At 44.5% G+C, this 72,089-nt stretch overlaps 2 protein-coding genes across 2 annotated transcripts; both read right to left on the bottom strand.

Annotated features, from left to right (window-relative positions):
* Positions 1-21,096: 21,096 nt before the first annotated feature.
* Positions 21,097-25,233, bottom strand: LOC123105967 (uncharacterized). The gene is made up of 6 exons (XM_044528149.1): positions 25,055-25,233; positions 24,841-24,929; positions 24,469-24,558; positions 22,477-24,348; positions 22,135-22,318; positions 21,097-22,038 (listed from the first exon to the last, which is right to left on the bottom strand). The coding sequence occupies exons 1-6, from the start codon at positions 25,152-25,154 to the stop codon at positions 21,434-21,436; spliced, it is 2,940 nt and encodes a 979-aa protein (XP_044384084.1). The 5' UTR covers positions 25,155-25,233; the 3' UTR covers positions 21,097-21,433.
* A 24,838-nt stretch (positions 25,234-50,071) lies between these two features.
* LOC123105956 (formin-like protein 14) lies at positions 50,072-55,045 on the bottom strand. Its single transcript, XM_044528140.1, has 4 exons — positions 53,531-55,045; positions 53,292-53,449; positions 51,526-51,770; positions 50,072-51,139 (listed from the first exon to the last, which is right to left on the bottom strand). Exons 1-4 carry the CDS (start codon positions 54,904-54,906, stop codon positions 50,393-50,395), a joined length of 2,526 nt encoding a protein of 841 aa, XP_044384075.1. The 5' UTR covers positions 54,907-55,045; the 3' UTR covers positions 50,072-50,392.
* Positions 55,046-72,089: the final 17,044 nt, after the last annotated feature.

The raw sequence follows: 72,089 nt of genomic DNA, 5'->3' as shown, positions 1-72,089 counted from the left end.
CTTGGTGCTTGCGAACCGTGCCTTATGGGCAAGATGACTAAAACTCCGTTCTCCGGAACAATGGAACGAGCTACTAACTTGTTGGAAATAATACATACCGATGTATGCAGTCCAATGAGTATTGATGCCCATGGTGGGTATTGTTATTTTCTCACCTTCAGAGATGATTTGAGCAGATATGGTTATATCTACTTAATGAAACAAAAGTCTGGAACATTTGAAAAGTTCAAAGAATTTCAGAGTGAAGTGGAAAATCATCGTAACAAGAAAATAAAGTTTCTACGATCTGATCGTGGAGGAGAATATTTGAGCTACAAGTTTGGTCTTTATTTGAAACAACATGGGATAGTTTCACAATTAACGCCACCTGGAACACCACAGCGAAATGGTGTGTCCGAGCGTCGTAACCGTACTTTATTAGATATGGTGCGATCTATGATTTCTCTTACTGATTTACCACTATCATTTTGGGGTTATACTCTAGAGACGGCTGCATTCACTTTAAATAGGGCACCATCAGAATCCGTTGAGACGACACTTTATGAACTGTGGTTTGGCAAGAAACCAAAGTTGTCATTTCTTAAAGTTTGGGGCTGCGATGCTTATGTGAAAAAGCTTCAACCTGATAAGCTCGAATCCAAATCGGAGAAGTTTGTCTTCATATGATACCCAAAGGAAACTGTTGGTTACACCTTCTATCACAGATCCGAAGGAAAAATCTTTGTTGCTAAGAATGGATCCTTTCTAGAGAAGGAGTTTCTCTCAAAAGAAGTGAGTGGGAGGAAAGTAGAACTTGATGAGGTAATTGTACCTTCTCCCTTATTGGAATATAGTTCATCACAGAAATCAGTTGCCGTGATTCCTACATCAATTAGTGAGGAAGCTAATGATGATGATCATGAAGCTTCAGATCAAGTTACTACTGAACCTCGTAGGTCTTCCAGAGTAAGATCCGCACCAGAGTGGTACGGTAATCCTATTCTAGAAGTCATGTTACTAGACCATGATGAACCTACGAACTATGAGGAAGCGATGATGAGACCAGATTCCGCGAAATGGCTTGAGGCCATGAAATCTGAGATAGGATCCATGTATGAGAACAAAGTGTGGACTTTGGTGGACTTGCCCGATGATTGGCAAGCCATAGAAAATAGATGGATCTTTAAGAAGAAGACCGACACAGACGGTAAAGTTACTGTTTACAAAGCTCGACTTGTTCCGAAAGGTTTTTGACAAGTTCAAGGAGTTGACTACGATGAGACTTTCTCACCTGTAGCGATGCTTAAGTCTGTCCGAATCATGTTAGCAATTGCTGCATTTTATGATTATGAAATTTGGCAAATGGATGTCAAAACTACATTCCTGAATGGATTTCTGGAAGAAGAGTTGTATATGATGCAACCGGAAGGTTTTGTTGATCCAAAGGGTGCTAGCAAAGTGTGCAAGCTCCAGCGCTCCATTTATGGACTGGTGCAAGCCTCTCGGAGTTGGAATAAACGCTTTGATAGTGTGATCAAAGCATATGGTTTTTTACAGACTTTTGGAGAATCCTATATTTACAAGAAAGTGAGTGGGAGCTCTGTAGCATTTCTGATCTTATATGTAGATGACATATTGTTGATTGGAAATGATATAGATTTTCTGGATAGCATAAAGGGATACCTGAATAAGAGTTTTTCTATGAAAGACCTTGGAGAAGGTGCTTACATATTGGGCATCAAGATCTATAGAGATAGATCAAGACGCTTAATTGGACTTTCACAAAGCACATACCTTGATAATGTTTTGAAGAAGTTCAAAATGGATCAGTCAAAGAAAGGGTTCTTGCTTGTGTTACAAGGTGTGAAATTGAGTCAGACTCAAAGCCCGACCACCGCAGAAGATAGAGAAAAAATGAAAGTCATTCCCTATGCTTCAGCCATAGGTTCTATCATGTATGCGATGATGTGTACCAGACCTGATGTATGTCTTGCTATAAGCATAGCAGGGAGGTACCAAAGTAATCCCAGAGTGGAGCACTGGACAGCGGTCAAGAACATCCTGAAATACTAGAAAAGGACTAAGGATATGTTTCTTGTTTATGGAGGTGAAAAAGAGCTGGTCATAAATAGTTACATTGATGCAAGCTTTGACACTGATCCGGATGACTCTAAGTCGCAAATCGGATACAGATTTTTACTGAATGGAGGAGCTGTTAGTTGGTGCAGCTCCAAGCAAAGCGTCGTGGCGGGATCTAAGTGTGAAGCGGAGTACATTGCTGCTTCGTAAGCAGCGAATGAAGGAGTTTGGATGAAGGAGTTCATATCCGATCTAGGTGTCATACCTAGTGCATCGGGTCCATTGACAATCTTTTGTGGCAATACTGGTGCAATTGCGTTGGCAAAGGAATCCAGATTTCACAAGAGAACCAAGCACATCAAGAGACGCTTCAATTCCATCCGTCATCAAGTGTCGGAAGGGGACATAGAGATTTGCAAGATACACACCGATTTGAATGTTGCAGACCCATTGACTAAGCCTCTCTCACGAGCAAAACATGATCAGCACCAAAGCTCCATTGGTGTTAGAATCATTACTATGTAATCCAGGTTATTGACTCTAGTCCAAGTGGGAGACTGAAGGAAATATGCCCTAGAGGCAATAATAAAGTTATTATTTATTTCTTTAATTCATGATAAATGTTTATTATTCATTCTAGAATTGTATTAACTGGAAACTTAGTACATGTGTGAATACATAGACAAAATATATAATCCCTGGTATGCCTCTACTTGACTAGCTCGTTTATTAAAGATGGTTATGTTTCCTAACCCTAGACATGTGTTGTCATTTGATGAACGAGATCACATCATTAGGAGAATGATGTGATGGACATGACCCATCCATTAGCTTAGCATTTTGATCGTGTTAGTTTCGTTGCTACTGCTTCTTCATGACTTATACAAGTTCCTCAGACTATGAGATTATGCAACTCCCGAATACCAGAGGAACACTTTGTGTGCTACCAAACGTCACAACATAAATGGATGATTATAAAGGTGCTCTACAGGTGTCTCCGAAGGTGTTTGTTGGGTTGGAATAGATCGAGATTAGGATTTGTCAGTCCGTCCTTCGGAGAGGTATCTCTAGGCCCTCTTGGTAATACTCATCACTATAAGCCTTGCAAGCATTGTGAATAATGAGTTAGTTGCGGGATGAAGTATTACGGAACGAGTAAAGAGACTTGCCGGTAACGAGATTGAACTATGTATGAGATACCGACGATTGAATCTCGGGCAAGTAACATACCGATGACAAAGGGAACAACGTGTGTTGTTATGCGGTTTGACCGATAAAGATCTTTGTAGAATATGTAGGAATCCATATGAGCATCATCCAGGTTCCACTATTGGTTATTGACCGGAGATGTGTCTCGGTCATGTCTACATAGTTCTCGAACCCGTAGGGTCTGCACGCTTAACGTACGATGACGATTGGTATTATGAGTTTATGTGTTTTGATGTACCAAAGATAGTTCGGAGTTCTGGATGTGATCACGGACATGACGAGGAGTCTCGAAATGGTCGAGACATGAAGATTGATATATTAAACGACTATGTTTGGTCACCGGAATTGTTCCGGGTGAGTTCGGGCATTTACCGGAGTACCGGGGGTTATCGGAACCCCCCGGGGAGTATATGGGCCTTATTGGGCCATAGTGGGAAAGAGGACGCGGCGGCCAGGTGGAGGGCGCGCCCCCCAAGCCCAATCCGAATTGGGTGGGGGGCGGCCCCCCTTTCCTTCCTCCTTCTCTCCCCCTTCCTTCTCTCCTAGTCCAACTAGGGAAAGGGGGGAATCCTACTCCAGGTGGGAGTAGGACTCCTCCAGGGCGCGCCATAGAGGGCCGGCCCTCCCGCCTCGTCCACTCCATTATATACGGGGGAGGGGGCACCCCAAAGACACACAAATTGACATTGTTTAGCCGTGTGCGCTGCCCCCCTCCACAGTTACACACCTCGATCATATCATCGTAGTGCTTAGGCGAAGCCCTGCACTGGTAACTTCATCATCACTATCACCACGCCGTCGTGCTGATGAAACTCTCCCTCGGCCTTAACTGGATCAAGAGTACGAGGGACGTCCCCGAGCTGAACGTGTGTTGAACACGAAGGTGCCGTACGTTCGGTACTTGGATCGGTTGGATCGCGAAGATGTTCGACTACATCAACCGCGTTAACTAAACGCTTCCGCTTTCGGGCTAAGAGGGTACATGGACACACTCTCCCCTCTCGCTTTCGTTTAGATCTTGCATGATTGTAGGTTTTTTTTAAATTACCGCATTCCCTAACAAATGGTTGCCAGCTTGTGATAGCCTGGCTTAATAAGGATGCTAGACTACTCATATCAATAAGGAATTCCTTTTTTTTTTCGGAGCCGATTCGAAAATAACTCCAAAGTTAAGCATGCTCATCTTGGAGGAATTTCAGGATGGGTGACCAACCGGGAAGTTGGTCCAGGTGCGCTCAAGTGAGGACAAAGTGCACAGGGGGCAGTCTAGATCCTGCTACGAATAACGACCACCGGAGGGTGTGTCCGGGCGTGCAAGTTGGTATCAGATACGACCCTCAACACGGATGTTTGTGGGCCAAGTGTGTGGTCATGTTGTGCATGACATTTGTGGCCCATCATGGCACACGGCATGACTCATGTGTCGGACTGGATGCACATGCATATGTGCCAAGAGGGAACGTTCTTGTGTCCCAACGCGGACGTCAGTTCCTATGAGTGGTGATGATGTGATAGCCTGGCTTAATAGGGATGCTAGACTACTCATATAAATAATGAATTCCTTCTTTCCAAGAGCCCATTCAAAAAGAACTCTAAAGTTAAGTGTGCTCAGCTTGATATGTGGGAACAGTTTAGATCCTACTAGGAGTAACGACCATCGAAGGGTGTGACTGGGACTTTACACCGCTAATTGAGTTAGCTGGGATTTTCTTAGAGAAGTTATGAGCCGCAAGAGTTTCTGCCCTAGTTTCATCCATAAAATCATGGATTTGATCTCGAGAGGCCCAACTTCCATTTGTATCATTGGGAGGTTAGCCCAAACGTTAGGAACAAACACGACCTCAGACAAGATGATCCCGTTTCTCCCTTACTTTCTTAACCTAGTGCTTGATGCCCTCTCAACTATGTGGTTCAAAGCCAGGGAGGCCGACCACCTAATTAAAGGGGGTGGTGCAAAACTTAATTCCGGGAGGCATTTCCCGTCTTCAATTCATTGATGATATGCTTCTCATGTTTCAACCCGATTCCAAAAGTATAGCCACGGTTAAAACTCTCCTCGTTTGTTTTGAGCTTATCTTGGGACTCAAGATCAACTACGCCAAATGTGAGGTCATGTTCATGTGTCCATGGGAATGGAAGAGAAGGAGCCACGATTGCAAGCTTACTCAACAGTAAACTTGTAGTCTTCCCTATCATGTACTTTGGCATGTCAGCGTCCGACAAAGCTCTAACCAGTGTTGAATGGCCCCCCACAGTAGGGAAAGTGGCTAAAAGGGTGGATCCTTGTCAGGGAAAACTCATGTCCTCGGGTGCTCGCATGTCCCTCACCAATATGCTTCCCTTTCGGCAATCCCTTCATTTGCCATGGGTCTAGATTTTTCTGGGAGGCTGATGGGCTTAAAAAAGAAGTATCAGATGATCTGATGGGAGGACCTCTGCAATCCCAAAGGTTAAGGGCCCCTGGGCATTACTAATTATAAGTAGATGAACCTTGCGCTGATCACCAAATGGATATGGAAGCTTATGGAATACTCTTTGGCTCTTGGGGCAAAAACAATTGAAATACAAATATTTTCCTAACTCCTTTTTCTTTCCGGACGTGGGCCCGGGTTCACAATTTTGAAATGGGCTTAGGAAATGCAGAGAGATTTCCTTGGGGGGCATTTCCAGGTGCGGAATGGTGTAGACACGAAATTTTGGCTTGCAAAATGGTTCTCCAACATGTCTCTGTACGCTTCTCACCCGATCCTATTCCCTGATAGCTTCAGATCCAAACATTCTTGTCCTCCATGTTATTTCCAACAGCCACCTGAATATTCCATTCATCAGAAACATAAACCCCAACGAGAGGATGGTGTGGGACGTGTTGTCGGTTTCACTCAGTCGGGTTATTTTATCCAACAAGCCTGACAAGGTGACATGGACTCTCGAACCCAAAGGCATCGTCGTAGTCAAATCTACCTATGCGAAACTAGACCTGAGAGAGTTACAGACTCTATCCCTTGCAAGGTTACAGAGGAGATGAACCAAAGATTATGTGCGCTAGTAACAGAGGTTGAAATAGAAAATTACTTGTTTATGATGCATCCTAGTAAGTCTCCGGGGCCTGATAGTTTTACTGCGGGTTTCTATATTAGGCACTGGAATTTGTTGAAGGAGTATGTGTGCGTGGCTGTCAAGTTGTTCTTCAAAACAGGTTATATGCCGGAGGCTATTAATAAAACAGTGCTTGTCTTGGTACCAAAAATCAAAGTACCTCAAGATTGTACTCAGTACAGACCGATCACATTGTGAAATGTGTTGTACAAAATTGTATCTAAGGTAATGGCTCTCCGGTTAAGACCAATACTAGATGAAATTATCTCCACAGAACAAAGTGCTTTTGTATCGGGTCGTCTTATTTCAATGCTCTAACACGCTATGAGTGTATACACTATTTGAAAAAAAAGGAAAGCAGGTGCTTGTGCTATCAAGATTGATATGGCAAAGGCGTATGATAGGGTAGAGTAGTACTATCTCCGAGCAGTTCAATGAAACTTGGGTTTGCAGATAAGTGGGTTGAACGAGTGATAGCTTGCGTGGAGACAGTATCCTTCTCTGTTTGTGTGAATGGGGCGTTTTTAGCTCTTTCAATCCCTCGAAAGGTATATGCCAAGGCGACCCAATTTCACCTTACTTGTTTCTCTATGTGCAGAAGGTTTAACTTGTTTGCTAAAGTCATATGGTTCTCATTTACGAAAATGAACTAGAGTTGGTATCCATGCCCCTTGGGTCTCCCACCTCCTTTTTGCGGATGACTGTCTAATCTTTATTCAGGCAACAAGCAGTGGCGAATATCGTAAGAAAATCAAGGGCAGGCTCAAAGTTAATGATGTGGAAAAAAAGACACTAACTTCCAGCTCTTTTGTGCAAACAAGGTTAAAATTTTCTAACATACTACTAGAAACATGTAAACTACTCCCTTCGTTCCTAAATATAAGTCTTTGTAGAGATTTCATTATGAAGCACATACGGATGTATATAGATGTATTTTTAAGTGCAGATTCATTCATTTTGCTCCATATGTAGTCCATCTAATGGAATCTCTACAAAGACTTATATTTACGAACGGAGGGAGTACTAAAATTTCCTTTTGCATTGCTGGAGGGCAGGCTCAAGCCTATTAAAGCCTGCCCAGTTGATTCGCCACTGGCAACAAGTGAAGGTGCAGCCAGACTTAATGAGATTCTCGATACATACAGAGAAGGTTCAGGGCAGATGGTGAATAAAGCTAAGTATGCCATATTTTTTAATGCAAATTGCACTGAAGAGATGAAGGCGGCAACACATAATATTTCAGGGATTGAAGTAGAAGCGTTGATTGAAAAGTATCTTGGGCTGCCCACAGCTATTGGACGCTCATCAGAGAGTCAATTTGAGCATATTGTCACGCATATCAAGAAGTTAGTTAATGGGTGGGCTCCAAAACTGATGAGTAGTGCAACACGAGAAGTTCTAATCAAGTCCATATGTTAAGAAATCCCTTGCTATTCAATGGGATGTTTTAGACTATCCAAGAAGACCTGCAAAAAGATCACAAGTATTGTTGCAAGATTCCGATGGGGGTGATGAGAAGAAAAAGAAAATGCATTGGAAAAAGTGGCAGGACATAGCTATCCCAAGATGTGAGGGAGGAATGGGCTTTAGAGATTTTGGCCTATTTAATCAAGCCATGTTGGCTAAACAAGGGTGGAGGCTATTGATCAATCCTGACTCGCTTTGTGCAAAGGTGCTCAAAGGCCGATACTGTCATGATTCCAATTTCTTGGCAGCAACAAAAAAGAGGAATTATTCTCATATTTGGAGGGCAATACTACATGGGAGGGAATGTCCGAAACTAGAGCCGATTAAACATATTCGGGATGGGGCGAGTATTAAAATCTGGAAGGACCCTTGGATACCCTGCAATCATGGCTATGGTCCAATTATTCGGTTACCAGGGGCTGCATGCACCAAGGTGGAGGAGCTTATTGATCATGAGAATAATAGTTGGGATCTTAATGTCTTGGAAGCAAACTTTGTAGCACCTGATGTGCAGGCCATTGCTAAAACGCCCATAGGTAATTAGGGTGAAGAATGTTGGGCCTGGGAGTTGGAGAGGAATAGTACCTTTTCAGTTCCATGGGCGTATAAAATTCTGAGCACAAGCATGAGACATTCCTATGAACCGTCTTCGTCAGGAACAACAGGAAATGCCTTATGGAACATGCTATGGAAGATAGCGGTACCACGAAGTGTCGGGAATTTTTGGTGGAGAGTTATCAGAGGATTTGAACCATGTAAATCTGTTCTGCTTACTCTACACATTGAAAAGACCCCATTCTGCGACCTATGTGGCAAGGAGGAAACTATAACCCATGCCCTATTCGAATGCACTTGGGTGATACTCTTCTGGAAGGAGATGAAGACCATGATGCAGATAAAAATTCCAGTGTTACATCCACAATCGTGGGCTTCAAATTTAACTGAAGGAAAACTGGGATCAAACCATTTTGTATGCATGGTATTGTGTGGCTGCTGGACAGTATGGTCAGAAAGGAATGCTCGTACTCATGGTTAGAAGGGATGATCATTTCAAGATTTTGTCCGGTGGGCTCTTGATAATGCCGTTGACCTTAGAACACCAAGGGAAACTACTCAACATGTGCTAACCAGTGAGGAAGCTCGCTGGCAAGCACCGAAACTGTTGGAATTTTGCTAGTAGGCTTTTGGCCCAAAGCACAACTAAAATTCTGAAATTCTCTTGGCCCATTCATGCACACATTGAGTGGAGTGAGTGAGACTAAAGTTTAGTCCCACCATGGAAGTTGAGTGAGATTTGCACCTATTTATAAGGTGAGCTCTTCTATCACTTGTATGAGCATGAGAAGAGGAGACCTACACGCGCGCTCCTCCTCCTCGCTCGCCTCGCCTCGTCATGATGCACTGCAGGTTGCGGGATTGGGCCGAGCCGAGGACAGAGCTATGCACGTTGTCTATATTTTTGTTGCTCGAGAAAATTAATGAGTCATTAATTAATAATTAACGGACGCGTTAATTACTGAACCGTTTCCAATTCTTTTGGATCGCGACTCGGACGTGGGGTTTACTTCCATAACCTACCCGGCACGCACTATATAGTCATGAAGACGTCTACCCTAGCCGCCGCCACTTCGTATGGTTTCACACCACCATTCTAGATCACTGCGCCACCACGCAAGTCTTCTCCGTCCCTCCTTTCGGCGTGCCCCGCGAGAAGGGACTGCAGGCCTCCAGAACCCCGCCTCTCGTGATCCTGTACGAGAGAGGGGCGATCAGGTTTTTCGGGAGTACACTCGCGCGACTGCTGGCGGCGACGACTTCGCCAACGGTGACTTCTTCCCTGACCTCGGCAACCTCGTCCTCAATGACATGGCCGAAAATATCAGCGCTGGCGGTGCTGCTCCCGCTGCATCGTATGTTATTCAATCCTTCCTGTTTGAGATCGTGGTAGAATTGATGTTTCTAGTATGTGCCCTAGATGCGATATGTTCATCTACTATGCTAGTTCGCATGATTAGTTTAATCTCTGCTAGTGATGTCATGATTTATCTTCTGTTTATTCGGATTAAAACTCGTAGTAATTTGCTCATATATTCAACAATCCAAAAACCTGATTATAGGCAATTTACTCTGAATGGTTTTGCTGCGCATTTGAAGCCGCCTGCTTTTAAGGGGGTGCAATATAAGTGGTGGCACACGAGAGCAGTCTACTGGTTTCAGACCATGTTGCTATGACGCCACTAAGGGCAAGCATGAGGGTGATCTTAATCCAGCACAGCTGGAAGCTTTTGAGAAGATTTATACCCTCTTTAAAGGCGCCCTTCTGAGTGTTCTTAGCGATTCCATTGTGGATTTGTATATGTCGTTTGACAACGACAAGGACATGTGGGCTGCGCTCGAGGCCAAGTTTGGGGCATCGGACGCCGGCAGCGAGTTGTACGTCATGGAGCAATTCTATGACTACAAGATGAGTGATGAGCGCTCTGTTGTCCAGTAAGCTTATGAGATACAGTCACTCGCAAAGGAACTCGAGTACTTCAAGTGTGTGTTGCCGAACAAATTTGTTGCCTGAGGCATCATTGCCAAGCTTCCACCGTTGTGGAACAACTTTGCTACTTCCCTGAAACACAAGAGACATGAGTTTTCTGTTGCGGATCTCATTGGTACTCTTGATGTTGAAGAGAAGGCGAGAGCAAAAGACACACGTGCTCGAGTTGCTGAGGGAGCTTCTAGTGCCCACATGGTACAAAAGAAGAACTTCCAGCCCAACAAGTTAAAAAATAATAAGAACAAAACTCAGGGCAAAGGCAAGTTTGATGCAAAGAACAAGCCGTCACATTCTACCAACTTCAAGAAGAATACTCACAAGAATGGGAAGGGACTTTGCCATGTCTGGCGGCGATCGGAATCACTGGGCTCTGAAGTGTCCTAACCGCTTTGAGGAGCGTGAACATGAGAAGAGCAGCAAGTCCGGTAATGTTGTCATCGATGATACTGATATGAAGGAATCAGGGTAAGGTATTTGTCCTACCATCCTTTCAGTATTTCAATCTCCTGATTGGTTAATTGACACCGGTGCCAATGTACATGTTTGTGCTGACGCCTCTATGTTTTCTTCTTACCAGGTCACAGGGACTTCTCCCGTGCTGATGGGGAATGGGTCACATGCTATCATTCGAGGTGTCAGTATGGTCGATCTTAAGTTTACTTTAGGGAAGACCGCGCGTCTGAAGAACGTTCATCATGTGTTGTCCATCAATAAAAATCTCGTTAGCGGTTTCGTTTATGTCGAGATGGTTTTAAGTTGGTTTTTGAGTCCAATAAAGCTGTAATTTCTAAGTATGGACAATTTGTTGGAAAAGACTATGAGAGCAGAGGCTTGTTCCGCCTGTCTTTGTGAGATATTTGCATTGAAGTTATTAATAATGTTTGCCACAATAATGAGTCTGATATTTGGCATTCACGACTTTGTCATATTAACTTTGGTTGCATGACGCGGCTAGCCAATTTGAATTTAATTCCGAAAATCTCTACTGTCAAAGGCTCCAAGTGCCAAGTATGTGTGCAAGCTAAGCAACCTAGCAAGTCCCATAAGACTACTGAGGCAAGAGACTTGGCGCCACTAGAGCTTATACATTATGATCTTTGTGAGATGAATGGAGTGTTGACAAAAGGTGAAAAGAGATATTTGATGACGTTGATTGACGACTCTACTAGATATTGTTATGTGTATCTTCTAAAATAAAAAAATTAGGCTTTAACTTTCTTCAAAAACTATAAAGCTGAAACGGAGAACCAACTTGACCGGAAAATTAAACGGCTAAGTTCCGATGGAGAGTATTTTTCCAATGAATTTGATTTGTTTTGTGCGGAACATGGTATAATCAATGAGAGGACGCCTCCCTACTCACCTCAGTCTAATGGGGTGGCCGAAAGAAAGAACCGAACTCTAACTGATTTGGTTAACGCCATGTTAGACACATCGGGTCTTTCCAAGGAATGGTGGGGGAGGCGCTGATGACTGCATGTCATGTCCTAAACCGAGTTCCCACAAAGCATAAGACCATGACTCCATTTGAGGAATGGGAAAGGAAAAGGTTGAAACTCTCTTACCTACGTTCTTGGGGTTGTTTGGCGAAAGTCAGTATACCAATTCCCAAGAAGCGCAAGCTTGGACCAAAAACCATGGATTGTGTTCTTCTAGGCTATGCTTTTCATAGCATTGGCTATAGATTTTTTATAATAAAATCTGAGGTATCCGACATGCATGTTGGTACGATTATGGAGTCTAATGATGCAACTTTCTTTGAGGACATATTTCCTATGAAGGATATGTCGAGTTCATCAAATCAGGAGATACCTACTCCATCTAGTGAGTAATTCGCTGTAATACCTGAACCCATCATTGCGATGGAACACGTTGAGAATCATGTTGAGGGTGACAATGGAACTCCTGTGAGGAGTAAGAGACAGAGGACTGGAAAGTCCTTTGGTGATGATTTCATTGTGTACCTTGTGGATGACACACCCAGAACTATTTCAGAAGCCTATGCATCTCCTGATGCTGACTACTGGAAGGAAGCTGTTCGTAGTGAGATGGATTCCATCTTAGCTAATGGAACTTGGGAGATCACTGACCGTCCTTATGGGTGTAAACCTGTAGAATGTAAGTGTGTGTTCAAGAAGAAGCTTAGACCTGATGGTACAAATGAAAAGTACAAGGCATGGCTTGTGGCTAAGGGTTATACCCAGAAAGAAGGTGAAGACTTCTTTGATACTTACTCACCCATGGCTAGACTGACCATAATTCAGGTGCTACTATCACTAGCTGCCTCACATGGTCTTCTCGTTCATCAAATGGACGTTAAGACGGCCTTCCTCAATGGAGAGTTGAAGGAGGAAATTTACATGGATCAGCCAGATGGTTTTGTAGTGCCTGGTCAGGAAGGAAAGGTGTGCAAGTTATTAAAGTCTTTATATGGCCTTAAACAAGCTCCTAAGGAGTGGCCTGAGAAGTTCAAAAGAACATTAACTGTTGCAGGCTTTGTAGTAAACGATGGTGAGAAGTGCGTGTACTATCGCCATGGTGGGGGCGAAGGAGTTATTCGTTGTCTGTATGTCAACGACATACTGATCTTTGGAACCAAACTTGATCTAATCAAGGAGGTTAAGGATTTCTTATCTCGTTGCTTTGAGATGAAGGATCTAGGAGTAGCTGATGTTATCTTAAACATCAAGCTATTGAGAGATGAGAATGGTGGGATCACACTGCTTTAGTCTGACTATGTGGAAAAGATCTTGAGTCATTTTGGGTATAGCGACTGCACGCCTTCTCCAACTCTATATGATGCTAGTGTGTTGCTTCGAAAGAATCGACGGATTGTAGAGATCAACTGAGGTATTCTCGGATTATTGGCTCGCTCATGTATTTGGCGAGTGCCACGAGGCCGGACATCTCTTTTGCTATGAGCAAGCTGAGTCGGTTTGTGTCAAAACCGGGAGATGATCATTGGCGTGCGCTTGAGAGAGTTATGCGCTACTTGAAAGGCACTGCGAGCTATGGGATTCCCTACACCGGTTATCCAAGGGTACTAGAGGGTTATAGTGACTCGAACTGGATATCTGATGCTGATGAGATTAAGGCCACAAGTGGTTATGTTTTTACACTTGGTGGTGGTGCTGTTTCCTGGAAGTCTTGCAAGCAGACCATCTTAATGAGGTCAACTATGGAAGCAGAACTCACAGCATTAGACACTGCCACTGTTGAAGCAGAGTGGCTTCGTGAGCTTTTGATGGACTTACCTATGGTTGAAAAACCAATACCCCCTATCCTGATGAACTGTGATAATCAAATTGTAATTGTCAAGATAAACAGTTCTAAGGACAATATGAAGTCCTCAAGGCATGTGAAGAGGAGACTAAAATCTGTCAGAAAATTGAGGAACTCCGGAGTTATTATGTTGGATTATATCCAAACATCGAAAATTTTGGCAGATCCCTTCACAAAGGGTCCATCACATAATGTGATAGATAATGCATCGATGGAGATGGGTTTGAGACCCACCGCATGAGTTGTCCATAGTGGTAATCCACTCTATGTGATTGGAGATCCTGTGAAGTAGAAGTGGGAGACAAGCTATTGGTCAGCTGAGAGGAGAGTATCCCTATTTTAATTATCCCACTCCGTGAAGATGCAATACTCTCTTGATCTGCATGGTAGGTTGATATTTATCTTAATGTGTTCCAAGTGGCTTATTTGAGTAAGCAGAGATGTTATCCTACAGAGCATCTCCTGAGGAACACACCTATATGAATTTAACTATTAACATTGCTGTCGGTGAGAATTGGGTGTTCTATAATAAATTCATGAAAGGCCCTGGAGTATGACGTGTACGCTCCACCCGCGGGGAAGCCTTGCAACAGCCCAGTATCGATCAAGAATTTGTGTGAAATTAGTCTCGTAGAAAACTTGTAGTTCAAGACATAGTCCACTATTCAAGTTGCGATCTAGTGTAGCGTAAATCTCTAAGTGGAAGTTCAACTTTATAGTCTCCACTGAGCACCGGTATATAAACAATATTTTGGAACTAAATGATGAAATGTGCCAGTGAGACTTTATGGGGGATTGTTGGAATTTTGCTAGTAGGCTTTTGGCACACAGCACAACTAAAATTCTGAAATTCTCTTGGCCCATTCATGCACACATGTGAGTGGAGTGGGTGAGACTAAGTTTAGACCCACCACGGAAGTTGAGTGAGACTTGCACCTCTTTATAAGGTGAGCTCTTCTATTACTTGTATGAGCACGAGAAGAGGAGACCTACACGCGCACTCCTCCTCCTTGCTTGCCTCGCCTCGTCACAACGCGCCGCGGGTTATGGGATTGAACCGAGCCGAGGGCAGAGCTATGCATGTTGTCTATATTTTTGCTGCTCGGAAAAAATTAATGAGTCATTAATTAAAAATTAACAGACGCTTTAATTACTGAACCGTTTCCGATTCTTTTGGATCGCGACTCGGACGTGGGGTTTACTCGCACGACCTACCCGGCACGCACTATATAGTCAGGCAGACATCTACCCTAGCCACCGCCACTTGTATGGTTTCACACCACCGTTCCAGATCATTACGCTGCCACGCAAGTCTTCTCCATCCCTCCTTTCGGCGTGCACCGCGAGAAGGGACAGCGGGCCTCCGGAACCCCGCCCCTCGTGATCCTGTACAGGAGAGGGGCGATTAGGTTTTTGGGGAGCGCACTCGCGCGACTGCTGGCGGTGACGACTTCGCCAACGACAACTTCTTCCCCGACCTCGGCAACCTCGTCCTCAACGACATGGCCAAAAACATCAATGCCGGCGGTGCTGCTCCCCCTGCACCATATGTGATTCAATCCTTCCTGTTTGAGATCGTGGTAGAATTCATGTTTCTAGTATGTGCCCTAGATGTGATTTGTTCATCTACTATGTTAGTTCGCATGATCAGTTTAATCTCTGCTAGTGCTGTTATGATTTATCTTCTGTTTATTCAGATTAAAACTCGTAGTAATTTGCTCATATATTCAACAGGAACAAGGGACCCTGAAAATCAATGTGGATGTGGCATTTCTTGAGCAGGCAGGGTGCGGAAGCACAGGTCTGGTGGTCCGAGGTTCAGAGTGCAACCTAATTAGAGCGCAAGCCTTGTGGTATCGTTTTGCATCAAGTGCCCAAACAATGGAGCCATACGCTATCCGGGACGGGGTTCAACTAGCCAAAGACATGGGGTACTCACGGATACGTGTTGAAAGTGATGCTCAAGAGATGGTTAGGATGTGCAACTCGAACTTTCAGAGAGAGCAGCGAATGCAGTTGTTTGCCATGAAATCAAAGAGCTTTTAGGAGGATTTATGAGATGTGGTCTGGTGTTTGTGCAAAGGGAAGCCAATGAAGCGGCCCATCGGTGTGCAAAGCAAGCCACAAAAGAGGAGGAGATGTTTGTGGATAAATTATATGCGTCCTTTCTTAGCTAATTGTATTCAGCTCCCATGTAATCCTTCTAATCGAGTAATAAAGCTCTTGATTTGTAAAAAAAAAAAACTTATCCGAGGACCTCGGGTACCGTTCGCCAAACCGCTTTGGGCTGCGGCTGTCCCGCTCAAAGCTAAAATCTTCCTCGCAAGCCAGCAAGGATAGGCTCCCGTCAGGTCAAAAACATTCTTCAGAGACACGGCTCGGATAACGGCAAATGTACCTTGTGGGATGCTACAGAGGATGCGGACCACAACCTTTTCAAATGCCCTCCGGCAATGTTCTTATGGAATTGCGTCCGCCAGGGGCTAAGATGTAGTTTGGATCCCCGCTCATACCTCGACATGCTCCAGCTTCTTGGTTCTATTTCAGGCCATCAACGTAAGCTTTCATGGCGATGGCTTGGGCGCTATGGACATGCCGCGACAAGCTCACTTTCGAAAACAAAATCCTTAAACACCCGGCTGACTACAATTTCAAATGGCATCTCCTTTTGCAGCAATAGAGACCTCTGGGGAAGAGGTAGGACGTGGATGCGGCTTGATTTCTGCTGCAGCGCGTCAAGCCACAAGGAAGTTCATGCAAGCAATGGGAGAGCGAACATCAACGTTGTTCCTAGAGCAGGCGTCGTCTTAACGTAGTTTAAATATTGCTCTGTGTTTGTTCTGTGTGGTACTTGTTTCTTTGTTGTAAGACTTTGTCTGAAGCGTAGCCCCTATTGGCTTTATTAATTTATTAAAGCCGAGCGCAACTTGTGCCTTTTATCTAAAAAAGAACTTTAGAACATTAGGAAGAATATTTGTAGTAATACACGATAGCTGAGATGAAATCTGAGAAACTGCTAATGGTGTTCCACCACAAAGAAACGAAAATTATTTGCAGTTCTTATGTTTGAGTCAATTTGTTTTATCAAAATAGCTAGGCCCTCGCATGTGAACATCTCCTACTCTCCGTACCTAAAGCCAGGGCTCCGCCTCCTCCTCCTCCTCCAAGAAAGGAAGTTAGGGTTCGTGCCTCTCGCCGGCGCCGGCGCAGGTCCGCCTCGTCTCCGGGAGTTATTTACCCAAAACCACCACATTATGGGCTAGGGTAACAAATCGGCACCACATTTGAGGCAGGGCACAAAAAACCACCAAAATTGCGCCTAATCTGTAACACGGAGCACTGATGCTTGAATTCGGTCACGAAGACAGCGAATCTGACCGGTTGGGCCCATATGGCCGGCCGATGTGGCACGCCTACCTGGATAATTTGTTGAGGTGGCCAAAGGCCCCACCTGTCAGCCTCTGTCTTATTCACCCCCTCTCTCTCCAGCGCCGCCGCCAGAGCCTTACCTCGGCAAGCCACCCCACCCCGGCGATCCTCCCCGCCGTCCATGGCCTCCCGTCGGGCGCGACCAGGCCCTCCTGGCGGACGAGAAGAGCACGGGGGTGGCCATGGCCTCCCGACGAGTGCGACCAGGCCCTCCTGGCGGACGAGCAGAGCACGGGGGTGACCATGGCCTCCCGTTGGGCGCGACCAGGCCCTCCTGGTGGACGAGCAGAGCACGGGGGTGGCCATGGCCTCCCGTCGGGCGCGACCAGGCCCTCCTGGCGGACGAGCAGAGCACGGGGGTGGCCATGGCCTCCCGACGAGTGCGACCAGGCCCTCCTGGCGGACGAGCAGAGCACGGGGGTGACCATGGCCTCCCGTTGGGCGCGACCAGGCCCTCCTGGTGGACGAGCAAAGCACGGGGGTGGCCATGGCCTCCCGTCGGGCGCGACCAGGCCCTCCTGGCGGACGAGCAGAGCACGGGGGTGGCCATGGCCTCCCGACGAGTGCGACCAGGCCGTCCTGGCGGACGAGCAGAGCACGGGGGTGACCATGGCCTCCTGTTGGGCGCGACCAGGCCCTCCTGGTGGACGAGCAGAGCACGGGGGTGTCCATGACCTCTCGTCGGGCGCGACCAGACCCTCCTGGCGGACGAGCAGAGCACGGGGGTGGCCATGGCCTCCCGTCGGGCGCGGCGACCACGGGGCATGGCCACGGCGCTCCACGACAGCGCGCTCGGCCAAGGCCTCCATGCATGAGCCGCGAGCACGGGCGTGGACAGAGCGCACCATGGCGGCGCGCGTGGCCAGGGCCTCCTGGCGGGCACCGTGCGCACGGACACGACTAGGGCACTCCACCACGGCGCCCCTCCCCCCTCTGTACGGTCACAACCAGGGCCTCTGCGGTCGCCGCGAGCACAAGTTCCCGGCCGAAACTCGTTGGATCCAGGCGCAGCAGAGGGCCGGGGCAGCTCGGCGATGTCGGGGCGGCGTGGTAAGGTCGAGTTCATCCATGGCGCGGGAATGGCAGTTTGCTCATGTTTGAGAGAGAGGGAAATCTGGGAGGAAGAAAGAGGAGAAAAACAAAGGGGCAGCGAGGGGAGCTCCAGCAGCTTGACATCGGCGGCCAGCTCTCAGATGGCCGTCGACCAGCAAGGGCGGCGAGCCGCACCGGCGGCGCCCAGTGTGCTGATAAGCCCATTACCTGTTTGTTGAAATGCCCACAAGAAAAAAAAAGAGACAAATAGATGAGTCACTTACGGGTGGGTCTCTTGTCCAACTCAGCATATTGTCCACACAAGCATGACACGTCAGCCTGGCAGGTGGGCCCAACTTGTCAGTTTCACTATTTTCGCATGCTTATCAGACAATCAGTGCTCCGTGTTACAGATTAGACGCAATTTTGGTGGTTTTTTGTGCCCTGCCTCAAATGTGGTACTGGTCTGTTGCCCTAGCCCATAATGTGGTGGTTTTGGGTAAATAACTCCGTCTCCGGTGGCCCTAGGGCCATGGAGGTGCGGTGGATCCTGGCAAGGGCCGGCTGGAGGGCTCCGTTTTTAGTCGTTTTTTTCAATCTTGTTAGGGTTTGTGTCCTACTCAGGAAGGCGAGACGGCGGCGGCTCCCTGAAGATGGAATAAAGGTCTCCCTGCCTAGCCCCCATTCCGGCGGTGCGTCTAGCATCGTTGGTAGGCGTGTGGAGGTGTTTCTCGGCGGATCTATCTTTGATGGATTTGCTCGGATCTGGTCGCTGTTCGTCTATGTTCGTGTGTCTTCGATTTGGATCCTTCCGATCTACGTTATTTTTCATCGGTGGCGGTTGTTGTTCTGGGGTGCTGGTCCTATGGGGCCTTAGCACGACGACTTTCCGACTGTCTACTACTACAATTTGTGCCCTGCTCCGATGATAGAGGAGCGATGACGGCGGCGCGCCTTCGGCTCGCTTCGGTGCTTGTAGCCGTCGCTACGTGGTCTACGGATCTGGATGTAATTTTTATTTCTGGTGTTTGTTATACTGCCATGATTGAAGATGAATAGATTGGAAGTTTTTTCGAAAAAAAAAAGAAGCTAGGCCATCTTTCCTCAAAAAGAAATTAGCTAGGCCTTCTCTACCTTTCTGCATCCGTAGAGACACATGATCCGTGCCACACGTAGATAATTTATCATATCAGTTGTATTGTACTGAAAAAGATTTTCTCCACGTGATGCCGTAGTCTCTTGTACGGAGCACACCATACACTGATGAGTGCCATGCCAATGCTATTTAAGCGACCATCTGGCATTAGCCTCGGCTTCCATATCTAGCAGTTCTACTCGCGGCACTAGACCCGTGGTGAATTTCTTTAGATATAAGAGAAGATGGATCCAGCTACATGTGTCACAAAGAAACAAACATATATTGGTAGGCACGGTAGGTATCAAGGAATTGGTGATATGAAGGAGGCTGAAGATTAGTTTTTGCTCATGTTAGCACCCCTGTGCCTACTGTTATGCCGATGCAAGGGAGCCATGATGCACCAGTTCAAACTCCCAGACCTAAATGGCCAGGAGCATATGACCCTGATCTCCGTCTTTAATTCATAATCAAGTCGATGTATATCGATGTCATTAACTCTAGTGTTATTCCTAGCTCCAAACATGTTTGGAAAGTGAAAGTTCCTTTGAAGATTAAAATGTTTATGTGGTTTGTGCATAAACAAGTAATCTTAACAAAGGATAATTTGGTTAAGCGTAACTGGACAGGATCTACTAGGTGTATTTTTTGTGATCGGGACGAGACTATCAAGCACCTCTTCTTTGATTGTCCATTGACGAGAGTGCTGTGGCGCACCGTGCACATTGCCTTTAACATTACTCCCCCGAATTCGGACAGTACGTTATTTGGAACGTGACTTGTTGGGATAGAATCCGAAACAGCTAGACACATTCGTGTAGGAGTATGCGCGTTGTTATGGGCAATTTGGAACTGCAGAAATGATTTGACTTTTAGCAAAACAACAACTATTCATTTTTTGCAGGTTTTATTCCGAACTACTGCGCTGATCCGTATGTGGTCCTTACTCACTCCGACGGAGGCCAGGGAGCGTTTGGTTACTGGATCTGCCCGGTGGGAGATGGTAGCGCGGGATATCTTCAACCGGTTTGGATGACGGTCATGTAATAGGATAGGCGATTAGTTTACCTATCTTTTGTTATGCCAGCCGGTTGTAGCTTTTGGGCCTTTTGTTCTTGGCGTTGTGGCTCCGTGTGAGCTTGCCGTTTTTTATTTGTTTCAAGACCTTAAGACCTTGTTGAACCTCTTTTTATCTATAAATGTGTCCGTATGCATCGTTCTGATGCAGAGGCCAGGGAGTCCCCCTTTTTGAAAAAAAAAAAAGATGTTGGATTTCATGTATCCAATATGAATTGACGGTCAGAACGCTGAACGCATATGTGTAGAATTTCTAAAAGGTTCTTGAAAAGGTTTACTAGGATTCCAAGAATTTGATTGCCCACGTGCTAATGTCATACAAATCAATTCACACCTTTTGTGTGAAGTATTAACATGAGTATACCTTTTGACATCCAAATTCTCCCCATCGTTTGACCAATTCTGCCAAGGACTCGGTTATTAGCATGAGTATACCTTTTTATGTACATATTTGCACAGTTTATGAACGTCATGATACTGTTGAGGGTAAGAAAAAAGTTATGGCTAGCTTTGATAACTTATGTCATGGCGCTACTATTCAGCCTTAATCTAGGGCTACTTTAGCTTAGCAACATAAAAAGTGCCTTCTGTCAGTAAACACTATTGTCTCAGATTCTGTTTTCGCTTACCTTGGCCTTGTAACTGAACTGAGTAATTGAACATTGTATGCATGAATGACAAACAAGAATGAAATGAAACAAAAGTATCAAAGAAAAAATGGATCACTTGTTACACGACAAATGATGCACAAAACAAAGACCAAAATTCAGAATATTTGTGTTTTCCTCTTGGATAGTTTGCTCAAATGGATCATTATTGCAAAGCAGTGAATTGGGCCAAGGCAGCTAGCTTCCGATCCCAGTTTGAATCCAAATTAAATAAAGGAAAACTATGGGGAAATATGTAACTGAAGCATGAATAAAGGAGTTAATGCAAAAGCAGGGGAAGTATTCCACCGGCATATATAGAGTCCATATGTTCTACATGAAGCCATCTCCCCCAAATCTTACATCGTAGTAACCCGACTCGCAAATAAGTAATTTGCAGCAGGCTATGTACATTACCTGGTCAAATATCTGAACCACTACAGGTCCCCTAGAGTTTCAGTCGATGTGCGACACAAGTTCGGCCACAAGCTCTTCTAGAACATCGTCACGTATCATTTCAGCAATGTCTGCTCCGGACATTTCAAGCTCAGGGTGATGATCCAGGGGCAAAGGCTCGACACTGTCCAGATCAAATGGCTGATGGTTCCTTCGCATGAATACTGCCGTTTGCCAGACATTTTCAGCTAACTTTATCCAATCCATTTGAGGCCAGGAGTTCATCATGATTTTTGAACACAGGCTGCTGCCGGGAGCCGTCATGTCAGCTAAGATTGAGTTGACGAGATCGAAAAGAAGCTTCCTGTCTGATTTCGACCACAGGAGCAGCTTGCTGTACTTGTTTTCCAGCCATACGAACACATCTGAGCTGAACTGCCACTGCTCTGGGTAGACTGGAAAGCCACACGCAGTGCCAAGCATCTCCTGGACATAAGTGCAGTCCCTGTCCTCCTCATCCTTAAATATGGGTAGCTGCTCTTCCTTCACCTGGTAATCTGAAATGTTTGTATCATCGCACTCATCGCTTGAGTATGCATCCGAATCATCTCTGCGTGTATCAACTTGGTCGCCCATCTTCAGCATCTTAAGTTGAGCTCTGAGTCCTGCATTTATGAGATGAAATGGGAGTAAAAGATTACTGATAAGAATATAAATCATAGTAAGTGCAGAAGAGTCAGACTTGGTTTTGGTATGCTTGCCTTGAATACCATCATTGACACTTTTGAAGATTCCAGAATAAGTAGCCTCTTCTCCAGAACTTTGTTGCGATGAAGCAGTTGGACTTGAGCATTCACAACTCTCAGCGCTTACAGAATAAGCAGATTTTACTGTTTGGTGATCAATTTCAGCAATGTCACTCTCCATTAGTTGGCTTTTCACCTCCTGAAACCAAATGTTACAGTTTTGATAATGAGATAGCAGTAGTCTCAGAACTGAACAATTCATAACAGAGCTTATAGTTCTTGACAAACTAACATTGACAACAGAATAATGGCACATTACTTAATAAATAACAAAAAAAATTGTAATGCATTGTGTACCTTCAATGTTATGTTATCGTGATTATGAATTACAGTGTCTTCTTCTGGCTCTGGTAACGGTGTTGCTAGCTTTTGCTCTGTCCACCCTGCCTGACCTTTCGAATTTCGCACATCATCATGTGGAATAGCCAAATCAATTGCTGTGTGATCCTCATTACAGATAACATCACCTGGATGCTCATCATATATGTTGCTTGTCCTGGGTAAATCGGAAGTGCAGATACTGTGTCTTGTTCTCTCTGAAGTTACATAAATCTCTTTCTCAGGTAGCATATTTTCCTTTCCTACATGAACGATAACTCGCCCATTCTGCTTGGCTTTTCTGATTGGTAATCTCTTCCTGAGAAGTCCATTTCCAGTATCATCAGTGGGTGTATTCAATATATCCTTCAGAATGGGCAAGTTAGGTGCAGAGCGCCTCCTGCCCGGTAATTTTGCAACAGTGGTAGATGAGGTTGGGAGAGACTTGGACCTGGGAAAATTCCTTGATATGCCACTTCTTGGATTATCGCCACGGTAAATCCCTGTCTTCCAACCATCTTTGCTGCTAATACCAAGAGGGCTGGCCGGCATCTCTTGCGCATTACTGGAATTGGTATTTGAATCTGACAAACGCTTTTGGGTGGTTACCTTCGTTGCATCTCTAGCAGTCAGTTCAAGCATCTCACCTAATGTTCTTGTATCAGTAGGAACTGGATTTTCAGCTTTGGATTGGCAGGCCATTTGCCATCTTTCAGAGAGGTGCTTTCTGGCCTTTCTGCTCACCGATGATCCAGCAGAATGCGTGGATGAAGAAATTGACGAAGTCTCATCATGAGAAGTGGAAGCAGCCTTTTCCCTTTGACAGCCAACTCCAAGGTAGCGCTCATTCTCAGATGGTTTCTTCCTGCTACCTCTTCTAGAGGTTTGTATTCTAAGCTTCTGTTCAGGTGTATCTCCTTCTGGCTCTGTAACTTGAAGACTGCCATGTGCCATAGAATGTATGCTATCTTGCTTATGCGTACTATGGCGTGGGGGCTTCAACCATCGTGCACCAGTCCACTGACCAAACTGCGATGTTTCTTGGCTTTCTATAACCGGTGTCGAACTTCTCCTCTGAGGGTCTGGTTTCAGAACAACAATTTGCGAGGGCCTCCGTGAACGGCTGCTCCCTTTTGGTGCCGAATGCTCCAATGACACATCTGAAGTTTCTTCGAAATGCACACCAGAAAGAGGACCCTCGGACTCACTGTCAACTTCCATTCTGCAAAGGTTGTCCTGCCCAAACGATTGCGCACCGGCACCATTACTCGCATGGGGGGAGCACTGCAAACCACTGTAACCAAGGGTGTGCCCTGGGAATCCTGACAAGGCAATACTGCTCTCCTGAAGGATTTCAAGGAAAACATCCTTTTTGGAGTACAGTATCTCAAGTGCCTCACCAAACTCCTTAGAATTCCTGTGGCCTTCGTCGGTGGAAAGGCGCTTTGCATCCAAGAACTTCTGCCTCACAAACTCAAGATCAGCATCGTTGCTTCTTGGGCGTGGCCTCTCGTCGCATGACTGCGACGCCTTGCGCATTGCCATGTTCTCCATCTCAGTCACCTCGAAAACATCCTTCAGTTCTGGCAGCTCATCGCCACTGCTCCGGCATGGCCGATCCTCGCATGAAACCCGGGCCACTTCGTCAACACGTCCGGACAACTTCAGCCGTGGATTACTCTGGATGTCACTCTGACACCGGTCAAGAACCTTCTTGGACCTCGGCACGGTCTCGAGACCCATCAGCCTCGCCACGATACTGGGCGCGCAGTGAGTGAACTCCACCTCCTCTGGCCCCTCTTTCGTCAAGTGTGACTTTGCAGCAGCCATGTTCTGTTTGTTAGTGACTCCCTGCGAAACAGAGGAAACACACAACACCACAGGTTCAGGAGGTTAGGACCGTAGGAGCTCTCATACAGCAGCGAGATTTGTATGGAAATGAGCACTTGTGGAAACTTAGATTCGCCTTACCACTCCCCAGTTCTCTTTGCCCCTATGCACTTGTGCAGGCGGCATCCCCTTCCTCGCCCTCTTGGACCCTCTCTTGAACTCAAATGTGAACTGGTTGAAACATCGGAAGCATCAGGACCCATGGTCAAAGCATATCAGAAATAGTCAACCGCCGAGCGGCATTCATTCAAATCTATTATTAAAAAATGAAGCAAGCTCATTATTTATTTATATTTCGAAAATTCTGGACTAGAAATTTGAATCTTCATTTCGGAAGATACTAATGAATCTCGCAAGGTCAAGAGAGATCGACCAATTAACAGAATCTTAGCTACGAAATAAGAGCAGCAGCAGCTCAAAGATGAGGAAAGGGGGGCGAGACGGGCTGCTTACAGAGGATTCCTCGACGGAAGACACCACCGGATCCTCCAGCACCGAGACGGCGACGCCCTTCGGCTCCGGAGCGGCGGTCGTCCCTCGCGCTGCGCAACCGCGACAACAACAAAAAGCGGATTTAAATCGGAGGAGAGAAAAAAAAAATGGAAGCAAGAACAGAGACCCTGGCCAACCAACAAAGTAGCCGTGCGGATGAGGCGCCGCCGCTCACCTCGGCGCGACGCGGGGCGGGGGTGAGGGCAGCGAGGGGGCTTCGCCGCCGCCGCCGGAGCAGCTCCTCCTCCTCGTGATCCGGCGCCGCCGCGCAGCATCGCCTCGCTCGCCTGGTCAGCTCCCCCCTTTTCCGCTCTGAGACCTTTTTGGACTGGGCTTCTGCTCTCTCTCTCTCTCTCTCTCTCTCTCTCGTTCAAGAGGATTTGAACTGCGGCCGTCGCAGGGGCGGTGGGTCCCCCGCATAGGCATGGCCGGGCGGTGCGAGCAGAGCGGGCTGGGATGGTACAGGGGGATGTACACGCACCGTGTCGCTGCGTGTGGGGCGGAGGAGGAGCGGGCCGGAGTGTCAGCGAAGGAGGAGGGTGTGAGTGTGGGGTGGGGTTGGGGAGCGGAGGGCGGTGGGCGTGGGGGGTTCGAGTTTGAAAAGGCTGTGGGCACGAGGCGCGAAGGCCGAGGGCCCACACCCTGGTCTAGTCTCGCGCACAGTGATGAGCATGCGCACTCCCAGCGAGGCGAGGCTGCACAACACGCCACGCCGTTGCGTCCACGGCTCCGGATTTCTTTTTCCTTTTTTTCTGCCGCACCAAGGTGTGGGAGTCGGTGAAAAACGACGAATTTAACTTTTTTTTCGAAAACTTGCAGACAAAATGAACCGGGTTTGAAAATACTTCAAAATATCACCGCTTTTATGACGCCCTGCCCCGGGGCGCCATGCCAGATAGTAGAACGATGCCCGGGTCAAGGGCGTCATGCGGTCAGAGTTGACCGTGCGACGTCGGCCTGCCAAACCAGGGCGCCATACGGTTTGATTGAAGAAAACACGAGCCCCCGCCGAGGCGTCCCAACCCAACCCAACTCTCTGTTATTCTACTTCCCTCCGTTACTCTCGTCCCTGGCTCCCCCTTGCCTCTTTCTCTTCCCCCGCCAAATCTTGTGGATCTGAGCTCAAGAATGGTGGGTCCTCTTTCCCTTCGGACCCTCAAGGTACTCTTCTCTGTTTTTCTTTCTTAATTGATTGGAATCTCGACATTGGTAAAACCCGAATTCGTCCTTTTTTAGAAAAAAAAACATTGGATATGTGTATGATAGGTTAGGGATTTGATAGGTATGGTATAGGATTTGTATGCTAGGGTTAGGGGTATGGTAGGTATAGTTGGTCTTATAGTTTTTAGGTTAGGGTAGGGTTCGTACTAAATTTGGCATGGTTTTCCCTAATGATTTGTGCATATTTGGTGTATGCAAGATTTAGTGTATGGATATTTGCAAATGTGTGTATCTATTTGCAGTGTGGATATTAGCGCGTATGTATTTAGTTGTACATGTGTGTATCCATTCTCTGTATACAAAATTTAGTGTGTGGATATTTGCACTTGTATGGATATTTGCATGATATTTATTTGCACAATAACAACATGGCTTATGATACATTGCAATTTTGTAGGATGTTTCTTATCAATGAGTCGTACGATAATTGCACCATGCACGGTATATGGCGGTGGAAGGAAGGGTTTTTACTAGCTTCACCCAAGGTCCATTGGGGTTCATGATCAGATGAAGTATGACGAGCGATACATGAAGTAGATCCGAAAGACTGTATTTCTCCCTTTTATCACACTCATGTCTTGTTCGACGCCGAAGATGAACCTTGTGCAATCATGTCACTCGTTGACCGATGGCGTCCTGAGACACATAGTTTTCCATTGTGGGCAGATGACCGTGACATTGTAGGATGTTTCAATGACCCTGGCACTTCCTTTATATAAAAAGGAGATCATGTTTGTTTTAGTATAGACTCTGAGGGATGACGTTACATTATGGTGGGACTCATCGGGGAAGAAGTCGAGTGCAAGGGAAGTCAGTCGGTGCAACTTATCATTGGATTGCTGAGAACTTTGGGGAGTGCTTGGTTGATGTTGAGGAAGATAGTGAAATGGTGCAGCAGTATGCCCGAGCATACTTGTGATATGTAATCATCTGGGTTCTTTTTTCTAACAGCAGTGGCATGAATGCTTCCTTGATATGTCTTCAATTGTTTTCTGGGTGGGACATAGACTCAATTGGGGTATCGCGACACTAGCTTATTTGTACCGTTGGGTAACTAGTTGTGCATAGTTTCTTCACAATATATAATTTGTTTCTACTTTGTAACATATTTCTCTTGTCTGTGTAGTTCTATGAGGCATGCAGTAGGGGCGTTGTTGTATGTCCGGGTTGTCAAGCGAAGGGGCTCCACCACATAGTACATGCCCGGATTTGTTGCTGCCATCGCTTTCAACACCATAGGGAGCCCTTTGTATGATTCTTCCCAACCACCTTCCATGCCTTTTTGTACTTCACCATGTACCTGAAGACCTCCTTCACTATCTTTATCAACGCCTTAATGGGATATGTTGGGAGTACCTTTATGGAGGCGGAAAATCTTTATGTGGTGAATTTGGAGGTCAATTGACGGTGATCATCCTTTACACCAACATCATTGATATCCTTGCCACTAGTCGGTGATGAAACACGGAACTTTTTGTAATCTTCCATTTTGGCCCGCCTTTGATAGATCTTGCACGGACAACCCACGGACAATTATTCTTGTATTCCCCACATCTGACCATGTGAAGTTTGACTTCTCCACCTTGAATGGTCGATCGTACTTGACCGTGTGGTCCTTGCACCACATCTGAACTTCTGCCAAGGTGTCAAAGATTGTTCCTTCACTAATACCATACACATTTGGGTCGTTATATTACTTGGAAGATAGACTTGGTGCAAGAATTTTACTTGTGCCACCATCAACAATAGTCTTATTGGCGAGGCTTAGATCACAGGACAATGATGTCGATGATCTTAGCCTGTTACATTCTTGTAAGCTTCGGCTTCTTTTGTCGTCCAACCATCCTGGTCTCTTTCTTCATCCGGGCCTTCATCCTCGGAGTCCCCCGCATAGGATCATTTGTATGGAATGTCATGGTCCATGTCCTATTCTGTGCAATTTTCCTCCACATCGCCAAATTGACATGAAGATAAGCCTCATATTCATCACCCTCGGACTCATCACCCTCCATGTCCAAGTCATGACAATCATATTGGTCATGCCGAACCAGGTTCAAAGATTGGCTCATTATTGTGTCATACACATCGGTCTCTAGGTCTACATGTGGATCATCTCAAACCGGTCTAGTAGCATCACATGAGGATGCACGCTGATTCAATTCAATGTGTAACCAAGAAGCAACCTTCTTTGTGGAAAATAACTCAAGACTTATCTTGTGAGGCCAACACACTCACCTTACATGCTTGCCAATGGAACTCGAAGACGAGATGCATTGTCTCCAACGAGTGTTTTGTTTGAACCCGACATTATACCATCTGATCAAGTCAACTAAATCACTTTCATCCATCCAATTCAACTTGATTTGGAGCTCTATCACAACCTCGGTAAGACTAGGACTAGTGTCAAACACCATCACTACCTCCTTATGGCCACCATATTTGGCATGTCCGTTCTCAAAAGTGGCATAGTCCACATGATGAACATCATTGAAGATCCATCTATTCCGCTCCTTCCAAACATTCCAAAGCACATAGGTGGACACTTGACCGAACCTCATGCGAGCAGTCGCATCCCGGCCAAGGGTATTAGAGTTCCACCAATCCTCAAGAGTAGAGAAAATAGATGTCGCCCCATGGGGAATGGATAGCTGATGTCTACTACACAACTTGTTCTTTTAGACTCGTGTTGGGCCTTCAAGCACAGAGTTTTGTAGGACAGTAGAAAATTTCTCTCAAGTGGATGACCTAAGGTTTATCAATCTGTGGGAGGCGTAGGATGAAGATGGTCTCTCTTAAACAACCCTGCAACCAAATAATAAAAAGTCTCTTGTGTCCCCAACACACCAAATACAATGGTAATTTGTACAGGTGCACTAGTTCAGTGAAGAGATGGTAATAAAAGCGTAGTAATGATGGTAGATATTGATTTTTTTTGTAATAGGAACAATAAAAAATAGCAAGGTAGCAATTGATAAAATGGAGCACAAACGATATAGCAATGCTTGAAAATGAGGCGGGCTTAGGGTCTATACTTTCGCTAGTGCAATCTCTCAGCAGTGCTAATATAATTGGATCATATAACCCCTCAACGTGCAATGAAGAATCACTCCAAAGTTCCTATCTAGTGAAGAACATAAGAAGAAAATGTTTGTAGGGTACGGAACCACCTCAAAGCTATTCTTTCCGATCAATCTATCCAAGAGTTCGTACTAAAATAACACCAAAGCAAATTCAGATTCATAATACTCAATCCAACACAAAGAACCTCAAGGAGTGCCCCAATATTTCTACCAGAGAAACAAAGAGAAGAACGTGCATCAACCCCTATGCATAGATTACCCCAGTGTCACCTCGAGAATCCGCGAGTTGAGTGCCAAAAGATATATCTGTTGGGGAATGTGGTAATTTCAAAATTTTCCTACAATCACGCAAGATCTATCTAGGAGATGCATAGCAACGAGAGGGGAGAGTGTGTCCACGTACCCTCGTAGACCTAAAGCGGGAGCGTTTAGTTAACGTGGTTGATGTAGTCGAACGTCTTCGTGATCCAACTGATCCAAGCACCGAACGTACAACACCTCCGCGTTCAGCACACGTTTAGTACGATGACGTCCCTTGTATTCTTGATCCAGTTGAGGATGAGGGTGAGTTCCGTCAGCATGACAGCATGGTGATGGTGATGATGATGTTACCCGCGCAGGGCTTCGCCTAAGCACTACGGCGATATGATCGAGGTGTGTAACTGTGGAAAGGGGCACCACACACGGCTAAGGAAAAACTTGGTATGTCCTGGAGTGCCCCCCTTGCCCCCGTATATAAAGGAGGGAGGGGGAGGCTAGCCGACCTATGCTAGGCGCGCCAGGAGAGGGGAGTCCTACTAGGACTCCAAGTCCTAGTAGGATTCCACCCAAAGGAGAGGGGGAAAGTAAGGGAGAGGGGGACCGTGCCCCAACCCCTTGTCCAATTCGGACTGGGCTTGGGGGGGGGGGGTCCACCTCCTGGCTGCTGCCTCCTCTTCCCACTAAGGCCCACTAAGGCCCAACAACTCCTCGGGGGATTCCGGTAACCTCCCGGTACTCCGAAAAATACCCGAACTTCTCCAAAACCATTCCGATGTCCGAATATAGCCTTCCAATATATCAATATTTATGTCTCGACCATTTCGAGACTCCTCGGCATGTCCGTGATCTCATCCGAGACTCCGAACAAACTTTGGTCATCAAAACACATAACTCATAATATAAATCATCATCAAACGTTAAGCATGCGGACCCTACGGGTTCGAGAACTATGTAGACATGATCGAGACACATCTCCGATCAATAAACAATAGCAAAACCGGGATGCTCATATTGGCTCCTACATATTCTACGAAGATCTTTATCGGTCAAACCGCATAACAACATACGTTGTTCCCTTTGTCATCGATATGTTACTTGCCCGAGATTCGGTAGTCGGTATCATCATACCTAGTTCAATCTCGTTACAGCAAGTCTCTTTACTCGTTCCGTAATGCTTCATCCTGCAACTAACTCATTAGTTACATTTCTTGCAAGGCTTATAGTGATGAGCATTACCGAGAGGGGCCAGAGATACCTCTCCGATACACGGAGTGACAAATCCTAATCTCGATCTATGCCAACCCAACAAAAACCTTCGGAGACACTTGTAGAGAATCTTTATAATCACCCAGTTACATTGTGACATTTGATAGCACACAAGGTGTTCCTCCGGTATTCGGGAGTTGCATAATCTCATGGTCTGAGGAACATGTATAAGTCATGAAGAAAGCGGTAGCAATGAAACTGTAACGATCATAATGCTAAGCTAACGGATGGGTCTTGTCCATCACATCATTCTCCTAATGATGTGATCCCGTTTATCAAATGACAACACATGTCTATGGTTAGGAAACATAACCATCTTTGATTAACAAGCTAGTCAAGTAGAGGCATACTAGGGACACTATGTTTTGTCTATGTATTCACACATGTACTAAGTTTCCGGTTAATAGAATTCTAATATGAATAATAAACATTTATCATGATATAAGGAAATAAATAATAAGTTTATTATTGCCTCTAGGGCATATTTCCTTCAGTCTCCCACTTGCACTTAGAGTCAATAATCTAGATTACAAAGTAATGATTCTAACACCCATGGAGTCTTGGTGTTGATCATGTTTTGCTCGTGGAAGAGGCTTAGTCAATGTGTTTGCAACATTCAGATCCGTATGTATCTTGCAAATCTCTATGTGTCCCTCCGTGACTTGATGCCGAATGGAATTGAAGAGTCTCTTGATGTGTTTGGTTCTCTTGTGAAATATGGATTCCTTTGCCAAGGCAATTGCACCAGTATTGTCACAAAAGATTTTCATTGGACCCGATGCACTAGGTATAACACCTAGATCAGATATGAACTCCTTCATCCAGACTCCTTCATTTGCTACTTCTGAAGCAGCTATGTACTTTGCTTCACACGTAGATCCCACCACGACGCCCTACTTGGAACTGCACCAACTGACAGCTCCACCCTTCAATATAAATACGTATCCGGATTGCGACTTAGAGTCATCCGGATCAGTGTCAATGTTTGCATCGACCGAACCATTTACAACAAGCTCTTTGTCACCCCCATAAACGAGAAACATATCCTTAGTCCTTTTCAGGTATTTCAGGATGTTCTTGACTGTTGTCCAATGCTCCACCCCTGGATTACTTTGGTACCTCCCTGCTATACTTATAGCAAGGCACACATCAGGTCTGGTACACATCATTTCATACATGATAGAACCTATGGCTGAAGCATAGGGAATGACTTTCATTTTCTCTCTATCTTCTGTAGTGGTCGGGCATTGAGTCTGACTCAACTTCACACCTTGTAACACAGGCAAGAACCCTTTCTTTGACTGATCCATTTTGAATTTCTTCAAAACTTTATCAAGGTATGTGCTTTGTGAAAGTCCAATTGCGTCTTGATCTATCTCTATAGATCTTGATGCCTAATATGTAAGCAGCTTCACTGAGGTCTTTCATTGAAAAACTCTTATTCAAGTATCCTTTTATGCTATCCAGAAATTCCGTATCATTTCCAATCAACAATATGTCATCGACATATAATATTATAAATGCTACAGAGCTCCCACTCACTTTCTTGTAAATACAGGCTTCTCCAAAAGTCTGTATAAAACCATATGCTTTGATCACACTATCAAAGCATTTATTCCAACTCCAAGAGGCTCGCACCAGTCCATAAATGGATCGCTGGAGCTTGCACACTTTATTAGCACCCTTTGAATCGACAAAACCTTCTGGTTGCATCATATATAACTCTTCTTCCAGAAATCCATTCAGGAATGCAGTTTTGACATCCATCTGCCAAATTTCATAATCATAAAATGCATCAATTGTTAACATGATTCGGACAGACTTAAGCATCTCTATGGGTGAGAAAGTCTCATCGTAGTCAACTCCTTAAACTTGTCGAAAACCTTTCGCAACAAGTCGAGCTTTGTAGATAGTAACATTACTGTCAGTGTTAGTCTTCTTCTTGAAGATCCATTTATTTTCTATGGCTTGCCAATCATCGGGCAAATCCACCAAAGTCCACCCTTTGTTCTCATATAGGGATCCCATCTCAGATTTCATGGCCTCAAGCCATTTCGCAGAATCTTGGCTCATCATCGCTTCCTCATAGTTCGTAGGTTCATCATGGTCTAGTAAGATGACTTCTAGTATATGATTATCGTACCACTCTGGTGTGGACCATACTCTGGAAGACCTACGAGGTTCCGTAGTAACTTGATCTGAAGTTTCATGATCATCATCATTAGCTTCCTCACTAATTGGTGTAGGAATTACTGGAACTGATTTCTGTGCTGAACTACTTTCCAATTCGGGAGAAGGTATAATTACCTCATCAAGTTCTACTTTCCTCCCACTCACTTCTTTTGAGAGAAACTCCTTCTCTAGAAAGGATCCATTCTTAGCAACGAATATCTTGCCTTCAGATCTGTGATAGAAGGTGTACCCAACAGTTTCCTTTGGGTATCCTATGAAGACGCACTTATCCGATTTGGGTTCGAGCTTATCATGTTGAAGCTTTTTCACATAAGCATCGCAACTCCAAACTTTAAGAAACAACAACTTTGGTTTCTTGCCAAATCACAGTTCATAAGGCGTCGTCTCTACAGATTTTGATGGTGCTCTATTTAAAGTGAATGTAGCCGTCTCTAAAGCATAACCCCAAAACGATAGCGGTAAATCAGTAAGAGACATCATAGATCGCACCATATCCAATAAAGTATGGTTACGATGTTCGGACACACCATTACGCTATGGTGTTCCAGGTGGCGTAAGTTGTGAAACTATTCCACATTGTTTCAAATAAAGACCAAACTCGTAACTCAAATATTCTCCTCCATGATCAGATCGTAGAAACTTTATTTTCTTGTTAAGATGATTTTTCACTTCACTCTGAAATTCTTTGAACTTTTCAAACGTTTCAGACTTATGCTTCATTAAGTAGATATACCCATATCTACTCAAATCATCTGTGAAGGTAAGAAAATAACGATACCCCCACGAGCCTCAACACTCATTGGACCGCATACATCGGTATGTATTATTTCAAATAAGTTAGTAGCTCATTCCATTGTTTCGAAGAACGGAGTTTTAGTCATCTTGCCCATGAGGCATGGTTCGCAAGCACCAAGTGATTCATAATCAAGTTATTCCAAAAGCCCATCAGTATGGAGTTTCTTCATGCGCTTTACACTGATATGACCTAAATGGCAGTGCCACAAATAAGTTGCACTATCATTATCAACTTTGCATCTTTTGGCTTCAATATTATGAAGATGTGTATCTCCACGATCGAGATTCAATAAAAATAGACCACTCAACAAGGGTGCATGACCATAAAAGATATTACTCATATAAATAGAACAACCATTATTCTCTGATTTAAATGAATAACCGTCTCCCATCAAACAAGATCCAGATATAATGTTCATGCTCAACGCTGGCACCAAATAACAATTATTCAGGTCTAAAACTAATCCTGAAGGTAGATGTAGAGGTAGCGTGCCGACGGCGATCACATTGACATCGGAACCATTTCTGACGCGCATCGTCACCTCATCCTTAGCCAATCTTCGTTTAATTTGTAGCCCCTGTTTCGAGTTGCAAATATGAGCAACAGAACCAGTATCAAATATCCACGCACTACTCTGAGCATTAGTAAGGTACACATCAATAACATGTATATCAAATATACCTTTCACTTTGCCATCCTTCTTATCCGACAAATACTTGGGGCAGTTTCGCTTCTAGTGAACAGTCCATTTGCAGTAGAAGCACTCAGTTTCAGGCTTAGGTTCAGACTTGGGTTTCTTCCCTTGAGCAGCAACTTGCTTGCCGTTCTTCTTGAAGATCCCCTTCTTCCCTTTGCCCTTTTTCTTGAAACTAGTGGTCTTGTTGACCATCAACACTTGATGCTCCTTTTTAATTTCTACCTCCGTAGCTTTTAGCATCGCGAAGAGCTCGAGAATTGTCTTGTTCATCCCTTGCATATTATAGTTCATCACGAAGCCTTTATAGCTTGGTGGCAGTGATTGAAGAACTCTGTCAATGACACTATCATCAGGAAGATTAACTCCCAGCTGAGTCAAGTGGTTATGGTACCCAGACATTCTGAGTACGTGTTCACTGACAGAACTACTTGATACGTCTCCAACATATCTATAATTTATGAAGTATTCATGCCATTATATTATCTGTTTTGGATGTTTAATGGGCTTTATTATACACTTTTATATTACTTTTGGGACTAACCTATTAACCGGAGGCCCAGTCCAAGTTGTTGTTTTTTGCCTATTTCAGTGTTTCGCAGAAAAGGAATATCAAACGGAGTCCAAACGGAACGAAACCTCCGGGAGAGTTATTTGTGGAACAAACGCAATCCAGGAGACTTGGAGTAGACGTCAGGGAAGCAACGAGGTGGCCACGAGGGTCCAGGGCGCACCCTACCCCCTAGGCACGCCCCCACCCTCGTGGGCCCCTCGTGGCTCCCCTGGCTGACTTCCTTCGCCTATATACATCCATATACCCTTAAAACATCAGGGAACATAATAGATCGGGAGTTTCACCACCGCAAGCCTCTGTAGCCACCAAAAACCTCTCGGGAGCCCGTTCCGGCACCCTGGCGGAGGGGGAATCCATCACCGGTGGCCATCTTCATCATCCCGGCGCTCTGCATGACGAGGAGGGAGTAGTTCACCCTCGGGGCTGAGGGTATGTACCATTAGCATTTGAAGTTATCTTATCGAATTGAGTCTTTAAGGATTTGAGAACATTTGATGTATGTCTTGCATGTGCTTATCTGTGGTGACAATGGGATATTCACGTGATCTACTTGATGTATGTTTTGGTGATCAACTTGTGGGTTCAGTGACCTTGTGAACTTATGCATACGGGTTGGCACACATTTTCGTCTTGAATCTTTGGTAGAAACTTTGGGGCGCTCTTTGAAGTACTTTGTGAGCTTCTGTAAAAAATGACAACGAATCTCGTGAGCGCAAAAGTTTCTGTTTTTCAGCAAGATCAAATAAACTTTCACCCAAGTCTTCCCAAAGGCATTGCTTGGCACAAACACTAACTAAAACACAAAAACACAATCATAACATTATCATAATTGTGTTAACACTAAAGAACATAAAGCAAAAGGCAAAAAGAAATTTTATTCATTGGTTGCCTCCCAACAAGCGTTATCGTTTTACGCCCCTAGCTAGGCATAACACATAGGATCTAAGTTTTGACATCTTTGGTTCTAGATCCATAAGATGCCCTCATGATTGATTCATATGGTGGCCTAATTCTTTTTCTAGTGAAGTGTTCCATTCCCTTTTTCAAAGGAAATTCGAACTTAATATTGCCTTCTTTCATATCAATCACTGCACCAATAGTGCATAAAATGGTCTACCAAGAATAATTGGACAAGACGGATTGCAATCAATATCAAGAACAATAAAATCTATGGGAACATAATTCCTATTTGCAAGAATTAGAACATCATTAATCCTTCCCATAGGTTTTTTAATAGTAGAATCCTCTAAGTGCAAATTTAAAGAGCATTCTTCAATATCGGTAAGACCAAGCACATCACATAAAAATTTCGGAATTGTATAAACACTAGCACCCAAGTCACATAAAGCAAAACACTCATAATTTTTTATCTTGACTTTGATAGTAGGTTCCCATTCATCATGCAAATTTCTAGGAATTGAAACTTCTAATTCCATTTTTTCTTCAAAAGCTTTCATCATGGCATCAACAATATGTTTAGTAAAAGCTTTATTTTGTTCATAGGCATGGGGTGAATTTATCATGGATTGCAAAAAAGAAATACAATCAACCAAAGATAAACTATCATAATTAAAGTCTTCGTAATCCAAAATAGTGGGCACATCACTAGTTATAGTCTTGACCTCTTCAAACCCACTTTTATCAAATTTTTCAACAAGATTTTCACACTCTGAATCTTAGGGACGCCTTCTAACTAAAGTTGACTCTTCTCCAGTCCCTTTTTCATCAATCTTAAATTTATTAAACAAAGAATCAATAGAAGAAACACCAATCATTTTAAGATCTTCATCACTTTTGCGAAAGAAATCACTAAAAACGCTTTTTCTAAAAATTCTCTTTTAGCTCTAAGCATAGCGGTTCTTTTCTTACTTTCATCCATAGAAACATAAAGAGCTTTAATTGATTCATCTACTTTAGGCACAAAAAAATTCATCTTGAGATTTTCCACGTCATGAGCAATTCTATCAACACTTCTAGACAAATCATCAATCTTATTCAACTTTTCTTCTATGGAAGTGTTGAAACCTTTTGTGTGTTGATAAATTCTTTAATATTATTCTCAAGATCAGAGGTATTCCCATTATTATTGTAAGATTTATTTCCATAGGAATTACCATAATTATTATAGGAATTAGTAGGAAAAGTCCTAGGATTAAAATTACCTCTATAAGCATTGTTGTTGAAATTATTGCGAGAAATACAATTCACATCTATGGCATCACTATTTTTCTCAATCAAAGTAGACAAAGGAATCTCATTAAAATCAATAGGAGCACTTTTACTAGCAACCAATTTCATAAGAGCATCAACTTTTTCACTCAAAGAAGAAATTTCTTCAACCGAATTAACTTTTTTACTAGTAGGAGCCCTTTCAGTATGCCATTGTGAATAATTTGCCATAATATTATCAAGAAATTTGATGGCTTCACCCAAGGTAATTTCCATAAAAGTACCACCCACGGCGGAATCTAAAAGATTATGAGAAACAAAATTCAACCCCGCATAAAAATTGTGTATGATCATCCAAAGATTTAACCCATGAGTTGGGCAATTCCTTAGCATCATTTTCATCCTTTCCCAAGATTGTGCAACATGCTCATGTTCAGGTTGCTTGAAATTCATGATCTGGGTTCTTTTGCGAGAGGAAAATACTTAGTGATAAAAGCATCTTTGCACTTATTCCAAGAATCAATACTATTGCGAGGCAAAGAAGAGAACCAATTTTTTGCAGAATCACGCATAGAAAACGGAAATAATTTCATCTTGACCACATCATTGTCCACATCTTTTTTTTGCATATCGCATAATACCAAGAAGGTATTAAGATGGGATGCCGCATCCTCATTAGGAGTACCAGAAAATTGGTCTTTCATAACAAGATTCAGCAAAGCAGTATTAATATCACAAGTCTCAGCACTAGTGGCGGGAGGAGCAAGCGGAGTGCTAATAAAATCATTGTTATTGGTATTTGAGAAGTCACATAGTTTGGTGTTCTCTTGAGTCATGATGACTACACAACAAGATTGCACTCAAAAATAGATCCGGCAAGAAAGGGCAAATAGAAAAAGAGAGATGAATAAAATGGCAAATTTTTGTGAAGTGGGGGAGAGGCAAATGGTGAATAATGTAAATTGCAAGGAGATGAGGTTTGTGATTAGGAACCTGGTTATGTTGAAGATCCTCCCCGACAACGGCGCCAGAAATTCCTTTTGATGTCGCTTGAAGCTACGTCGGTATTTCCCCAAAGAGGAAGGGATGATGCAGCACAGCGGCGGTAGGTATTTCCCTTAGATATGAAACCAAGGTTATCGAACCAGTTGGAGAACCAAGCAACACATTAAACAACCCCTGCACACAAATAACAACACCTCGCAACCCGACGTGTTAAAGGGGTTGTCAATCCCTTTCGGGGTACGTCGCCTCAAGTAGGCAAATAACATGAGGTAAAAGTGGTAGATAGGATAAATAGATCACGGGACAAATAAATTGTAGCAAGGTATTTTTTGTATTTTTGGTTTAATAAATCTGAAAATAAATGCAAGAGAAAATAGACCGCAAAGGCAAATATGATGAAAAGAGACTCGTGGGTCGTAGGTTTCACTAGTGGCTTCTCTCGAGAAATATAGCAAACGGTGGGAAAACAATTACTGTTGGGCAATTGATAGAACTTCAAATAATCATGACGATATCCAGGCAATGATCATTATATAGGAACCACGTTCAAGATTAGTAGACCGACTCCTGCCTGTGTCTACTACTATTACTCCGCACATCGACCGCTATCCAGCATGCATCTAGTGTATTAAGTCCATGGAAAAATAGAGTAATGCAATAAGAACGATGACATGATGTAGACAACATCCGTTTATCTATTGCGGCAGATATGGATCCCATCTTTTTATCCTTAGTAGCAATGATACATACATGTCGGTTCCTTTTCTGTCACTGGGATCAAGCACCGTAAGATCGATCCCACTACAAAGCACGTCTTCCCATTGCGAGATAAATAGATCAAGTTGGCCAAACAAAACCCAAATATCGGAGAAGAAATACGAGGCTATAAGCAATCATGCATATAAGAGATCAAAGAAGACTCAAATAACTTTCATGGATAAAAACATAGGTCTGATCATAAACTCAAAGTTCATCAGATCCCAACAAACACACCGCCAAAGGACTTACATCATATGGATCTCCAAGATACCATTGTATTGATAATCAAGAGAGAGAGAGAGAGAGAGAGAGAGAGAGAGGAAGCCATCTAGCTACTAAATACGGACCCTTAGGTCTACAAAGAACTACTCATGCATCATCGAAGAGGCACCAATGGAAGTGGTGAACCCCTCTGTGATGGTGTCTAGATTGGATCTGGTGGTTCTAGACTCTGTGGCGGCTGGATGAATATTTTGTCGACTCCCCTGAGGTTTATGGAATATTGGGGTATTTATGGAGCAAAGAGGCGGTCCGGGGGGCACCCGAGGTGGGCACAACTGATACGTCTCCAACGTATCTATAATTTTTGATTGTTCCATGCTATTATATTACCCCTTTTGGATGTTTATGAGCTTTATTCTACACATTTATATCATTTTTGGGACTAACCTACTAACCGGAGGCCCAGCCCATATTGCTATTTTTTTTGCCTATTTCAGTATTTTGAAGAAAAGGAATATCAAACGGAGTCCAAACGGAATGAAACCTTCGGGAGCGTTATTTTTGGAACAAATCTGATCTGGAGAGCCTGGAGTGCAAGTCAAGAAATCTCCAAGGGACCCACGAGATAGGAGGGCGCGCCCCCTTAGGGGCGTGCCCCCTGTCTCGTAGGCCTTTCGGGCGTCCACCGACGTACTTCTTTCTCCTATATATATCCACGGACCCCGAAAACATCCAGGAGCACCACGAAACACAATTTCTACCGCCGTAACCTTCTATATCCGCGAGATCCCATCTTGGAGCCTTCGCCGGCACTCTGTCGGAGGGGGAATCGATCATGGAGGGCTTCTACATCAACACCATAGCCTCTCCGATGAGTTGTGAGTAGTTTACCACAGACCTACGGGTCCATAGTTATTAGCTAGATGGGTTCTTCTCTCTTTTTTGGATCTCAATACAATGTTCTCCCCCTCTCTTGTGGAGATCTATTCGATGTAATCTCTTTTTGCGGTGTGTTTGTCGAGATCCAATGAATTGTGGGTTTACGATCAAGTTTATCTATGAATAATATTGGAATCTTCTCTGAATTCTTTTATGTATGATTGAGTTATCTTTACAAGTCTCTTTGAATTATCAGTTTGGTTTGGCCTACTAGATTGATCTTTATTTCCATGGGAGAAGTGTTTAACTTTGGGTTCAATCTTGCGGTGATCTTACCCAGTGACAGAAAGGGTTGCAAGACACGTATTGTATTGTTGCCATCGAGGATAACAAGATGGGGTTTATATCATATTGCATGAGTTTATCCCTCTACATCATGTCATCTTGCTTAATGCGTTGCTATGTTCTTATGAACTTAATACTCTAGATGCATGCTGGATAGTCGGTCGATGTGTGGAGTAATAGTAGTAGATGCAGGCAGGAGTCGGTCTACTTGTTATGGACGTGATGCCTATATACATGATCATGCCTAGATAACGTCATAATTATTCGCTTTTCTATCAATTGCTCGATACTAATTTGTTCACCCACCGTAATACTTATGCTATCTCGAGAGAAGCCTCTAGTGAAACCTATGGCCCCCGGGTCTATCTCTTATCATATTTGCTTTCAATCTACTTTTATTTGCATCTTTACTTTCTTGCATCTATATTATAAAATACCAAAATATATTTATCTTATCATACTTCTCTATCAGATCTCACTTTCGTAAGTGACCGTGAAGGGATTGACAACCCCTTTATTGCGTTGATTGCGAGTTCTCAGTTTGTTTGTGTAGGTGCGTGGGACTTTTGAGGAGCCTCCTACTGGATTGATACCTTGGTTCTCAAAACTGAGGGAAATACTTACGCTACACTTTGCTGCATCACCCTCTCCTCTTCGGGGAAAACCAACGCTAGCTCAAGACGTAGCAAGAAGGATTTCTGGCGCCGTTGCCGGGGAGGTCTTCGCTCAAGTCAAGACATACCAAGTACCCATCACAAACCCATCTCCCTCGCATTTACATTATTTGCCTCTCGTTTTCCTCTCCCCCACTTCACCCTTGCCGTTTTATTCGCCCTCTCTTCCCAATCTCCTCCTCTCTTTTCGCTTGCCTTTTTCCGTTGCCCGTGTGTTTGCTCGTTTGCTCCGTCATTATGGCTAGTCTTCCTATCCTCGTTATTACTCCCGAACATGAAATCCTCAATTTTAAACAAAGGGAGGGAGAAAATTTAAAAGATGCTTGGCATAGAATTTGCAATGCTCAAAATAGATCTACTAGGAAGCTTTCCACTTCCGTTCTTCTCCGCAATTTTTATGTAGGCATCACTCCTTGGAATAGATGTGTTCTTGATACTGTCGCCGGAGGTGATTTCTTGAGTAGCCATACGTTTGATGCTTATAATGCTATGTTAGATTTGTTTGGCTCACCACCTCTTTTGGTCAATGGAACTGTTTTAAGCTTAGAACACGTTATGCAACGGCTTGATATTATTGAAAATAAAATTGCCACTGTTGAGTTGGTTGAAAATTTGGATAAAAAGATTCATAATCTTATCACTCAATATGAATCTAGGGTTGGAGTCACTTTGAAAAATCTTAAAGAGAAAGAACCTATAGTTAAAGAAAAAATAGATCTTGATTCTGCTAGAATTGGTAAACTTGAGGATATAATTACCAACTTAGGTTCGGAGTTTTCTCCCATAAAAAACACTCCAAAACCCCCTACAAAAAGCACCAAGTTTATTTATGTTCCTAAAAATAAGGGTGAAACCTCTAGTAAGGAAGACGCGGACCTCAAATCCATAAGTGTTCATCCCAATTGTCTTTTTTATCGTTAAGGAACCTTTTGCTACAACCGAATTTCTTGAATTTTTGCCCAAAGGTTTAATCATTGCTGAAAGGGGAGAACCTCCTAAGGATTATAAGTGCTCTATTGATGAATCTAGTGCCAAGATGGCACTAGTTAAATCTAACCTTGCTTTTATGCCTAGCTAGGGGCGTTAAACGATAGCGCTAGTTGGGAGGCAACCCAATTTTTCTTTATGTTTTTTGTTTTTGCTCCTGTTTAGGAATAAATCTTGCATCTACTCTCTGTTTAGATGTGTTTTTATCTTTTAATTAGTGTTTGTGCCAAGTAGAACCTATAGGATAAGCTATGATGATAGTTGATTTGATTCTGCTGAAAAACAGAAACTTTGCGCTCACGAGAAAAAAATTCAATAAATCACAGAAACGTGCTTTTGCATTGATTCTTTTGCTGCTGATCAATAAACAAATTGTACAGTACTTCCTATTTTGGTAGGATTTTTAGAGTTCCAGAAGTTTGCGTTAGTTACAGATTGCTACAGACTGTTCTGTTTTTGACAGATTCTGTTTTTCATGTGTTGTTTGCTTATTTCAATGCATCTATGGCTAATAAATTAGTTTATAAACCATAAGGAAGTTGGAATACAGTAGGTTTAACACCAAAATAAATAAAGAATGAGTTCATTGCAGTACCTTATGTGGTGGTTTTGTTTTCTTTCACTAACGGAGCTTATAAGATTTCCTGTTGAGTTTTGTGTTGTGAAGTTTTCAAGTTTTGGGTAAAGCCTTTATGGACTATGGAATAAAGGGTGGCAAGAGCCTAAGCTTGGGGATGCCCATGGCACCCCAAGATATTTAAGAGCAGCCAAAAGCCTAAGCTTGGGGATGCCCCGGGAAGGCATCCCCTCTTTCGTCTTCGTTCATTGGTAACTTTACTTGGAGCTATATTTTTATTCGCCACATGATATGTGTTTTGCTTGGAGCGTCGTGTATTATATTAGTCTTTGCTTGTTAGTTTACCACAATCATCCTTGCTGTAACACACCTTTTGGGAGAAGCCTATTTGATTAGAATTTGCTAGAATACTCTATGTGCTTCACTTATATCTTTTGAGCTTGATAGTTTTTGCTCTAGTGCTTCACTTATATCTTTTAGAGCACGAGGTGGTGTCTTAATTTTGAAGAAATTGCTAGTCTCTCATGCTTCACTTATATCATTTTGAGAGTCTTTTAGAACAGCATGGTATTTGCTTTTGTTACAAAGTTGGTCCTAGAATGATGAGCATCCAAGTTGGGTATAATAAAAACTATCATAGAAGTGAATTGGATGCTATGATCAACTTGATACTTGATAATCGTTTTGAGATATGGAGGTAGTAATATTAAAGTCATGCTAGTTGGGTGATTATGAATTTAAATAATGCTTGTGTTGAAGTTTGTGATTCCCGTAGCATGCACGTATGGTGAACCGCTTTGTGATGAAGTTGGAGCACAATTTTATTTATTGATTGTCTTCCTTATGAGTGGCAGCCGGGGACGAGCGATGGTCTTTTCCTACCAATCTATCCCCCTAGGAGCATGCGCGTAGTGCTTTGCTTTTTGATGACTTCTAAATTTTTACAACAAGTATATGAGTTCTTTTGATTAATGTTGAGTCCATGGATTATACACACCCTTTCACCCTTCCACCATTGCTAGCCTCTCTTGTGCCGCGCAATTTTCGCCGGTACCATATACCCACCATACTCCTTTCTCAAAACAGCCACCATACCTACCTATTATGGCATTTCCATAGCCTTTCCGAGATATATTGCCATGCAACTTTCCACCGCCCCGTTCATATGACACACATTACTTTTGTCATATTGCTCTTTGCATGATCATGTAGTTGACATCGTATTTGTGGCAAGGCCACCTTCACAATTTTCATACATGTCGCTCTTGAGTCGTTGCATATCCTGGTACACCGCCGGAGGCATTCATATAGAGTCATATTTTGTTCTAGCTTTGAGTTGTAAATCCATAAAAGTGTGATAATCTTCATTATTAGAGCATTATCCTCGTGAGGAAAGGATGATGAAGGCTATGATTCCCCCACAAGTCGGGATGAGACTTCGGACTTTACAAAAAAAAAAGAAGAGAAAGACCAAAAAAGGAAAAGGCCAAAGAAAAAAGAAGAAGAGAAAAAGAAAAAAAAAGAAAAAAATGAGAGAAAAAGAGAGAAGGGACAATGCTACTATCTCCTTTTCCACACTTGTGCTTCAAAATAGCACCATGATCTTCATGATAGAGAGTCTCATATGTTGTCACTTTCATATACTAGTGGGAATTTTTCATTATAGAACTTGGCTTGTATATTCCAATGATGGGCTTCCTCAAAAGTGCCCTAGGTTTTCGTGAGCAAGCAAGTTGGATGCACACCCACTTAGTTTCTTTTGTTGAGCTTTCATATATTTATAGCTCTAGTGCATCTGTTGCATGGCAATCCCTACTCACTCACATTGATATCTATTAATGGGCATCTCCATAGTCCGTTGATACGCCTAGTTGATGTGAGACTATCTTCTCCTTTTTGTCTTCTCCACAACCACCATTCTATTCCACATATAGTGCTATGTCCATGGCTCACGCTCATGTATTGCGTGAAAGTTGAAAGAGTTTGAGATTATTAAAGTGTGAAACAATTGCTTGGCTCGTCATCGGGGTTGTGCATGATTAAATACTTTGTGTGATGAAGATAGAGCATAGCCAGGCTATATGATTTTGTAGGGATAACTTTCTTTAGCCATGTTATTTTGAGAAGACATGATTACCTTGATTAGTGTGCTTGAAGTATTACTATTTCTTATGTCTTTATGAACTTTTATTTTGTATTATTTGGATCTGAACATTCATGCCACAATGAAAGAAAATTACATTATGAATTATGCTACGTAGCATTCCACATCAAAAATTCTCTTTTTATCATTTACCTACTCGAGGACGAGCAGGAATTAAGCTTGGGGATGCTTGATACGTCTCCAACGTATCTATAATTTTTGATTGTTCCATGCTATTATATTACCCCTTTTGGATGTTTATTGGCTTTATTCTACACATTTATATCATTTTTGGGACTAACCTACTAACCGGAGGCCCAACCCATATTGTTGTTTTTTTGCCTATTTCAGTATTTCGAAGAAAAGGAATATCAAACGGAATCCAAATGGAATGAAACTTTCGGGAGCGTTATTTTTGGAACAAATCTGATCCGGAGAGCCTGGAGTGCAAGTCAAGAAAGCTCCGAGGGCCCCACGAGATAGGAGGGCGCGCCCCCTGTCTCGTGGGCCCCTCGGGCGTCCACCGACGTACTTCTTTCTCCTATATATATCCACGGACCCCGAAAATATCCAGGAGCACCACAAAACACAATTTCTACCGCCGTAACCTTCTGTATCCGCGAGATCCCATCTTGGAGCCTTCGCCGGCACTCTGCCGGAGGGGGAATCGATCATGGAGGGCTTCTACATCAACACCATAGCCTCTCTGATGAGTTGTGAGTAGTTTACCACAGACCTACGGGTCCATAGTTATTAGCTAGATGGCTTCTTCTCTCTTTTTTGGATCTCAATACAATGTTCTCCCCCTCTCTTGTGGAGATCTATTCGATGTAATCTCTTCTTGCAGTGTGTTTGTCGAGATCCGATGAATTGTGGGTTTATGATCAAGTTTTTCTATGAATAATATTGGAATCTTCTCTGAATTCTTTTATGTATGATTGAGTTATCTTTACAAGTCTCTTCGAATTATCAGTTTGGTTTGGCCTACTAGATTGATCTTTCTTGCCATGGGAGAAGTGTTTAGCTTTGGGTTCAATCTTGCGGTGATCTTACCCAGTGACAGAAAGGGTTGCAAGACACGTATTGTATTGTTGCCATCGAGGATAACAAGATGGGGTTTATATCATATTGCATGAGTTTATCCCTCTACATCATGTCATCTTGCTTAATGCGTTGCTCTGTTCTTATGAACTTAATACTCTAGATGCATGCTGGATAGCGGTCGATGTGTGGAGTAATAGTAGTAGATGCAGGCAGGAGTCGGTCTACTTGTTATGGACGTGATGCCTATATACATGATCATGCCTAGATAACGTCATAATTATTCGCTTTTCTATCAATTGCTCGACAGTAATTTGTTCACCCACCGTAATACTTATGCTTCTCGAGAGAAGCCTCTAGTGAAACCTATGGCCCCCGGGTCTATCTCTTATCATATTTGCTTTCAATCTACTTTTATTTGCATCTTTACTTTCTTGCATCTATATTATAAAATACCAAAAATATATTTATCTTATCATACTTTCTCTATCAGATCTCACTTTCGTAAGTGACCGTGAAGGGATTGACAACCCCTTTATTGCGTTGGTTGCGAGTTCTCAGTTTGTTTGTGTAGGTGCGTGGGACTTTTGAGGAGCCTCCTACTGGATTGATACCTTGGTTCTCAAAACTGAGGGAAATACTTACGCTACACTTTGCTGCATCACCCTCTCCTCTTCGGGAAAAACCAACGCTAGCTCAAGACGTAGCAACAACCCACCAGGGCAATATACCTGAATCCACCATCTAGGCAACATATGCCGCTAGTCCTATCCATACGATGAAGGGGTGCTAGCTGGGCCACTACCCAGACCACTCACCTAAACCTAACATCAAAAGCCGGAATCCCCAGCCTAGCCACATACCGGGTCTGGGGCATAAACCAGTCTGACTCACTCACAGGTGTCGTCTCCGCCATCTTCCACTGGTCCATCTCCAAGCAGATTGAAGTGCCAACCTTGGCAGGCTCCTCCGCCATCAACGCCACCATGACGCCAAATGACGACCACCACCTATGCTAGTCCATTGCCAAGCAGATGGAGCGCTACCACAAGATGAAGATCAGCGGTAGAATAGATAGAACGCCGCACACATTGCCACCGTGCTTCCGGGAACCCCAGGCGATGCCTTCAAGAAGGAGCGCGACGAAGGTATGACGCCGTCGCCCGCAAGGGGAACCAGAGCTTTCGCCCAAATGAAGAGCACAGTGAGAAACGGGATAGGACCTCGACAAGGCCTCCAAGAAGGGAACCGACGCCCACAACGGCGCCTCCATTGTCGTGGTCTCTGCCGACGGCCAAGGGTTTCCCCCGATCCCGCCCCCGTCCCATCCACCCGGCCAAAGACCTGACGAGGGGAGCACACGCAGCCGGAGAAAGCGTTGGACTTTATCGAAGCAGGCACGCCGGGTGATGGGGCACCCCGACCCACCGTAGTAGACATCCACCGAGACCTCGCCGCCCGCACAGCCGAAGTCGCGGACCACCAGCTCCCAAGGCCGTCGCAGGCCACGCCATTCACACCGCCCGAGGCCGCCGCCCCAGCATCCACCCACCGCGCACATCCCGTCAAAACACCAAGAACAACCCACACCGCCGCCACCAGGGAGACCACACCGCAAGCACCCAAGCCGGGCGACGAGGCAGGGCCGCGCCAGCCAGATCCGGGCGGATCCGGCGATCCCCGGCCCACTAGCCGCCAGAGAGGAGCCGGCCCCGATCCAGGGCCGAGCCGACCTGATATGGCAGTCGGACCTTCCTAGGAGACCCCCACACCGGATCGGGAGAGGGGCTAGCAATAGCTCTGGCGACCCACGGCCGCCACAGAGGGCCTGCGTCGGCGGCCACCAGGAGCTGGGGAGGCGGCGGCGGCGTCTGATGCGGGGTGGGGGCGCCTCCAACGTCGAGGCGGGTGCGCGGGGAAACCCCGCCGCCGCCTACCGCCGCGCGGGCGACTGCCGGCGGCGGCGGGGGAGGAGGAGGGGAGGCTGGGGGGAAACCGGCGGGCGGCTAGGGTTTCGCCCCCGAGTCGCCCGGAGCGGACGACGCGGGGGTCATCACTTCTCCGGTGCTCACCGTCGGGCTCCGCACCTTCCCAACCTATCCCCAGCCGCCACCACGGTGGTCTGCCTTAGACCTCTGCCTCTTGAGTCCCGGGCAGCTCGCATAGGGCTGTTGTTTGAACGGGCGCGTGCATCTGAATCGCTGTGTAATTGAATCACTGCCGTAATCTGAATCAATACGTGCATGGCCACGTCGCTCGCCTCGCTCGCCTACCGCGCATGCATGCACGTCCGCCTCCCGCACATGCATTCCCACATCGCAGCCCTTCTCATGCATGCAGGCCTGGAAAGTTGTCTCCAGAACTGTTATGTCATGTTTCCTAGTGTAGACCAGAACAATATTAAACCTCTCTATATAGTGTAGTACTAGTATGTTGTATAAAGAACTCTGGTAAGTTTATCCATCAGCATGTCAGGTTAGCTACAATGGAACTGAAAATGGCGATGGCTATGCTGTGTGAAAATGTCAACTGGCAGTTGTTCTCTTAGGTAAGATAGCACTGGCCGGTTACACATGGAATTACTACCTTATCTTCTTAGGGTTCTCTCTCTTGCGTCGTCGTCGTCGCCTCCCCTCTGCGCTCCTTCTATCTTGAACCGCTGTTCTTCCTCCGCGCTGGGGGGGGGGGGGGGGGGGGGGGTCGTCACTTCTCCGGCGATCGCGGGCGACAACCCACCCCAACCTATCCCCTCTGCTTCGGCCTCCCACGCAGCTCACCGATTCGTCAGCGTTACAACCTGACAAATCTTAGCCAAGTCCATCTGGTGGATAATGTGGTTCTACATTGCTCAAGTTATTCAAGTTACAAAAACACTGGCTCAGTCTTTGGACGCATCATAATAACTTGATTCTGCTCTCAAGTTAACATGCATATCTGCAAACGATTCCACACCATGACTATCATCAGAACAATACACCCCTTACACATATAGTACAATCATGCCTCCATACATATTATCAAAAATCAAAGAGAGTATATACACACACAAAGTCTATGTATGAACTTCACATGTAGGAACCCTAGCATATCGCTTGCCAAATCCAACATCTGACAAACAGTTAACAATGGGATGAAGTTACTGAGGTGATAATACTAAGTGATATCAAATGTAGGCATACTGGAGTATTGTGATGCACACAACCATGACGCCGTGTCTGTTTATAAATCATAATAAATCCACGGCAATTAGATCCTACATTTCCTGTCACAAAGGAAAATGTCACATGAATAAAATTGGTACATACTCTAATGTCTTGATGTCTCAATGCAATCAAACCATTACATATATAATTGAGTGAAAAATGTAAAAATATTGGTAGAGGATAGATACTTCATTCTTCCAAGGCTTTAAGCAAAGCAACATCATCCAGTGCCGGACTAAGATCTCCCTCGAAGTTCCTCTCCTGACTATGATCCACAGATTGTGCAAGAATCTCGAGGAGGCGGTTCTCTACTCGTTCCATGTCTTGTCGTTCTTCTGGATTGGGTTTTAGACAATCTACCGCGACTCCACCAACCATTTCCAAGAGATTGACATCCACCTCGCTTGTAATATCATTATCAATAAAGCTTCCTCCTCTTTTTTCTACAAAAGCTTCAACAAAGCTTGCAACATAGCTCCGCTCAGCATCATATGTTGCAGGCCTCCTTGTGATAAGCTCTACGAGGACAACTCCGAAGCGGTAGACATCGCTCTTCTGTGTGACGATCCCTTGCTCCATATATACTGGATCTATGTAGCTCATGTCCCCAATGACAAGTTCTGTCATCTCAGCTTTTCCTCTTGGGAGTAGCTTTGATGTCCCAAAGTCTGATACCTTTGGGGTGAACTTTTCATCGAGAAGGATGTTGGCAGACTTAACATCACCATGACGGATTGTGCTCTCCCCTGCTGAATGCATGTATGTTAAGCCTTTGGCTGACCCAATGGCAATCCGCAATCGTGTACTTACCAGAATCCTATCTCTGCGCTTGAAGAGAGCATCATACAGGCTCCCTCTCGCTACAAACTCATACACCAACATGGGAACATCCACCTCTAAGCAGCAGCCTAAGAGCATGACATTGTTCTTGGTGCCTCATCGCAGATTGGATTATAACCTCATCGGTGAACTCCTTCTTCATGTCTTGTCAACCTTTGATGGACTTCTTTTCTATATATAAAAAAAAAATCTCGGAGGAAGAACGATGGTGGAAGATAGGAGGGGGGCGACAACAACACAAGAGAGAGGAGGCTAGATGGATGAAAAATGAAAGGTAGCAATTCCATGTCTAACTGAACAATGCCATCTTACCTAAGAGGAAAACAGACGGTGGCACCACACAGCATAGCCATAGTCATTTTCAGTTTCATTCTACTAGTAGTTAATAACCTGACATGCTGATGGATAAACTTCCCAGTGTTCTTTATACAACATACTACAACACTATATAGAGAGAGGTTTAATATTGTTCTGGTCTACACTAGTAGGAAACATAACAGTTCTGGAGACAACTTCATCATACTATATGTTCCACCAAAATAGATCCATGCTCATAACAATTTCCAGACAGAACCATTACTGGCTCAGGGCGTCGTCCCAACGGGCGGCGCACCAGCAGCCACCCAGCTCACCGGCGTCGAGCCCTGGACCTCCCCGGCCTCCCTACAGATCCGGTCGAGCATGGCCACGAACTCCCGGACACCAGCAAAGACCCTGATCAAGCGAGCCTCGCCGTCGCCCGCCTCATCGCCGCCGTGGAAGTACTCCGCCATCTCCCGCACCGACGACAGGCACACGCTCTCCTGGCCCTGGAGCCTGACGATCTCCTCCTCGGCCTGCCGCAGGAACGCGCTCATCGCGTTGTGGAACCGCCGGGCGCTCTCCGCCGACGCCGCCATGCCGTTCAGCCGCAGCACGTCGTGGACCTTCCCGAGGCCGACCCCGAGCTCCGACACGCTCCGGCTGAGGCCCGTCATGTCGACGCACGCGGCCTTCTTGGTGCTGGTCAGCTCGGCGGTGAGCTTCGAGACCACCTGGAGGCCGTGCTTCCTGCAGTCGACGTCGTACGGCGGGCTCATGCTCGCGTCCGTCTTGCATGCCGGGTTCAGATTGCTGTGTCCTTCGGGTTTCATGATTTCCTGGACGACGAACTGCAGGAGCGCCGCCTTGCCGTCGGCCCCTTTGACGTCGACTATCTTCAGGAGCGTGTTGGGCTCCAGGGCATGTGAGTTTGGAGAGCCTGTGTTGATGCTCATCATGTTGCCGAAGTTGAGGACTGCCCCAAGAACCTTGTGGCATAGCCTGCTGCTCCTCAGCTCCTGGCAGGCTGCCTGGATGAATAAAATGGAAAAAAGAACTTCAATGGATCATAATAACAGCAGGAGAACAGCAACAAAAATCATGGCTGATTCTACATAATTTGCACAAGTCTAACTAGCATGCACCAAAATCTACTCCCTCCGTTCCTAAATACTTGTCTTTCTAGAGATTTCAACAAGTGACTACATACGGTGCAAAATGAGTGAATCTACACTTTAAAATATGTCTACATACATCCGCATGTTGAGCCCATTTGAAATGCCTAGAAAGACAAGTATTTGGGAACGGAGGGAGTATACAGTAGAAGATTCTACACTTGAAGCTCTGGAGCAAATATATGTAGCCAATAGGGGATGAAACACATTTTGGACAGAATTATCAGGTCTCCAAACTTTACCTCGAGAGTAGCGTAGGACATCCTCAGCTGATTGACCTCCAGATAAAAGCTAGAAACATAGAGCATAGCATCCACTCTCTTGAATGCAAATGGCACATCCAGTATCGTCTTCAGAAAAGCATCGACCGCGCAAAGCTTGGCAGGTGGGTCATCCTTCAAATATCTGAGCTTAAGCTCTTCCTCATTGGTGAGAACCAACTGAGCGAGCATCCGCAGGGCCTCTACCCCCAAACCATGTGCATTGCCTGTACCAGGAAACAAAAAACAACTAGAGTTACTAACAAGAATGTAGCATACAAGAGTGAGAAAAGCAGCAATTCATTGACTGCAATAACCAATTAGATAGATGTAATGCAAAATATACAGAGCTCCTTTAATGGAATGTTTAATGTAAACTGAAAAATGCGCAACTGCCCATGGAGAATTTCAAACAAGATCATCAATAGAACATGATAACACTAGAAAGATTGTCCAGTACTATTAAGGCTTCGCGAGCTTTTATATACTCAAGAAAAATGCTGATTATTGTGAAACAGTGCGACATCATGTCTCATAAAACGTGTGCTCGCAGGTAAGGTAATGCAAGCAGGGATCGTCACATCAAGTATCTGATGAGCACAAATGAAATAAAGCATAGCCTGTCCCAGTCGAGCGACAAGACACGGATGAATTTGTGTGGCGATAACCAGCAGGTTGATCGACCCTGCTTTCCACAGCATGTAGGCACTCAGAACGCATGTTCTAAGAAAAGCAGATGCTTTGGTTCAGATTAACGTCTGAACCAAACATCTATATATACAGGACCATTTGATCTGTCTTAAATCATTTTAAGTTACTAGTAGTACTTGTCAACATGAAAGCATCAGCATCAGCATCAACTTAAAATTATGAACGGAGGGAGTATTTGATAAACACAAATATAGCACAGCCTGTCCCAGTCCAGTGATAGGACACGACGAAGTTGTGTGGCGACAACCCACAGGTTGATCTTCATCAACCCTGCTATCAACGGCATGCATGCCATGAGATTCACAGATGGTTGGTTCGGAATAACATAAGATCTCGTAAAATAGGTTTCTCTTTTTACTTCTGAAAGCAGCATATGCATTGAACTGAAAGAATGCCATGCATCTTTCTAAGAATGCAGCTTTCCATTTGATAATGCACCAAGTCCATCAACATATCATCATATCAAGATTCACACCGAGTCCAGCGATAGGATGCGATGACGTTGTGCAGCGACAACCCACGGGTTGATCAACCCTGCTATCCACGGCAGGTGTGCCAAGAGATTAGTAGATGACTGGTTCATAACAAAATCAGATCCCAAGCCCATAAAGAGACTTCTCTCTTTTCTTCTGAAAGCAGCATATGCATCTAACTGAAAGAATACCATGCAACTTTCTACTTAATAATGCACCATGTGCTGCTGCAAATGTGACCACCAGCACATTCAGATTCAGACATTCAGTTCCATGTTTGTTCTGAGAAACAGAATATGCACCCAGCTGAAAGAATATTATGCAACCTTTTCTCTGTTGCCACAGTATAAGTGGACAATGTTAAAAGCCCACAAGCTCATCATTGACAATGCACCATGTGCTTGTGCAGATTTGATCATGTGATCACCAGCACATTCAACCCCAAGGACCCTCCACAAGCAAAAGTGCACACTAGCTCCATTTCATTGGTGAAAGCTTACACTTTTGGCAACATCAGGATTCATTCAGGGGTAGATAAACCAAGCAGAAGAAGCCATGCATTACCTTCCAAGAGCGCATCACGCACTTGCTCCTCGGAGAAACCCAGTGCACCCAGCACCGTCCCAATGCCGTGGCACCGCGCCGCGCCGAGCAGGCACACCTCCCTCGCCGATGCCGCCGCCGAGTTGTTCAGGTAGAGCTGGATCATCTCGTCCTTCATGCTACAGAAGTACAGAACACAATGGCAGGCCATCGGATTCAGACATTCAGAGAAAAGATAGCAGAGGCTGCAGGATGCTTACTGCAGAGATCCGGGCTTGAGCTTGTCGGAGTGCAGGGGCCGGGACTTGTGCATCGCCGCCGCAATGGTGGAGGAGGAGTCGCCGTCGTCGTCGGAGGGGAGAGCGGCTTGTGCCGGCGGGACGGGCACGAAGGGGTTCCACGATTGGGTTGGTGGTGTGGGTGGCGGTGGCGGCCTGCGTTTGGGGGGAGACGGGTTGGGGGCACGGCCGCGGGGCTGCGGGATGGACGGCGGGCGGATGTGGACGGGGCTGGAGGCGAGCGTGGGTGAGGACGCCGAGGGGGAGGAAGGCGAGAGGGACGAGGACGATGCGTCGCCGGCGGCGAGTGCGGCCGCGCGGGGCACGGTGCTGGGGTCGGACGCGGAGCTGCGGGAGCCGAACTCGCCGGAGGGCGGGCCGACGCGGGGCAGCGGCGGGAGCGGGCGGAGCTCGGGCGAGCCGGGGCGGGGGCGCGAGGGGGGCGGAGCAGTCCCCGGCGGCGGGGTGGCGAGCGTGCCGAGGTAGAGGAACTCGGTGCTGGGGTTGGAGGAGGAGGTGGGCATCGGCGGCGGCTTGAGCCTGCGGCCCTCCTCGTCGCCGTCCTCCTCCTCGTCCAGCTCCGCATCCCGCCGCGCCGTTGTGGTGGTGGAGGAGGCCGCCCCGTTGGCGGCGTAGGCGGCGCGGCGGTGGGCGCGGGAGGAGGGTCGGCGCAGGCGGCGGAAGAGGTGGAGCGAGAGGAGCGCGGAGAGGAGCAGCAGGCAGAGCGAGAGGAAGGCGAGCAGCAGCGCCTGCAGCACCGGGAAGCCGCGGGAGTTCCCGCCGCTGCTGCTGCCGGCGTTGGGGGCGACGAGGGTGGAGATGTTGGCCGGGAAGGTGCGGGACGCGTCGGCGCCGTCTGAGGGCTGGGTCTGGTCGGCGGTGGAGGGGGGTGGGGAGAAGGAGGGGAAGAATGGGTAGTTGGTGAAGGGGTACTCGCTCACCGGCGTGGGCACTACCGGGGTGTTGGAGGTGGAGGAGAACCTCGGCGTGGGCGGCGACGGCGCGAGATTCGGATTCGAGGCCGGGGGCGGCGCCGATGCGGGAGGGGGAGGAGATGGGGTCTGCGGCGATGCGGAGGCGGGGGGTTTGCGGTGGTGCCTGGCGCGAGGTGGGGGAGGAGGGAGGGGCTGTGGTGGGAGGGGTGGGGATGGTGGTTGTGGTGGAGGGGAGGGAGGGCCCGACGCCGGCGGGGTGTGTCGGTGGTGGCGGTGAGGGGGTGGGGGTGGAGGAGTGGGGGAGATGGTGGGCTGGGTCTGGAGGAGCCGGCGGGTTGTGCGGGAGTGGGCGGCGGCGAGCGGGGGGAGGAGGGTGAGGAGGAGGAGGATGAGGAGGAGGAGTGGGGGCGTGGGCGGCGGCATTGGTGGGTCGGCTGGCCGGCCGCCGGCGTGCTGCTCTACTAAGCGTGGGTTTAGTGGAGGTTTGGGTTGGGCGTGGGGAGAAGAGAGAGCTCAGCTCGGTGGAGGATGGTCAACCATAATCCTTGCTACCTGCAGTTACAACTTACGTACTGTACAACTAAGGCTTGGCATATGTATGGTATAGGGTTAGCAGCAGCAGAATAGGCAGCTAGTAGCTAGGTAAAATCTTGAGGCAATAGCACCAGAAGTCCTTGAACTTGTTCTGGATATGATGATCTAGTCCAAAACTTGAAAAAGCAAGCTATTTCATCCTACAACTTGCACCCAATGTGCAAATTTGGTCCTAGCCAATCAGACGACGACAAGTGGAGCCAAGTCAGCACAACCCACTCCATCCGGTCAGCGCCGCACCTTTTACAATTACCCCTCTGGCCTTAGCACAAATAAACTCTACACCACCTGAGTTTAACTGCGTGGGTAGCTACACTTCAGAAAAGATTTTTTTTCGATAAAGGGCGTTTTTATTATCTCAAAATGTAGCATCAAGCGATACAACGCACTTAGAGTACCACCCGGCCTCTGCATAACTAGGATGCACACAGCCAAATAAAAAAAAAGCTGACAAGAAAAAAAACCCGACAATTCGGCAACAGTAGAGTCCTATAAACCGACACTATGCCTATGTTGAAACGGTTGGTGGACCGATCCGGAGATTATGCTGCCACCCATGTTGGGTAAAAACCTCCATAGCCACCTGCTCCAATCGCGTACACACCGCCTTGAATAGCGGTAGGTACTCCGCACGTTGTAGCATAGACCACATACGAAGCGAGTGCGTACAACGGAAAATAATCTGCAGAGGAGAAGCATTTTTGTCATTAAAAACCAAATCGTTTCTACATAGCCAAAGCGACCATAGTAAGGCGTACGCTCCCACCCTTATTAGCGTTTTGAATCTATTTGAAATACCATCCAACCAATGACCAAAAATATTGGCAACACTTGTGGGCGGATACAAATTTGACGCTATTTGGATGAATGACCACGTAGAACGCGCAAACTTGCATTGAAAAAAAAGGTGTTTGATTGTCTCGTCAAGAGTACAAAAACAACACTTCTTACTTCCTGGCCAGTTGCGTCATGCAAGGTTGTCTTTGGTTAGCACAACACCTCTACAAAGATACCACATGAATATTTTAACTTTTAGTGGAATCTTTGCCTTCCAGATTTTCTTGTTATTGCTCTCCGGTACCTCAGAATGCGTGAGCGCACGATACATAGAGTCTACCGTGAAAGACCCTGATGTAGTAAGGTTCCAGCGAAACACATCACGCCCTTGCGTCAGATTAATCAGATCCAGACGGGATAACAGATTATGCCATGACATAAGTCGGGCGCCAACCAAATCCCGCCTGAATGAAATATTCGGCGGGGATGAGCTGAGCACCTGCGCAATAGTATTGTTCTTATCGCGAGCAATGTTGTACAAGGCTGGATATTGTTCTTGGAGACTGGCATTGCCTAGCCAGATGTCTTCCCAGAAACGAATCTCTGACCCGTCCTTTATCGCGAAAGACCCAAAGCGAAAGAGTTGTTTCTTTGCTGCCATTAGGCCAGCCCAAAAGTGTGAGTCGCCAGGTTTCCAATATGCCTGAGACACCGCCTTTTGGCCTAGATACTTGTTGCGCAGCATGGTTTGCCAAACACCATCCTCAGTAAGAAGTTTGAACAACCATTTACTAAGTAGGGCCTCATTCTTGACCTGCAGGTCATGAATTCCAAGGCCACCTTGGTCTTTCGGCCTACAAACCACGCTCCATTTGGTCAGCCGGTATTTTTTCTTTTCACCATCTCCTTGCCAAAAGAATCTAGACCTAAAATAGTCCAATCTTTGCAAGACCCCTTTTGGGAGTTGGAAGAAAGAAAGCATATAAAGAACCATATTTGTGAGGACAGAGTTTATCAAAACCAGTCGTCCTCCAACTGAGAGCAACTTGCCTTTCCAACTGCTCAACCGTTTCTCTAGCCGCTCCTCTACATGCTTCCACTCCGCAATGGTGAGACGTCGATAATGACTAGGTATTCCCAGATATTTGATCGGGAATTGGCCAAGTGCGCAACCAAACAGGTCCGCGTAATCGGCCGCTGCCTCCACGGCTTCTCCAAAGCAGAACACTTCGCTTTTATGGAAGTTAATTTTAAGACCTGACATTTGCTCAAACGCTGACAACAGGAGTTTCATGTTTCGAGCCTTGTCCAGGTCATGTTCCATAAAAAGTATTGTGTCATCAGCATATTGCAGAATAGAGAGGCCACCATCCACAAGGTGTGGCACTACCCCAGCAATTTGCCCGTCCTGCTTGGCGCGCTCAATAAGAATAGCCAACATGTCAGCCACAATGTTAAATAACATTGGGGACATGGGGTCACCCTGCCGTAGTCCTTTTTTTGTCTGGAAGTAATGACCTACATCATCATTGACTTTGATGGCCACACTTCAGAAAAGATAAATACCGTAACTAAAAAGTTGTGTACCTGAAAAGTGGAACTCCCATGCTTCTAAATGCTGCTCGGTGCCGCTGGCTATCTCCCCATGTGGCTCACCATCTGTGCAGCTTTGAGCATGTTCGTGAAGACAGTGAGGAAGACTACAAAATTCAATACAAGGCCGCCAAACAAAAATCGTGTTAATTCAGTAAGTTGGTTTCTAGTTAGAGATCATCTTTTTTGGAAGTTAGCTGGTGAGCTGCAAAGTTAATTGATCAAGGGGAAATCTAGTTAGAAATCTTTGTTCTGATTTGAATATTGTAAAGCTTGCGAACAACAGGTGCCATGCAGTTCATAAATAAAAACTCATTTGGTTTCATCACCTCTACATCAAAATCAGTCCCAGGCTGGAGTATCTTCTCTCTGCATGGAGGAAGTTCACACCAACAAATCAGCAAGTTAAGCATAAAATGGCAATAAAGAATACAGGGTCTTGAAAACAGTTTGAAAATGTTTAAAACAGTTTTGAGCTACTAATTAACTGAAAAACTTCAGGTTCTGAAAATGTTCAGGTTTGGACTTGTAGCTGTACTTTTGCAATTTAGGACCATTAATCTACAAATAATGTTGTAGATTAAGTCCTAAAATGGAGTGCAATCTCTACAAAAATGGAGTACCTGCACTATTATTCAGAACAAATGCAGTCTAGATTGTTAACTGAATTTTTTACTACTCCATGGGGTCCAGTTTTTTCGGTTTTCTACTGCAGTTTGTTAACTAAATTCAGATTCACTTAACTGAATTTACTAAGTGTTAAACGTGTTAACTGAATTTAACACTTGGGACTATGGGACTTGGTAAAAAGGTGCTCAGTCAAATATTGCTCCAGTGCACAAGACACCAGCAATCACCATCTGTTCATAATTACTCCATAATTATTCTAACTGATCTACTCCATATCAACTCTAAATGAAAGCCAATGATATTGACATCAGGTAAATATCCTGTCGGCTCAGGGCATCTCCAGCCGCGCCCCCAACAGGCCCCCCCAGACCACTTTTTCTGCGCCGGCGCCGAAAAAACGGCCCAGTCGCGCCCCCAGGACGCCGAAAATCGCCGGTTCGGACCTTTTTTCCGCCCGGCGGTCACAGGCCGAACCCGGCGCGCTGGGGAGCCGTTGGGGGCTCCGGCGCTAGGGAAAAGCACGCCTGGCCCACACCGACAGGGGAAAAGTCAAGGTTTTCTTCCCCCCGACTCGCCTCGCACCCCCGCGCCCTCGGCCACCACTAGCTATATCCCGGCGACGGCCGCCGGCCTACTCCGCTAGATAGCCATTCCCCGCCGGAAAATAGCAGCGCTTCGCCGCGGCAGCCCCTCCTGCAGCAGCTGGGCGTTTCCGGCCGCGGAGGCGCGGTTTAACAGCGGGTACACGCCCACCGAGCGCAAGGTGTTTGGCGTTTTGACTGTGCCGGTGATGGACTCGGATGAGGAGGAAGAGCTCGCCACGCTGCTGGAGGAGGAAGCCGCGGCCGACGTCCAGGAAGAAGAGCATCTGATGGTGCTCGCCGCCCTCGCCCAACTGCTGGCGAGCAATGAAAAGTCGCGTCGAGGTGGCTCGGCGCCGGGGCGGGTGAAAGCAAAGAACCGGCATCGTCTGCACGGCTACTGCATGCTCTACTCCGACTACTTCGCCGATGCTCCACTTCATGGCGAGAGAACATTTCGGCACCGTTATCGGATGAGCCGAAAGCTCTTCCTCAGGATTGAAAATTCCATCCGGGAGTTCGACAACTACTTCAAGTGCAAGATGGATTGCACTGGCGCTCTTGGATTCACCTCCATCCAGAAGTGCACGACAGCGATGAGGATGCTTGCATATGGAGCTCCTAGTGATTCACTCGACGACTATGGGCGCATGGCCGAGTCCACCAGCATAGAGTGTTTCTACAAGTTCTGTCGGGCAGTGGTGGCAGTGTTTGGGCCACAATACTTGAGAACACCCAATGCGGAAGACACTGCTCGGATCCTAGCCTAGAATGCAGCAAGAGGATTTCCTGGGATGCTTGGAAGCATCGACTGCATGCATTGGAAATGGAAGAACTGCCCATTTGGTTGGCAGGGGATGTACAAAGGCGCCAAAGGCGGTTGCAGTGTGGTGCTTGAGGCGGTAGCCACACAGGACCTCTGGATTTGGCACTCCTTCTTTGATATGCCAGGAACTCACAATGACATCAACGTGCTGCAGTGCTCTCCTGTTTTTGCCAAGCTCATTGAGGGCCATTCTCCTCCGGTGAACTTTGAGATCAATGGGCACCAATACAACAAGGGGTACTATCTAGCTGACGGCATCTATCCGAGATGGTCGACATTTGTGAAGACGATCTCAAACCCTGTGGCAGGAGGCAAGAACGCCTGGTTTGTGAAGGTTCAGGAGGCTTGCAGGAAGGATGTCGAGCGGGCATTTGGTGTGCTCCAATCTCGATTCGTTGTTGTTCGGTACCCCGCTCAGACCTGGTCGAAAGATCAAATGTGGGAGATCATGACTTGCTGTGTCATCTTACACAACATGATCATCGAGAGCGAGCAAGAAGACCCAGTGTTTGACACTGAACCATACTACAGGCAGGGTCCTCTAGCCGAAGTTGATCACCAGCTACCGGCAACTTGGACTGCCTATCTCAGTATGCGTCAGGAGATCCAAGACCCACAGGTGCATCATCAACTGCAGAAAGATCTGATTGAGCACCTATGGAGGCTCAAGGGGGGCGCCGCGTGATGAAATACGAGTTTTTATTTGTTGAACTATATAATTTGTATTGAACTATTTGTTGTTGTAGTATTTTGTTGAAGTATTTGATTTTTCTGTGATGAAATATGTGTGTGTTGATAATTGAACGCCGAATCCACGCCGAATATGGGCCTATTCTCGCCCATATGGGCCGTTTATTCGCCGAAATTGGGCTGCAAAGTGGGCCAATTTCGGCGCCTGGGGGCGAGCTGGGGGCGACGACTGGGCGCAAAACCGCCCCCAGCGCCGAGTGTATCGCCGGCTCGCCCCCAGGCGGCGCTTTTAGACGCCCCCCAACGGCTGGAGATGCCCTCAGCCAACTCCACTCACTCACCTCTCTGCTTCCCTCGCGAGGATCCCCTCCTCCAGCTCGCCGCCGCCGTCTACTATCTTGCATTCTGAAAAACTCACCAGTTCTAGAGAAGCTCACTCTTGAACCTTTTCCCAAGGTATAAATCATCTTTTTTTTCCAAGGTATAAATCATCTAAATGGACAGTTGCTGCACTGATAAAGTTATTATTGATTATCCATTTTGTTTAAACGTTTCTGCTTACCACAGGGGTAAAATCCCAAATTGGAAATAAAAGGAAGCTACTGTTGCATGGAGAAACCGTCTGCAATATCAGAGCACCTTAACGTAGTTGAAGTCAAGTGTGATGTGGTCGACGAGAGAATTCTCAAAGTTCTGAAGTTCCTGTGTGCATTTAACATACGTAAGTTGACTAATGACACTTTACATGCTCTCTATATTCTGAAATTAGATTTAATATATATGTGCAAAAAGTAGAAAGCAGGTAGTGAATAGGAAACTTCTGAATTATCAACGAAGAACAGTTTGTAGGGATTCCAAATTGTTGTAGGCATGAAAAATCTGGGGAGGGGCAGGCAGGAAAACCAATATAATCCATTTTGTTGTTAAATGATGTTTAGTCTAACCGTGTTGCCGAAACAATTAGTGATGGACTTGTTGATTAATTGTGGTTTTGTGGGCACTAGCATAAATGCCTGAATGTATTAGTTCAGAGTTATTGTACAATATCTTCAGTTATTCACATGTTGATTTGCACTGATAGTAACCCAAATGCATAGTAACACAACATTTTGACTCATTGTGTTGTCGAATAGTTTGTGCTAATAAATAGCATAATTTATAGGCTCGCTAGATCTTAGCTGCTCCTTGCCATTGTGGGCTAAAATTCGACACTCGGTTTGGTTGTAATTCTGGCACTAAATTTTTTGGTGTTTTTATAGACTTTCTGTTAGATTTAAGCCTATTGTTGTGTCATTGAGTTGAATAAGTGCATGCCTGTGTGCATAAGTGTGAACGGTACAACTGTGTGGTATGCCGAAGTGCAGCGGCGTATTGCAGTTTGCCTGCAACTGAAGCCGAGTTGTACAGGTGACCAAATCTGTCTCTGTCTTGGTGAGTTGAACCAGTTGAGTGTATAGGTTCAGAGTTTAATCCGGGTTTATTTGTGCTAAGGCCAGGGGGGTAATTGCAAAAACTGCGTCGCTGACCGGATGTAGTGGTCTGTGCTGACTTGGCTCCACTTGTCGTAGTCTGATTGGCTAGGACCAAATTTGCACATTGGATACAAGTTGTAGGATGAAATAGTTTGCTTTTGCAAGTTTTGGACTAGATCATCACATCCATGACAAGTTCCAGGACTCCTGGTGCTATTACCTCTAAAATGTTAGCACCATGGCGACACCCCGGTAGCAACCCCGGCTGTCCCCGTTGCTAATTCTGAAGTTCCTGCTACTCGCCGCAGCAGCAACTCTGTCTCTGTGGCAGGGTGAAGAGCAAGGTCTGCAGCGCCGGCCCATCACGCTTGAGGGTTGCCAGGCCATGTGCGGCCACATCACATCAGCATCCCCCTTCCCATTCGGCATGGATCCAGGCTGCAACAACTCGTTCGACCCCCCTCGTCTCTTCCTTTTCTACAACCGGACCCGGACAGGACTACGAACCTCATTCAGCGAGATGGGCGAGGCGGTGTACTCGACGCCGACACCGATCATGTCGCCCCCGGAGCTGAAGAAGAGGTGGGAAGTGCCCGTGGAGCTCATGGACATATCCATTGCCAAGAGCGAGGCACGGGCTTACGGATTGGTGAGATCCGACTGCGCGCGACCACTTGCTCAAGCTTCAGTTTACGTGGTTGCGTCACCCATTCTACCTGTCAGAGAAGCGCAATTTTCTCATCGGCGTCGGCAGGGACGTCAGAGCTAGGATGAGCAACTACTTGCTGGGCTCCGCAAGCCCTCATACGACATGCTATTCAAGCATCGGGTCCACGCTACAGGTGCGTCAACATCAACAGCTCGTGTGTCAATGCAACCAGTGCCCAAGGCTATTTTTGCAAGTGCTGGGAACATTACCATGGAAACCCTTATATTCCTGATGGATGCCAAGGTATGTACACAATGGATTTACATAAATTTGTTGAATCCCAATACAGTACAAACGCAGACGCTCACATACACGCACGCACGCACACTCACCCCCTGTGAACACACGCACGCACACTCACCCCCTGTGAACACACGCACGCACTTCCTATCCCTATGAGCATCTTTGAGAAACTGATATGAGCCGGCAGATTTTGAGATTGACAAAGCCGCCACAGACACATCGTAGTTGATGGGCTATGCTTAGTTCGCTTTGATAGTATTTTATGTTACAATTAGCTGCTCAATCAAGCCTTCACATGTTTTAATCCTTTTCTTCCAGACATCAACGAGTGCGAGCTCCGAGAACAAAATCCTGATCTCCGTGATTTCTATCCTTGCGACGGGATCTGTAAGAAAAGGCTGGGAGGCTATGACTGTCAATGCAAACCCGGAATGAAAGGGGACGCCATAAAAGGAACCTGCACGGAGAAACTCCCCCTAGCAGCAAAAGTGACTGTGGGTAAGCACTAATCTTTTTTACTTATAAGAAAAAAAGAGTTTATTATCTCCTGGCCTCTGAATCTAGAGGATGCACAAAACCATGATGGTTTACCAAATGCGGAACACAAGAGGTGGCCAGCATCGGCGTAACCAACCATGACTACGAGAGTAAACATATAAGTACAACACTACTCAAGAGTGATGTTTGTCTAGTCTAGTGCACCAGATGACTTGCCTATATATGCATGTACATTCTGGTATTAGCTAAGTTGCATTTCAGGTTTTCATCTCTCTTCATTTTTGGGAGATACATTGCGTTTAAGTTATCATGGAGTATGCAGGTACCTTTAACAAAAAGAATATATGGTCCATGCTATTCTTTATTTTACTACTCTCTCTAGAATTCCCAAAATTTATCATTTTGGATAGGTGTAGCCAAACTTTTGAAATTTTGATTGTTGTTGTGATTTTACATAATTGGATTCGGTACTTGAAAATCAAGCGTGCATATTTCTCTCGAATAGTACCCCCTTACCTCATTTTCTTAGTGTGCATAATTTTTCCCATGGCAATGCCTGAAAGATAGAAAGAGTGCTCTTCTTTTCTAATGAATTGAGTTCGAGAACTGATATAAAAAACTAAAAATTATGCCCAGCAATAATTGACAAGTCCTATACCATCCAGGGGTGCCGGTAATGATTATTCAGTTTCTGTACTTTTTGTAGCTGTACCTTCAATTTCATCACATAATTAAGTCCTTAAATACTCCCTCTGTCCCATAATATAAGTATATTCATTGTAATAACATCTTATATTATGAGACGAAGGGAATACCATTTTGAAAATTAGTTAGCTTACTAGTTGTATAATTAGTTACTTAGTTGATTATGGAGAAATGGCATGTCAAGTTAATTGAACATTCTTTCATTTAAGTGTAATGCTATTTTGGTGATTGTATATATGAAGATCTTGACAAAAGTAAACTTGAAGCTTGACTATTTTGCACTTTGTCAGGTATTGCTGCCATGATTGTTGTCCCCTCCTCGGGACTCCCCCCAGGTGCAACCAGGGCCCAACTTCACTAGTAGAAAAAGGGTTGAATCTGAGACACATTAGTACTGGTTTGCATATGAGCCAGCACTAATGTGTCCATTAGTGCCGGTTCAAATGACTAGGCGGGAGGAGATCTTTAGTACCGGTTCAATGCGAATCTTTAGTACCGGTTCGTGCCACGAACCAGTAATAAAGGTGCTGGCCGGGCACCAGCATCTTTAGTATCGGTTCGTGGCACGAACCGGTAGTAAAGAGGTTGTGGCAGGGCTATTTTTAGTCCCACCTCGCTCCCCTAGCAAGATTTTTAACACCTTAAATATGTTACTTCTCAAACTATCACAAGCATTTGGTCTTCATTAAACTCTATGTGTAGGATCTGTGGATGCAATAGGAGTCTTCGCCGGTTCATAAATCGGGATAGATTCCTATCGACAATTTAGATTCTATACAAAAAGATCATTGATGATCAATGTATTTTTTATGTACTTCTCTGTAGCAGTAGCGCGTTTTGGCTGAAAGGTGGTACTGATCAATGTATTTTTTCTGTGTTCAGATACACAATTTAAAACTTCTCAAACTATCACAAGCATTTGGTCTTCATTGAACTCTATGTGTATAATTTGTGGACTCAATATGACTCTTCACCGGTTTCTAAACCGTTGAGGACTCATATTGACAATTCAGATTGTACATAAAAAGATCATTGATAATCAATGTATTTTTTATGTATATTTTTACATGTTTACGCCCTCACTCTCTCCACTCACTCGGTCTCCCCCTCAATCCCCCGCGACGTCATCAATTTCCAACATGTTCTGACATCATTTGTCGTTTTTCAGTAACCGATTTGTTTAGATCAAAGCTAAATGACCGTGAAATTGAAAATCACAGCAAAAAAAAAACTACTTAGAAATAAAACAGAAAAGAAAAAACTATATAAAAAAATTACTCAAAAATAAATAGAAGAAAATAAATAATGCAGAAAAGAAAAAACTATATAAAGCAAAAATATTCACAAAGAAACTAAATACAGCAAAAAAAACTACTCAGAAATAAATAGAAGAAAAAAATAAAGCAGAAAAGAAAAAACTATATAAACAATTACTCAAAAATAAATAGAAGAAAATAAATAATGCAGAAAAGAAAAAACTATATAAAGCAAAAATATTCACAAAGAAACTAAATACAGCAAAAAAACTACTCAGAAATAAATAGAAGAAAAAAATAAAGCAGAAAAGAAAAAACTATATAAAAAAATTACTCAAAAATAAATAATGCAGAAAAGAAAAAACTATATAAAAAAGAGTTGGGGCGCTGCCCGGTGGGCCTGCTAGACCTAGGGTCTGCAAATTCAGGCCCAGAAGGGCCGGTAGGCTCATAGGACAGCGCGTCCTAGTTAGGCCCAGGAGCCTGCTATATACAGGAGTTCGAAAGAGCAGCCGCGGCTGGGTTTATAAATCAGTGCGGCTGCCCTTCGCTCGGGACCCAATAGTACCGGTACTAAAGGCCCTCGTTTCCCGCCGCTTGGGCTGGCCAAAATTGGCCTTTAGTACCGGTTGGTGGCTCCAATCGGTACTAAAGGCCCCTCCTATATATATGACGCTTGCAAAAAATCAGTTCCATCGACACTTCTTCTCCACTTCTCTCGCGCGACATCTATCACTGACGCCGCCACGCCGCTGCGCCGTCGCCCCCGCCGCCCCCGCCGCACGTCGTCGCCGTCCCCGCTGCCGTCGTCGCCGCCCCCGCCGCCAGCGCCGCCCCCCGCCGCACGTCGTCGCCGTCCCCGCCGCCCCCGCCGCATGTACGCCCACTCGATCGTACCCCCCCCACACACACATAAACACACACACACACACACACACACACACACACTACACACACATGTACGTACACACATACACACACAGTACTATACACACACACATATTTTTTTACTTATTTTCTGTTTTCTATTGTTTAGATGAATTAATATAACTAGTTTATTTTTAGAATGTTAGAATGTTAATGTTAGATGAATTAGAACTAGTTTATTTTTAGTAAGAAAATTTAGGTATATGAGATTATTTGAACTAGTTGAATGAATATAACTAGTTTATTTTTAGTAAGAAAGTTTAGGTATATGAGATTATTTGAACTAGTTGAATTAATATAACTAGTTTATTTTTAGTAAGAAAATTTAGGTATATGAGATTATTTGAACTAATTGAATTAATATAACTAGTTTATTTTTAGTAAGAAAATTTAGGTATATGAGATTATTTGAACTAGTTGAATTAATATAACTAGTTTATTTTTAGTAAATGTTTAGTTGAACTAGTTGAATTAATAGAACTAGTTTATTTTTAGTAAGAAAATTTAGGTATATGAGATTATTTGAACTAGTTGAATTAATATAACTAGTTTATTTTTAGTAAATGCTTAGTTGAACTAGTTGAATTAATAGAACTAGTTTTTTTTGGTAAGAAAAATTAGGTATATGAGATTGTTTGAACTAATTAAAATTTAGGTATATGAGATTTTAATAGAACTAGTTTATTTTAGTAAGAAAATGAATAGAACAGGTTTATTTTTAGTAAATGATTAGTTGAATTAGTTGAATTAACAGAACTAGTTGAATTAATAGAAGTAGTTGAATTAATTGAATTAGTAAGTGTTTAATGTTTCGCCTATATGAACATAGAAAATGTCGTCTGACGACGAAAAAGATTTCGTTATGTGCGAATACTGTGAAGACCAGCGCGGCCTATGCGATAGAAATTTCCTTGTTGATAATAGGCGATTCAGCATCAAGCTGGATGAGACCTTCGAATTCGATACAGTAAGCCATAACGACAAGTCTGTTTTTGTAATTAAGCATGACTTATATATGCTTCTTTTGCCTGAACTTATAATTTTTAATTTTCACTATTCTACTAGCGCATCCCCTGCCATGCAAGAATTTTTGTCTTTGATAAGATATGTTTCAATGCTATGGAAACTATGGAGGTAAAGAGAGTTTACCTAAAACTGAGCATAGTTATACTTTCAACGTCAAACTATACAATGCAAACACGTACATCTAGTTTGAATGTAAAACTTGGCAAGCACTATGCAAGGCTTATGCATTTGAGCCTGGTATGGTTATCACCTTTGTTATTTGTCCAAAAGATGATATTGAAGGTAATAGAGACATATGGGTCGATATGCAGACTCCTCCAGTTCTACCATTATGTGAGTTCTTCTCAACTATATTTTTGTCTTTGATATTGCTTATTCAAAAATAATTGACAACTAATTTCTATTGACAGCTTATTTTCATTCAAGCAAACATGTCCGGCGCTTGGTAGACATGACCTACTACTGTCCTGGAGCTGAACTAAACTGCGAGGAGATAAGTCATTATGTTTCATGGCTTGAGGATCTTCATATTGTCAAGACAAATTTTCTTCTTGCACTTAGAAATGTTAGTACTCAAAACGTGCGACCAATAGTGGTCGTATTAAACTACGGTCACATCTATTTAGGAATGATGGTAAGATTTTTACTATTTGTCCTCAGTGCATCTTTTGCATACATAATTTTTTTGCTAAACTTTCATTGTTAAGTATATTAATTAAATACTATACGATGTTCTTCAACATGGACTCCCGATGATAGTTGTACCTCAGGGGATCGAGACTAAAGGTCGCATGTCAATTGTTAGCTTACGACCAAGATATCCTACATTGCACATGAGTGCATTCAGGATTTCTAGAAGCGATGAATGCTTAATAGTGAAAGATTGGAGGAAAATTGTTAACGATCGCAGAGAAGTACTAGGGGGCAGCAATGAGAAGCGCAGCCCACGATTAGGAGACAGGTTCATCTGCATGCTCCAGTATGATGAATCAGGAGAGCTATACATGTTCTATGCTATTTTACCTGAGAGAGAGCAGCAGGAGTAATTTAGCTAGTTCATGCTCTTAGTACTTGTCCTCCCATGTCCGTGTTCTTTGTTCTAAACTTAATCTCAAAGAGTGATTTGCTTTTGTGGTGTTATGAATGCTTATAATATCATGACAAACATGTTGAACTCGATGATATTTTTGCTTCTGGTACAAGTGAATGTTTCTTATTTAAGCTAGTGTTGGTGGTGATTAGATAGCGGTAATGACTATGATGATTAAATAGTGATAATGACGACTACGATGATTTTTAGCTAGCTAGCTAGAGTATATATATTCATGTTGATGATATGATGCAAGAGTTTTTATATTAATATGATGATGATGATGAGTCATTATATCATTTAATGAAAGAAACCGCAGATTAGTTTCAGCTGGATGGATCCTACCTAAGTGATCAAGTATATGCAATATCCATATATATTATACTTGATCACCTAATTAGGTGATCAAGTATAATATGGATATGGCATATACTTGATCACTTAGCTAGTAGCTAGATCCAATGCATCCAGTCGAAGCTAATCCATGGTACTTTCACCTAATGATTTAACAACTCATTATAATGTAAAACAATCACTAAATTAAGTTGAAAACACAAAATTAAAGGGGGAAAAACACCCAAACATTTAGTATTGGTTGGTGTTACCAACCGGTACTAATGTCCTACACGCACCTGGGCCTGGCTCGTGCCACGTGGTGGCACATCAGCGCCGGTTCGTGACGAACCGGTACTAAAGGGGGGGCCTTTAGTCCCCACTCTTTAGTGCCGGTTGGCGAACCGGCACTAAAGGCCGTTACGAACCGGCACTAAAGGCCGGTTCTGCACTAGTGCTTCTTCCTTTTGGTCCATAAAAAATCATCGTAAAGTCGTGTGGCATTTGGACTCCGTCTGATATTGATTTCCTGTGATGTAAAAACATGCAGAAAACAGCAACTGGCACTTGGCACTATGTCAATAGGTTAGTACCAAAAAATGATATAAAATGACTATAAAATGATTATAAAACATCCAAGAATGATAATATAACAACATGGAACAATCAAAAATTATAGATACGTTGGAGACGTATCAGCATCCCCAAGCTTAATTCCTGCTCGTCCTCGAGTAGGTAAATGATAAAAACAGAATTTTTGATGTGGAATGCTGCCTAACATGTTCATCATATTATTTTCTTTATAGCATGGACATATGGACTTTTATATGATTCAAAGCAATAGTCTAGTGTTTGACATGAAGACTTTAATACTCAAGCATACCAACAAGCAACCATGTCTTTCAAAATATCAACACTAAAGCAAGTTATCCCTAGCCCATCATGCTCAATCATTGATCCATTCATGAAACAGACTCGAATATTAGCTACACCCAATGCTCAAATATGACCATAGTGCCCCTTAGTTGGTGCTTTATAAGAGAAGATGGAGACTCAAATTCAAAATAAAAATTGCATAAGTAAAAGAAAGGCCCTTCGCGGAGGGAAGTAGTGATTTGTAGAGGTGCCAGAGCTCAAAGCTTAAATTGAGAGATAAAATATTATTTTTGAGAGGCATACTTTTCCCACCAACGAAAATGACTTGGAGCATCCCAACACTTTCCATGCTAGATACATCATAGGCGGTTCCCAAACAAAAAATAAAGTTTATTCCTTTTTCCACCATAACTTTCACTTTCCATGGCTAATCGTATCCGCGGGTGCCCTCCATACCAACACTTTCCAAGGAATTTATTATTTGACAACATAAAGTAAATTCATTTATTCATTTTGGGACTGGGCATATGACTATCACATTTAAGTCTAACCCACTTCCTATGCATAGGGATTTTATAAGCAAAAAATAATGGTTTTGCTTTTCATACATAACTTCAAGATTTTCAACACATAGAGAGGAAACTTGATATTATTGCAATTCCTACAAGCATATATTCCTCCCTCATAATATTTTTAAGTAGCGTCATGAATGAATTTAACAATATAACCACCACATAAGGCATTCTTTTTATGATCTATAAATTTCAAGTTTACAAGAATCAACTAGCATAGGAAGGCAAAACAAGCATAACTTCAAGATTTTCAACACATAGAGAGGAAACTTGATATTATTGCAATTCCTACAAGCATATATTCCTCCCTCATAATATTTTTCAGTAGCGTCATGAATGAATTTAACAATATAACCACCACATAAGGCATTCTTTTTATGATCTATATGCATAGAAATTTTACTACTCTCCACATAAGAAAATTTCTTCTCATGAATAGTAGTGGGAGCAAACTCAACAAAATAGCTATCATGTGAGGCATAATCCAATTGAAAATTAAAATCAAGATGGCAAGTTTCATGGTTATCATTATTCTTTATAACATACATGCCATCACAATAATCATCATAGATAGCAACTTTGTTCTCATAATCAAATGGAACCTCTTCTGGAATAGTGGATTCATCACTAAATAAAGTCATGACCTCTCCAAATCCACTTTCATAATTATCACAATAAGATTCAACACCCTCCAAAATAGTGGGATCATTACTTCCTAAAGTTGACACTCTTCCAAACCCACTTTCATCAATATAATCATCATAAATAGGAGGCATGCTTTCATCATAATAAATATTTTCATCAAAACATGGGGGACTTAAAATATCATATTCATCAAACATAGCATCCCCAAGCTTGTAGCCTTGCATATCATTAGCATCAGATATTCAAAGAATTCATACTAACAATATTGCAATCATGCTCATCATTCAAATATTTAGTGCCAAACAATTTATTGACTTCTTCTTCTAGCACTTGAGCACAATTTTCCTTTCCATCATTTTCATGAAAGATATTAAAAAGATGAAGCATATGAGGCAACCTCAATTCCATTTTTTCTAGTTTTCTTTTATAGACTAAACTAGTGATAAAATAAGAAACTAAAAGATTTGAGTGCATTCAAGCACTCACCTCCCCGACAACGGTGCTAGAAAAGAGCTTTGTTGACGAGATGTGAGTGTCGCTTACCTATCCTCTCCGGCAACGGCGCTAGAAAAGAGTTTGATGTCTACTACACAACCTTGTTCTTGTAGACTCGTGTTGGGCCTCCAAGCGCAGAGTTTTGTAAGACAGTAGCAAATTTCCCTTAAGTGGATGTTCTAAGGTTTATCAATCCATGGGAGGCGTAGGATGTAGATGGTTTCTCTCAAACAACCCTGCAACCAAATAACAAAGAGTCTCTTGTGTCCCCAACACACCCAATACAATGGTAAATTGTATAGGTGCACTAGTTCAGCGAAGAGACGGTGATACAAGCGTAATATGGATGGTAGATATAGGTTCTTATAATCTGAAAATATAAAAACAGCAAGGTAGCAAGTAACAAAAGTGAGTAAAAACGGTATTGCTATGCTTAGAAACAAGGCCTAGGGTTCATACTTTCACTAGTGCAAGTTCTCTCAACAATGATACTTGGATCATATAACAATCCCTCAGCGTGCAACAAAGAGTCACTCCGAAGTCACTAATAGCGCAGAACAAATGAAGAGATTATTGTAGGGTACGAAACCACCTCAAAGTTATTCTTTCTAATTGATCTATTGGGCTATTCCTATAAGTTTCACAAGCAGACCTAGAGTTCGTACTAAAATAATACCTTAAGACACACATCAACCACAACCCTAATGTCACCTAGATACTCCAATGTCACCACAAGTATCCACGGGTTTACTTATACACTATGCATCACACAATCTCATATTCATCTATTCAAACCAACACAAAGGACTTAAAAGAGTGCCCCCAAGTTTCTACCGGAGAGTCAAGACGTGTGCCAACCCCTATGCATAAGTTCACAAGGTCACAGGACCCGCAAGTTGATCACCAAAACATACATCAAGTGGATCACGTGAATATCCCATTGTCACCACAGTAAGCACATGCAAGACATACATCAAGTATTCTCAAATCCTTAAAGACTTGATACGATAAGATAACTTCAAAGGGAAAACTCAATCCATTACAAGAAGGTAGAGGGGAAGAAACATC

This window comes from Triticum aestivum, chromosome 1B (genome assembly GCF_018294505.1).
Source record: "Triticum aestivum cultivar Chinese Spring chromosome 1B, IWGSC CS RefSeq v2.1, whole genome shotgun sequence".
Lineage (NCBI taxonomy): Eukaryota > Viridiplantae > Streptophyta > Magnoliopsida > Poales > Poaceae > Triticum > Triticum aestivum.
Note: the sequence above shows the minus strand (reverse complement) of the source record. Positions and strands in the feature narration are given on the sequence as shown.

Coding starts and splice junctions, on each gene's coding strand:
- LOC123105967 (XM_044528149.1), bottom strand. CDS start 25,154: ATGCTGCGCGGCGGCGCCGGATCACGAGGAGGAGGAGCTGCTCCGGCG. Junction 24,930..25,054: donor CCGCCCCGCGTCGCGCCGAG/GTGAGCGGCGGC, acceptor GCGGTTGCGCAG/CGCGAGGGACGACCGCCGCT. Junction 22,319..22,476: donor ACGATAACATAACATTGAAG/GTACACAATGCA, acceptor ATTTGGTTTCAG/GAGGTGAAAAGCCAACTAAT.
- LOC123105956 (XM_044528140.1), bottom strand. CDS start 54,906: ATGCCGCCGCCCACGCCCCCACTCCTCCTCCTCATCCTCCTCCTCCTC. Junction 51,771..53,291: donor GCGTGATGCGCTCTTGGAAG/GTAATGCATGGC, acceptor TTCCTGGTACAG/GCAATGCACATGGTTTGGGG. Junction 51,140..51,525: donor TGTCCTACGCTACTCTCGAG/GTAAAGTTTGGA, acceptor TTATTCATCCAG/GCAGCCTGCCAGGAGCTGAG.